This window comes from Astatotilapia calliptera, chromosome 4 (genome assembly GCF_900246225.1).
Source record: "Astatotilapia calliptera chromosome 4, fAstCal1.2, whole genome shotgun sequence".
In the NCBI taxonomy this organism is placed as follows: Eukaryota; Metazoa; Chordata; class Actinopteri; order Cichliformes; family Cichlidae; genus Astatotilapia; species Astatotilapia calliptera.
In genome coordinates this window covers 26,571,803-26,634,183 of record NC_039305.1, presented here as the reverse complement: position 1 = coordinate 26,634,183, position 62,381 = coordinate 26,571,803, and the positions used below count along the sequence as shown (strand labels likewise).

At 43.3% G+C, this 62,381-nt stretch overlaps 3 protein-coding genes across 4 annotated transcripts in view; 2 read left to right on the top strand and 1 right to left on the bottom strand.

Moving 5' to 3' along the window:
• LOC113021254 (protein CYR61) overlaps positions 1-6,321 on the bottom strand; it is an 8,984-nt gene extending 2,663 nt beyond the window's left edge. The window contains exons 1-5 of the mRNA XM_026165813.1: positions 6,026-6,321; positions 4,588-4,801; positions 3,463-3,906; positions 2,812-2,990; positions 1-41 (exon numbers count right to left, since the gene is read on the bottom strand). The exon at positions 1-41 is cut by the window's left edge and continues 2,663 nt beyond it. Of these exons, the coding sequence (XP_026021598.1) occupies positions 1-41; positions 2,812-2,990; positions 3,463-3,906; positions 4,588-4,801; positions 6,026-6,076 (929 nt within the window). The 5' untranslated portion in view covers positions 6,077-6,321. The remainder of the gene's footprint in view (positions 42-2,811; positions 2,991-3,462; positions 3,907-4,587; positions 4,802-6,025) is intronic.
• An 8,489-nt stretch (positions 6,322-14,810) lies between these two features.
• txn2 (thioredoxin 2) lies at positions 14,811-23,726 on the top strand. Its single transcript, XM_026165840.1, is given in 5 exon segments — positions 14,811-14,924; positions 19,464-19,741; positions 22,573-22,696; positions 22,865-22,924; positions 22,926-23,726. Coding segments are annotated over 4 exon segments (618 nt in total). The 5' UTR covers positions 14,811-14,924; the 3' UTR covers positions 23,082-23,726.
• An 8,149-nt stretch (positions 23,727-31,875) lies between these two features.
• On the top strand, positions 31,876-62,128 carry LOC113021228 (myosin-9-like). 2 transcript variants are annotated; one of them, XM_026165758.1, is made up of 41 exons: positions 31,876-32,063; positions 42,379-42,710; positions 44,510-44,666; positions 45,693-45,720; positions 45,830-45,923; positions 46,522-46,542; positions 47,738-47,830; positions 47,915-47,978; positions 48,099-48,197; positions 48,316-48,459; positions 48,562-48,657; positions 48,743-49,014; positions 49,216-49,389; positions 49,472-49,645; positions 49,748-49,862; positions 50,943-51,130; positions 51,504-51,625; positions 51,761-51,830; positions 51,915-52,075; positions 52,192-52,300; positions 52,427-52,558; positions 52,907-53,113; positions 53,207-53,344; positions 53,462-53,585; positions 53,710-53,881; positions 53,995-54,207; positions 54,309-54,453; positions 54,533-54,739; positions 54,907-55,011; positions 55,491-55,643; positions 55,786-56,034; positions 56,130-56,342; positions 56,438-56,650; positions 57,037-57,198; positions 57,290-57,418; positions 57,513-57,601; positions 57,701-57,824; positions 57,937-58,145; positions 58,331-58,439; positions 58,720-58,892; positions 60,514-62,128. In XM_026165758.1, exons 2-41 carry the CDS (start codon positions 42,384-42,386, stop codon positions 60,629-60,631), a joined length of 5,892 nt encoding a protein of 1,963 aa, XP_026021543.1. In that variant the 5' UTR covers positions 31,876-32,063; positions 42,379-42,383; the 3' UTR covers positions 60,632-62,128. The 2 variants fall into 2 exon arrangements, with proteins under 2 accessions (XP_026021543.1, XP_026021544.1); XM_026165759.1 differs by lacking the exon at positions 46,522-46,542.
• The last annotated feature ends 253 nt before the right edge of the window (positions 62,129-62,381 follow it).

Below are 62,381 nucleotides of genomic sequence, written 5' to 3'. Positions count from 1 at the left end.
GGCTCTGGGGCCTTATGGGTGCGAGAGCACTTCCTTCCTTTCTGTGGACGGAGAAAGAAGAAAGAAGCAATTCAGTTTTTCCAGTGAAAAGGCTTCACCAGGTGTCTACAGCCATGCACGCAGGGCTGTGAGGCTGTACTGTTCACCATCCTGGTTTAGCCTGTCACAAGGGGAATGTTTTCCAGTGAAAAGTAAATGAACTGATGTTGATGGCACTGACATAAAGTAGTGCCCAAATTTAAAACTGCTATAATGTCACCAAAAATCACAGACTGTATATAAAAGGTGGACATGTATATAAACAATATCAGTTAGCAAACAGAGCAAGAGGGTTCCTGGTTCAAACCCCAGTCTGTCTCTGTGCATCTTAACCATCCAGGTGCAATTGTTTCAAAATTGGCCACAAGTATGAGGAAGACAAAGTAGATAGAACATAAGCTTTTTTTTTTTTTTTTAAAGCACGTCCCAGTGCAATCCTAACATCTACCACAGTTGTTCCATCACATCTCCCCCAAAAACACTTCCTTTGTTTTGTGTACTTTTGCAGCATTTTTCTATTTTCTTGGTGTTTTCTTAAGTTGCACTGCATTTGACCTCTCAGGGCAACTGTACACTTGATCTCTGAGCTCTTTAAACACTTTCTTGCAGAATTTTTAGTCTTTATTTAGCGATTTGAGGTCTTATCGTTTTATATTTATATTTTATATAATTGTGGGCTTACCTTGTGATTATCAAGTGGCTATTGTGTGAGCATGCAGAGTTTTTGGTCAGACCCTCCAATCACTAACTAATGGCTAATAGAGCTAAATTCATCTTTTATATACACTCTATGATTCCAGTTTACCCTGAATGTGGACCAAACCTTACAGTGATCCAGTGATCCTGACATCCAGTGATGTCAGGAATAGTCAGGGGAACATGAATAACCGCATAAATTCACCTTACATACTTAACTCTACCAGGTCTAAAGGTTGTCGAGATATTTAGAGAATTTGACTCTCTGGGTGATCCATAAAATCTGCTAACAAAGTCTTTCTTTGGCACAGGAGGCATGGGTGTGGTGTGTAGCCGGTTTAAAACTGTGCTCCAGTGAAAGCTTTATGGCTTCACGTTTGCTTGAAATTAGAGCTGCCACCGTACCATAGAGCAGCATCAAGCAACTTGTTATTCATCGCTCATGACGTGAAAAACAAAGTTAATGGGCTGAAAGAAATAAAAGGTCAGAACAGCAGATGAGCGCCAGAGAGAATAGCGTGCCAGCGATAGTTAAGGATTGACACTTGTTTCCATTAACACCCACAGCAGCTCTGCAAACACTGGGAGAGCTCAGAGAAACAGGTGCACAACAAGCCAATCAGCTTCATGAGTGGCTCGAGGCAGGGGGCAAAATGTTTCTGAGAGTGTTTTGTTTGAAATGTGAGAGAGCAACAGAGTGGGCGAAGTGCTCTTTAAATCACACAGCATAGTGCCACCGAGTGCAGCTGTCGGCCGCGGTGTCACGTCAGTGAAGGAGAAAGAGTTATTCCTCTGTCGCAGCAGCAAAAAGTTCTCCGATTCACACTTATGTAGTCAAAGTTCAAACGTGAACATGAAGCCAGTAAAAAAAGTGCAGCTTCGTGAATAAAGGAGCAACTGAAAGTCGCATTAGCAGGTATCAATCTATTAATTATAGACTGTATATAAAAAAAAAAAAAAACACAGACACAGTAAGATGCATTTTGAAGCCTCTGTATTAGCATTTTGGTCACCACCATGATGTTTTTTTGGTTTCTTTTACTGTGTATTTGTACGAACAAACTGCATGATCTATGGTGGGGTTTTTTTGTTTGTTTGTTTTACACAGTTTGCCTTTGCAGTTATTTCCATCTTAAATTCTGTGTTTAAAATTAAAAGCCCCTGTTATTCATATTAATGCAAAAGTTAAAGTGTCTGACCTGTAGCAAAATGTTTAAAGTTGCGCTTTTAACTTTTTTAGTAGTCATCATATTTAGTAGTAATTAAGCCAATTAGGTTTATTATATTTGGGTAGATCAAAGTGATGATGACATGAGCTGTACCATGTACAGGATGGGGCCGTTGCCAGTTACTTTTTTATTACAAGTTACACGTTCCTAATGTCTTCTAATGACTCCAAAGTGTAGGTAATTAAGTATGTCTGTTGACGCTCTGCATCTTCAGAGGTTGTGATGAAGCTACAGGATGTGTTGTGGCCTACTTCTTGGCGTTGAGCACTTGCCGTTTAACCAGGCAAGGCTTTCTGATCTTAGCCCTGTTGAAATTTTACTTTTATAATTCAGTTCCAGTAAAGCAGGATTTCATTAGAGCGTTTTATGATCTTTGAACTGAGCCAGGCTGTTCTCTCTAGTTTCATTCTAGTTTTCATATTTACTGTATGAAGACATTTACTGTATTGAGAGTGTTGTCAATCATCACAACCAACCCTCTGGCAGGAAATGTGAAATGGTATTTTCAAAACTTTCAAACTAATTAGCTACACTTTGATATACTTTGATATACTCTGATCTACAACGAGCTGAAGCCACAGGTCTCGTTCCCCTCTGTTTTCATCTCACACAGCAACAGGACTTTGAATAGACAGAATGGATCAAAAAGGGGTCCAGCAACAGAGGGATTCGAGGGGAGGGGGCTTTATACATGCCATGATATTAATACAAACTGCCCCTCGAGAGACGCTTCTTTCCTGAATCTTATTTAGTCTGGTTGCTGGAACTCCGTGGCTGGGGTCATGAGAAGAAGGTCTGCCTTTATAAGGATCTTTAAAGCATCCAAACACACTCATGCATTCCTCACCTTGACTGGGATGGACATGGAGCTGCAGGGCCGAATGTTGCACAGGCGTGTCTCCTTGATCATTTTACACTGAGCATTGTCATTTGTAACACGAGAAGAAACGCCCATCCCACAGCTCCGGGAACACTCGGACCAGGAAGTGGTCTGAACCACGCACTCATCACTTGTTTGCTTCCAGGCTACGAGAGATGAAAGAAAGGACACGTGAGGGAGAGCGATGATGGGAAATATTGAGAGAGAGCCAGAGAGAAGCCAGGTCAGCAGGAGTTAAGCAGGGGGAGTGAAGTGGCTACTGGGAAGTTTGAGGGAAAAGCAGAGGTACACAGATGCACAGCACACTGGCCTTATTCACTGAACAGGCAACACTGACGCACAGAGAGGATGATTACAGAGCAGGGAAAGCTGGGTGACGGAGGCATGTGCTGTGAAAGAGCAGTGTGTGTGAGTGCGACCAAGAGCACCTCTGGTGTGCAAGGAGCCAGTGGAAAACAAGCTTCACATAAATGCCAAAACACATGCATGGACGCCGGGGAGACGGCTCACAGCGAGGCCGTTTGTGCATCAGCGGGCTGAAGTGAATAAAGCGTAAACAGGACACTTTACTGTGTAGTGGAAACAGGCGCACTCCACAGCAGGTCACCAACTCCTCACCTGCCAGGTGCTTGTTTCCACGTGGCTTGCCCCACTTGCGTACCGCTTCCACCAGTTCGTTGCCAAGGGTATCCTTCTCCTTTTTGTGTTTGTAAGTGTAAAACTTCCGGTAAGGCTTCGGGAAAGGCTTCGGGTAGGGATACACTGAGTAGGGAATGAATGGAGGGTACGGAGGGAAAGCGGGAGGCTGGGGTCGGCGATACACCGGGGGCACGACCGTGGTTCCCTTGTGGCAGTCGATGCTGAGGCAGCACTGCCCGGGCACCTTGACCAGCTGCGGGGCAGGGCAGGAAGGCGATGCCAAGGGCACGTGGCTGGGGCAAAGAGGCACGCACCCTACTGCTCCATCGATGCAAGTGCATTGGTGTTTGCAACCAGCTCTGAAGTTCTCGCCGTTTTGATAAATCCGACCGCTGTATTCGCAGGAGCGGCCCTCGGCCTTCGCTGGGAGGAAGAGAGAAGACAGGCGAGCTGGTCAGAACGCTTTTAATAGCACACACTTAGTCTTTAGACATCAAATAGCAAGACTTTTATGTGACTGTGTATTTAATGTGTGTGGTGGACAGATGAAAGGAGAGAGAGAACAGTCGCAACATCTCCACATTTAAGAAGCAAACACTATTCTTAGACCAGAAAGGGAACGTTGACTTGTTTACAACGTCCTTTCCCTTAACACCCTGAGTGGGACTCCCCACACAACACCCCGGATACCCCCACCCCCCTTTATATAGCAACACCCCCAAATAAACACACATATAAAAATACCACTGTCTGTGCATGTGTGTTTGTGTGTTTCACGGGCCTGTTTGTGTACACACTGCAGCACTTATATAAATACCGGGGCTGGCCGGGTTTCAGTCACAGGCTCATGAAGGTGCTCTGTTTTTTGAAACGTGGCACAGGCTTCAAACCTCAAGCCCCTATCAAAGAGAAACCCCAGCCGCCCTGGCTCAGAAGCCAGATTCCCCACCCTGAAGTTACACATTGCCTTACTTCAACCCCCAAAGCTGTGCCTGATCTAAAGCAGGGGTAAAAAAAAAAAAAAAAAAAAAAAAAAAAAAATTCACCACTTCTCAACCCTTCCCACCCCCACCATCCCTGCTCTGCCACCTCTGTGGTACATACCCCTGCAGATGCCATGGGTTCGGCCCACATCATTGCCATAATTGCACTCCAGTCCTTTATGGTGGTCACAAGGGCGCCCCTCATGGCAGTCTTGGTTTAGCTGGGCAGCGCACACCTTGCAGCAGCCACATCCGTCTGGGACTGAACTTACCCCTGGGGGGCAAGATGGGGGCACTGCTGGGCACTCGCACACTACTGGACACTCAGCAGTCACCTGCAGGAAGGGACAGAGTAATTTAACCTTCTGCACCAAAAGGAATAAAGAGAAAAATCACACTGGAACCAGGCAGGACAACAGATTGACTCAAGTTACCCAGATCACAGAAAGTCCTCAACGTGTATGTATGAATGCGTGTGTGTGTGTGGCTTAAAATATTGCCTGAATACTCGGCACTGTCCTGAACCCCACAGGGGTATCTGTAGCCCTCTGTCGCCTTCCGCTTGGCATTCGCCTGGCAAGAGGGGATGAAAGGTACGTTCACTGACCCCCACCTCCCGGCTTCTAAATCTTTTGTTTCTGACCCCCTTCTGTGTCGACACACACACAAGCCACTCTCACCACTCCCAGCATTTATTGGGATCACACAGCCTGTGGATCACAGGGAGCTGTCAGTCTGACTGTCCGCAGTCAGATCACCTACAGTGATCCCTTCCTGACTCCGCCGCCACTCTCTTAACCCGGGCCAAGTTCTGGTGTGCCAGAACCAGCACTGGCACTGCTTTCACTCACTGCTGAGGTTCCTGGGAGGGTTTAAAATTACATTACACAAAGACTGAACAATAACTCGTGAATCACCGTGCATAACATGGTAAGTTAAAGCATCTCCCAGCCAAAAGTCACATAATATTCCTTGAGATATTTATGGAGCGGAACGACTTCATATCGAAGTGTATTTTTATACCCATTGGATAAAATTACTGTGGTATAATTTTAGACCTACAGTTGGATGGAAGCCGGTGTACACATAGTAGGGTTTATTACTTTTACTTGTCAGATAATTTAATTAGACTGCGAAGAGAGTGTAACCAATTACATTTATATAGTTTGCATATATTTCCCCTTTACTTGAATATGCTTCGGACACTAGTGATCACATTTGTAGTGTAACATTACAAAATGTAATGGAAATAAACCGCCAAACAAATCGTAAAATGACTCAACTGACTTTACATGGGACCTCTTGAAACACCGCTCAAGACCTCTTATTGCTCCTCAAGCCTCAATTTGGAAACCAGCCAACCAGAAAGCACAGTAGCCGCCGTATTAATAAGCGATGACAATCTTAACAGTGCTGGGAGCCACTGGGCCATTATTATTTTGGCACGCAGCGCTAACACCAGCATGGAGAGCAGACCCTGACAGCACGAGAGCAGCACGGGCGCGTGAGACCTTAGAGCTCGTGCGTTTGCATGAAGGGAGAACACTTCACGTACTCACCGAAGCGACTGTAACCACTTGTAAGGCAGCAAATAATAGCAGCGTCCCCATGCTGTCAGCGTGCTCACATGGAAGACGGGAGAGCGTTTAAAAACAGCGCTCTGTGACAGGAAAAGCCCAAATCCTTCAAGTGAGCAATAGCGTTGGTCCACAACAGTAAAATCCGACTCGCAAAAAATATATATATATTTATGTATCCTCACACGTCTTCCACCAATCTCTCAAGTTCTCACAGACCAAAAGTTTGAGCCTTGTTTTTATATCGTTCCCTTTCTTTTTATGGCAACCACGCCCACCCCAGCCCTCCTTTAACCAATTAGGACACAGGCGCGCGGCCAAAGTTGGAAAAAAAAGAAAAACAGGGCGGGAGGGCATTGGAAGGAGGCGGGGCTTGGACCTCCAACACAGGTTTGGTTGCGGGAGGGGGCGTGGCCAGCCATGAATGCACTCATTCATAAAAAATCAGAATTACTACATTCCAAAGAGGAGCTGGCTCTGGGATGTTTATTTATTTATGTTCGAGCGAAAATAATATTTTCGATGCTTTAAAGTCCTTTTCACACGCAAGCCTCTGTCCGGCTGCCGCTTTGTGAGGAGTAAAATAAATATACGCAGCTGCTCGTCTGCGCTACATTAATACTGGGAGCAGCCATGGAAAACAGCTAGGAATTTCCTTCTGCCACTTTATAAAAATACTATTAGACAAGAGTTGGGCAGATCAAATGCAAACACATGGAGAACAGAGTGTTCCTAGGAGCTGGGTTTAACTGCATAACAGAGTGAGAGGGATGTCTGAAAATCATTGAAATAATCAGTGTAATTCATCAGTTCCTATTTAGACCTCATGTCTCCCACACACAACCTGTTTTCATGGGTACTTGCACCAGCAAGTACCCATAAAAAACAGTTCTGTATCTGTACACTGTAAGAGTGTTAGAGAGGCCAGGGATGTGTGCCTGGACAGTCTCTGTGTCATTTTGACACAGGAAAACCAGCCATTCTCAGTACCTGAACTTGTAGGTAACAAGTCCCTTTTAGGGACTCACATTGCTGTTCTCTTTAGAAGCACTGTAGACATTTTCCACATTAGTACATTCTCAGACATGAAACTGTTCACTGGAGACACAAATGCATGGAGTAGGTTGCTAGTTGAAAGGTGTGAGAAGGGTTTGTTGTTCTCTACAATGATTGTTAAGCAAACCTGTGGTCATTTGTGCCAGCGGGAGAAGAAATTGTCCCGTTACCTCTTTGTGCTAATAGTATAAATATGATAATCAATTATCGATTGATATGTGAAACACCTTTCCAAGGAGTCAAAGCCAAATAGATGAAAGCCAAACGTTATCATTATGAACTGTAAATAAACGATGGACGACATCACCGTGGTTATCATGTTGCCATTTTCCTGTTTTGAAACATCACAAGCAATAGGTGGAGCAATAGTAGAACCACTGCATGCCTTTCCTCTGGAGATGCTTGTGTGTGGTCAGATGAATGAGGCTTGTAGTAAAAATCACTCTGAGTCCTCAGGTTGAGTAGAAACGTACTGTTTAAGTACCAGCCCATTTACTTATACTGCAGAAACTAGGCTCGCCGTAAAGTATACCGTACTTTATTGTCTATTTTAGTGTAAATAGGACCGTAATTCAAAAAGTTAACATCATGATGTATTCAAAAATATTTGAAAGTACTGAGTTAGAACACTTACTCCTCAGGAAAGTGTTTACTGCACTTTTAGATCAAGTGAGAAGTAAGGTCATGTTTTCTATAGACTCCCACAATTTTGGACTTTTTTTGCAGCCAGAGGGGTTGCCCCCTGCTGGCCAGTAGAAATAATGCAGCTTCAAAGCACCTGCTTGCTCTTAGCTTATCCTTTTAGACACTGTTTTACACACTCTATATGATTATAAACACAGAAAACTCTCATCTAAAAAACACAATTTCAGTCTTCAAGCATCAATTAAGGTAGATTATACATATTGCATGCACCCCCTTGTGCAAGTGTGCTTACATTTGTATGTCAGCAGCTCGTTCCACAAAGCAGGAGCATGCACTGTCATACATTATACATATGCACAGTGTGTCCTCACTCGCACAAAGGCCTACACAGAAAACTAAAATTATGTATTCACCAAACCTCCATCCTCTTCCCACACAATCCATCTCTCTCTGTCAGGGCACGGAGGTGATGTAACAGGCCCGTGTAAACAAGCCCAGCGTGGTGAGAGAAAATGAAGAGAGGGAAAAAAACACGGGATTTTGCTGAAGCTTCTGTGTGTGCACCGACCCTCACAAAAAGGCACACACACATATGCGCTGCAGTCTGAGAAATACAGTTGTTGTTCTGAATTTTTAGGTTCCATTGACTCATCAGAGAATCTGTACTTTCCACTTTGGTCTCAGTCTCATCTGCAGCAGATGTAATAAACAAACTTGTTGGGTCTCTTGGAGATGGAAGGCATAGTCATCAAAGCAAGTGGTGACCTTTGTATTCTGAGCTCAACGGTGAACGTCAGCCCATAAACCCACCCAAACTGCTACAAGAGTTGGCTGGAAAAGCTCCCTGTCGCTGCTATTAAAAAAGGGAAGGTGCAAAAGGACAGGAGGGTAATAAGGAAAAGAGAAAAAAAAAGGCAAGCCATGGCAGGTGAGAAACACATCAAACCTTCAAAAACAACTCAGTGGAAATAAATGACAGACAGGGTGTGTGTGCGAGACAGAGAGAGAGGTGTAAGGCACATGGAAAGGGCCAAGGAAATATTAAATAGTGAGAAATAAAAGATAAAACAGGATAATAGTGTGAGGTCAGTGGAACAAAAGCAGCTCACTTTTCACACGTGATTCTTTGCTGCAGAGAACGAAACGCCACGAAACGCCTTTCTGTGTCTGTGAGAAAGCGTGTGTTTATACACAGAGGGGAATGGAAGTGGAGGAGGAGGACGAGGAGGGAGGAAGACAGGTGTGGAGTGTTTGTTTAGGAGAGCTCCTGCCACACCTGCCACGACACTCCTCTTACTCTTTCAGTGGCGCGGCCAACTCACAGAATTGTGGACATACACACTCCAAGAAATTCGAGATACAGCTGGTGCTCAGGGTGTAGCCAAAGGTGTCTGATCTCAATAACACGGTAAACTGAGTATTACAGGGACTCCTTTATGCTCTTTTCCAGCAGAATGGGTTTTTTTAAATTTTCATATATATCTCAAACTGGGCCTTGATGCCGTCTTTTTATCCTCAGTCTGTAACAAGCCTTTTTAAAATTCCTTTACCTTTTAGGCTACTCTCCCTTTGCCAGCTTCCTTCTGATTGCCTGTCTGTTTCAAACAGAAGGTTTAAACCGCAGGCAGGTGGGGCTCCTTGCAGGCATGCTAATTTGATACCCCGACTCTTTTACTGCAGAACTATGTTATTATTAAACATGCAGAATATGGATTTGGCATAGTCTTGCTGAAATAAGCAAGGCCTTCTCTGAAAAGAGACCCGCTGAATGGCAAATGGACTGATTTTTTCACCTTATCCACAAGGAGTCGCCACAGCGCACAGCTCCACATATTTTATTTGGCATATTTTAACATCAGGTACCCTTTTAGAAGTTTGAGTAGAGCTTTCCTACTTATTTGGGATCACTTGGAGCTGATAAGTTTAACTCATAAGAGCCCAGACCCATTTTTACTGCCAGGAAAACTATGGGAAAGTCAATTTTGAAACTTTAACAGAAACTTTCCTCAATGTGTAAAGGGGCGATGACACCTGTGTCACCATGGCTTCTTATCATATGGGGGCAATCGGTTTATTTTTCAGCATAACGCAATAAAGTTGTGATTTTTTTTTAGCAAAGTATCAAAAACTTTATTGAGCATGAGTGATGTATAAGGTGCACTCAAAACACTTGCACACACTTGTGAGGACATACTGCCAGGGGATCAAACTACCAATCAGCTAGCAGACGACCTACCTCCTGAGGCTGGATAGCAGCTCCAAAACCTTCTATATACTCTTCAGTGTTCACGTTGTCTTCACAGAACAGCAAGTTACCCTTGCCAACCGAACGCTCCCTCTCCTCTTTAGCCTGTGGCTGATGGACCGCTCTCAGAATTAAGCCAGTCCATTTGGCTGAACTGGGTCCAGAGTAGGCAGCAGTGTTTCTAGATCTTGCTTATATAATGTATATTAACTTTATTAATCTTGAGAACCCTGTTTCTTTTTTAAAAACTGTAACAGAAATAGGGCTGTCTTTGGGAAAAGTCAAAGAATTTTTTAGTAGCGGTCCCTTGGTAATTTGAGGCATTTCTCTGTTGCCACAGACGGATTTAGGATAACTGACAAAAAAAAGAAAAGAAAAAAAAGAGACCAAGGGTACAGACTGTTCCAAAACAGGAGAAAAGGGAAAGAAAAACAAGCATAGAGCGAGGTTAGGAGAGTACCAGTTAGCAAGGATGAGAAGGGGGCAAGGAATTTAAGTCCCAAAGTTATTTTTAAACTAAGGACAGGAACTCTACTGTTGACTCCCCAAACACAGAATCATAGATCGGTATAGGAGCAGAGCTGAGAAAAGAAGACAGGGAGCTTATATACACAAACACATAGACACACACACACACACACATATACACACGCTTCATGCATCTGTCAAGTGCGTCATCCCATATGTGCGTGTACATCCAGGCACATGCATCCTCTAAGCACACGCCTGCCACCGTTTGGCATGCTTTATGGTCTCACAGCCACACTCACACCAGGATGTGTACGCGTCGTCCTGTAAACACGGCGCACTGCTCAGTTTAAAGATACTCGCGCGCTCAAACCTTCGGTGAAAAATGAGAAAGCGTTCGTTTGAACTTCCTTTGGTGCTATATCATTGCTGCATATGTGTATACAGCACACGTACCATGCATCTGATCTAACTGACCATAATTAAGAAGTGGTGGATAGGCAGAGAATCCTAATTACAGGCTGGCGGCGAGAGTGTTTAAAATGTGATGGCTCACCAGCTGTAGAATATGTGACTGTCCACAGAGGATACTCTCTCACACTAACTGAGATAAACAGAAGGTCATCAAGTGGAATAATCTTTGTGGTGCAATCTGCTCAATAACAGGCTTTATACTGTGTGCTTTTCCAGGCTGTTATTATCAAGTAAAGACATTGGGATTTATGGGAAGCGAGCTGGGACAAAACTCACACACAAAGGCGGGAGGGGAGCGTTCTGTGTACGCAAAGGGCACACACCCTGCCATTCATGTGTGCTTTGTCAGGGGACTGTTATGAAAGCCCGGCTCCATCGGCGACTGTTGTGTTCCCTCGACTGCTGGCTTGTGCAGATAGGAGAGGGAATAAACAGCCACGAGAAGAGGAGAATGGTCAGGTGCACCGTCACTGGATCCACGGCAGAGTCCACTGAAGGTCACAAGAATATCACTTCCCTCCTGACCTTTAGCTCACTGAGGTCTAACTTAGCACACCCTCCTGGTCTTCCTGAAGTCGAGGAGGGTGTCACAGGAAACTGGGTCACTTTTACCTGTTTGTATCGTAATGATAACACCCATCAACCACCTAAAGCAGGGGTCACGCCCTCCACTCTGGATCCCCCATCCTCACACGTGCATCCTACCACTCACCTCCAAGGTGTCACAGAGAGGAGCCTTGTTCTGATCGTCTCCTCCTTTCTGCCAGGACCCCCTGAAAAATCCCAGCAATCCCTGCAATTTCCGGTGCAATGTTTATTTGGCAGGAAGAGAGGGCTTGTGGGGAGGGGGGTGAAAAAAGGGCCTCACTCACAAACAGTCTGGGTTGGTTGAGAGTAAACATGTGCAGGCGGGGTGTGTGTGAAACGAGCGGTAAGCGGGACTGAGGCTCATGTGTTCTGGTCCTGACACACAGAGCAACGCTCTGTTTCAGGCCCCAACCGCCTCAGCCTGATCAACATCCCACCCCGGCTACTATGAACAGCACCCTCTGCTGGAGAAATGGATACATGATGTTAAAAGAAAACTTGAGATCAAACAAACTAAGAACCTAAAATGTCTTTTTCTGAATAAGATATATAGGGGAAAAAAATCCAGATCCATATATGAGCAGAGGCGCTAGCCCAGGGGTGTCAAACATAAGGCCCTGGGGCCAGAATCGGCCCAGCAAAGATTCCAGTTGACAGCTTTGAGAAATGAATAGGAAGGCATCAATTTTGGACTTTTTTACTGTACTCCCCCGTGCCCATTTATTAGAAACCAAAGTAATGAAGTAAATGATAAAGAGTTAAATCACAGAAAAGTTCCTGTTTTTTCCATTGCGTACTATAAATGTCTACTTTTTACAATAAGTCCACAGAGGAAATAAAAAACACACCGTAACTTCCTCTGCAGTTTTATACATTTATTTATCTATGATGATAGATTTCTTTTGTTTACTACAGCACTATTTCGTTATCATATAGAAAAACTGAGACAGTACTTTTGAAACTGCACTTTATGTTTTTCTAAATGTGTACTTCAACATCTTTACAGTGACAGAAAGGGCAGTTTCACATGTTCGGCCCACTTAAGATCAAAGTGGCTTCTTGTTGGGGAGTGCTACGCAGTGATGACGTCATCCATACACACTCCACAGAGGCCTACAGCTACTATACGTATATTAAATTTGATCCTTTGAGGTTTTAACATAAGACTGAGGATGATCTCAACAAATTGAAAATTTATACACATTTACATTCGGTTATACACTCAGAAAGCTCTGCAGGCTGGTAACAGGAACATTTTATTATCAACAGATACATTCATCCTGGGGGAAAATGTGTGTGGGAGACCATCAGGGCCAAGATGGGTATAGATTCCTGGGTGCAGTGGTTTGTAGAAACTTCCTCCCTTTCATCACATCTGTCCTGTTCCAGATGTTCTGTTGACTCACTGAGACATCGTGTCAGAAACATCTGACATGGCATGATATATTTCTGCTTCTCTCTTCTCCTCTTTCTCCTCTTTTGCTGCGTCTTTCCTTTAACCGCAGGCTCCTCTGATGTCTGAAGTGGGGTCACCAGTCTGGCCCGCCAACCTCTGGTTCTCCCACTGGTTGTTGTTGTTGGAGATGGACTGTCCTGATGTGCAGTTTGTCTTTCAGGGCATTCTAAAACTAGAGAAAACATTTATGTTTAAACCCCTGATCTGTGGAGATCTGAGTGCACTTCAGGCTCAATGGCATCCAGTTGTGTGGTTCTGGACTGAACCTCTGAGCACATCGCTGTTTGCACATGGTTTCCTGGCGTATGTTTGACACCTGCAACTGGCTACCTGAAGCTTCAGGGGTGTGTGTGTTTGCAGGCAACACGGCTCCAGAGCTGCAGAATAAAGAGTGGAGCAGTTTGTGCAGGGCTAGGCTGGCTAAGAGCCCAGGCGGTTGATGTTGCAAAACAGCGCTGGAGATCCGAGAGCTGAAGACAGTCCTGCTTTCCTGTCAGTGCTTTTGTTCAAACAGGCCCGTAGACAGATCTGTCTACATCCTTGATCTGTCTACATCCTTGATCAGATCAGGAAAACCCTCCACTGAAAGAAAAAAAGGTGTCCACCTGGAGGAAGTGTGGCTTTTGATGTGATAAAATGTGAAAAATAAAGGAAGGTGAAGCATGGACGTGTCTGCTATATAAAACTACAGGAATGATGATGCTTCTTAGCAGACATGGCTCACAGGAGCAAAGCTTCTCCACAGAGGTTTTAATCTAAAACTATATTTTTCTGCTCATTGTCTCATTGTGTGGACATTTTGGGAAGCCTTGGAGAGACTTAGAGTCAGGTCTGTGTAAATAAGCCACTGGAAGCTGACTGTGTACTTAGCTTAGGAGAGTGATTAGAAACAAGGGAAACCATTTGCCCATGTCTGACAGACTTCATCCAACAACACCACCGTGGTGCAATGGTTTGTACTGATGTCTCACAGCAAGGTGGTCTTTTTTATATGGAGTCTGCATATTCGCCCCCGGCTTGCATGAGTTCTCACTGGGTACTCTAGCTTCTTCCCACAGTCCAAAGACATGCATGGATGAGGTTGGTTGGCAACTCTTGAATGTTGGTAGGGGGTGAATGGTTATCTGCCTCTCTGTGTTAGCTCTGCAATAGTGCAATAGTGAAAGAAGATGGCTGGACAATGCACTCTACCTGCGGTGTCAGACCAGTGTAGAGTCAAATCTTGCACAATATGCAAAATCCATTGTGCTGCAAGTCATTAGAAATGGACTGCTCAATTTGAGCTCCGCCAGAAATATGAATCAATCTGTGCTTCTTACAGCATTCTTACTGACAAGTACATAAAGTTTAAGGTAAGGTGTTTTTAAAGTAGTCATGTCTGTCTTTGAGTTCCAGCAGCAGCATTTATTTTTAAGCTCAGTAATAGAATAGCATTTTATTTTCATTGTACCTTTACGTAAATACATACAATACATAAAAAATAAATAGCAAATTTATTTTATTTTTAGTGTATTTTATTTTTTCATAGACAGGCTGTTTCTCTGTTTAGTAAATGGATGGTTAATTAAACATCTTACACAAACATCATACAAACTTTGTTACTGGAAGTTACAAGTTACACTTGCTAATCTTTACTAATGAATTTTCTTCATATTATTATTCATATTAATATGAATATTAATATTAATGATGCTTCTAATTATATTTTAACATAGACCTACTATAAACTACAACTAAAACTAGCTGTCAGGTTAATATATAGTAGATAAAAGTATGCTACGCTGATAATCCGACCCTGTGCTTCCCAACCTGGCCAGCCGGTGGCGCCATTCACTGATCTGTGTCGTCTGAAAAGCCGCACGTTCCCTTTTTTTCTGCGGCACCAAAACGGAAGTACTTCATTGGTCCGCGAGGCCAAGATCAAGAATAGCGCCGACAGAAGAAGCGAGGTAAGCTGTGAAAATGCGGGCGCGTGTTTTAATGTGTGTGACATTTGAGAACGTGTTATTCTCAAAGTGTCCGGTTTCGGTGTTCGCGTGCTGCTTTACGCGAGGAGGCAGCGGCGGGGGAAGGTTTAGGAGGAAGAGGAGGAGAAGTAGGAGGAGGAGGACGAAGAGGGCAAACTCATGCGTAACGTAGATTAATGGAGCACGCGAGCTGCCGGTAGAAAAGCGTCAAACACAAGATGTCAGGCCGAGAAAACCCCTCAGAGAGCTGGAGGGGAGTGAGCCGTTCTCAGTGGGGAAATGCTGAATACTTAAAGCTCTTTAGCCATCGTGGGATTAAGAAAGTGTTTCTCAACAAGGCAACGTGGCTGAGTGTGTTCTGCCAATAAACTCGTTTGTTCACGTCACTCGTTATATGACGCTCACGAGCCCTAATCACGTTAATTAGCGCTGATTCTTCATTAAACAGCTTGTGCTCGAGAGCTTAAACCGTGTGAGACTAGAAGTTTTTCACTAAGTGATTCAAAACAATGTCAGCTGTGAGTGTATTATAGAGGATACTCGAAGTGATTATTTATCCCGCACACAGCACGTTGCAGGTTTTTTCTGCAAAAAAGGAGAAAAGATGTCATAATCATCTAAACCAGGGGTAGGGAACCCCCATGCTTCAAGGGCCGGTGTCCTGCAGGTTTTAGATGTGTCCTTGATCCATCACAGCTGATTTAAATGGCTAAATTACCTCCTCAACATGTCTTGAAGTTCTCCAGAGGCCTGGTAATGAACTAATCATTTGATTAATTTGTGTTGACCCAAGGTGAGATCTAAAACCTACAGGACATCGGCTCTCGAGGCTTGGAGTTCCCTACCCCTGATCTAAACCCAAGTGGACCTCAGCGCTTGTTCTTGGGCCAGCAGCTGAGATCCTGATATTTAATTAAATAATACTGAATCTAAAATCCTCCAGAAAGTAGCATTACAGAAGTTCTAACTACTGATTTTTTTTTTAAAAAATATAATTTTCCTTAAAAGCAGTCCAAATGATTATTCCTTGAACTTTTTTCTCCAACTTGCCTGACAGATGTGTCAGGTGTGTACGAATCAGAATCAGAATACTTTATTGATCCCTGGGGGAAATTATTTTTTGTTACAGTGCTCCATTTTAAACCAACATTAAGACAAGACAGACAATACGCTAACTAAGAATAGTACAATATATACATATATATACATACATACATACATAAGTCGCTTATAAATAAATAGTTGGAAAAGAAACATGTGTAGCTGTAGCAGCAAACTGTGTTAAGTGGATGCGTTGTACAGGGAGATGGCCACAGGCAGGAATGATTTCCTGTGTCGTTCAGTGGTGCTTTTCGGTAATCTCAGTCTCTCACTGAACGTGCTCCTGTGACTGACCAGCATGTCATGGAGTGGGTGGGAGGTGTTATCCAACATTGTCTTTATCTTGGACAGCATCCGCCTCTCCGACACCACCTTGAGGGAGTCCAGCTCCATCCCCACAACATTGCTGGCCTTACGGATCAGTTAAGTCTGTTGGCATCTGCGACCCTCAGCCTGCTCCCCCAGCATGCAACAGCATAGAGGATCGCACTGGCCACAACAGACTCATAGAAAATCCTCAGCATTTTCTGGCAGATGTTGAAGGACCTCAGTCGCCTCAAAAAATAGAGACGACTCTGGCCCTTCCTGTAAAGTGCTGTGGTGTTTTTAGCCCAGTCCAGTTTATTGTCAATGTGTACTCCAAGGTATTTATAGTCCTCCACAATGTCAACACTGACCCCCTGGATTGAAACAGGGGTCAAGTGTTTCCTGGTCTTCCTGAAGTCCACGATCAGTTCCTTGGTCTTTGCCACGTTGAGCTGCAGATGATTCTGCTCACACCACGTGACAAAGGAGTCGACCACAGCCCGGTACTCTGTCTCATCATCCCTGCTGATGCATCCAACCACCGCAGAGTCATCAGAAAACTTCTGAAGATGGCAGGTCTCTGTGCAGTGGCTGAAGTCTGTGGTGTAGAGGGTGAAGAGGAAGGGGGAGAGGACAGTCCCCTGTGGTGCCCCTGTGTTTCTAATCACCTTGTCAGACACACACTGTGGGAGATGTACATATTGTGGTCTTCCTGTCAGGTAATCAACAATCCAGGACACCAGAGAAGCATCCACCTGCATCGCTGCTAACTTATCACCCAGGAGGGTCGGCCTGATGGTGTTGAAAGCACTGGAAAAGTCAAAAAACATGACCCTCACAGTGCTCGCCGGCTGGTCCAGATGGGTGTAGACACGATTGAGCAGGTAGATGATGGCGTCCTCTGTTCCGAGACGAGGCTGATAGGCGAACTGAAGGGGATCCAGATGTGGTCTTACTATGGGTCGCAGCTGGTCCAGGATGAGCCTTTCCAGGGTCTTCATGATGTGGGAGGTCAGTGCCACGGGCCTGTAATCCTGGGGGCCACTGGGACGAGGCGTCTTTGGTACAGGGACGAGGCATGATGTCTTCCACATCACCGGGACCCTCTGCAGACTCAGACTCAGCATAAACAGTTTATGAAAGACTCCACACAGCTAACAGAATACAAATCAGTCCAGTATTTGTTGCCTCCTATCCCATCTATCCAGACAGCTCCTTTGCTTAAACCACACGGACCATTTCCAGTAGTTCCAGTTTTTCAATTCAATTCAATTCAATTTTATTTATATAGCGCCAAATCACAACAAAAGTCGCCTCAAGGCGCTTCATAGATACAGAGAAAAACCCAACAATCATATGACCCCCTATGAGCAAGCACTTTGGCGACAGTGGGAAGGAAAAACTCCCTTTTAACAGGAAGAAACCTCCGGCAGAACCAGGCTCAGGGAGGGGCGGCCATCTGCTGCGACCGGTTGGGGTGAGAGAAGGAAGACAGGATAAAGACATGCTGTGGAAGAGAGACAGAGGTTAATAACAGATATGATTCAATGCAGAGAGGTCTATTAATACATAGTGAGTGAGAAAGGTGACTGGAAAGGAAAAACTCAACAAACTTTTTGAAATGAGCAATTTGCTGACATAAGAAAATATCCATTACCTGGTTTAGCTAATTTATTTTTTTTACTTATGTGTTAAAAGCAAACCTATTGTGCTTTTTCTGAATTTGTTGGCGAATGCTTATATTTAACATGGCCAAAGTTACAAATAAAAAGGTCTGTGCATATACAGGTAATCCCCCTGGGAGCCAAAACCTCAGTTCAAACAGCATTGATGACAATATGATGTCAAAGAAAGCAGGTCATATCACCATTCTCATGTAGAGGTGTGTGTGTGTGTGGTGGGGGGGTTAATACAACATTGTATTGTGATATTTTGTGTTGCATTATTGCACTGATACAGGAACAGCAAGTATTGATAAATGAATTAAAAAATTAAAATACTATGAACAAGAAGGCTCACGTCATGAGATGAGCCGAGCAAACTTGCATTAAATCAGCCCAACTGATAAACCATCAAACGCTGGTTGCACTTAGCTTTACAAAGATGCCTCCTAATGCAGAGCAAGCTAATGGCTCAGTCACACGAACAAAAATAGGACAGCAACCTCCTTACATCTACACGGGTGACTTTCTGGTGATTGTATTGAATTTTTTCATGTACTACAACTTGGTGGTGATTAAATGGTTACCACACAACCACTTTTGATCAGAAGTTGATTGCGCAGGTCACCTGATGGGACGTAACCTTTCTGCAAACAGTTGCAGTCTGATTTGGACTGAGTGCAGTCACTTTGAGAGAGATTGTTGAAGTTTAGGGGATAACTGTTGTCTAACATATAAATACAGACAGACTGCCAACATGTTGCAATCAGTGTGAATGAGTCTTTGTCAGCTAGCAGGGTACACCCTGGACATGTCGCCAGTCTGTCGCAGGCCTAACAAATAGACACAACCATTCACACTCACATTCACACATAAATATGATTTATTTGTTTTTTTATTACACTTTATCCATGCCCCACCTGCACCATGTGCACTGATTAGGTGCCCCAGCAGGAACACCACAGCATAGTATGAGAACCACTGGCTTAAAGGAAGAGGAGCTTAAATACCTTGTTTCAGGTACTGGATAAACTGGGAGTATCACTATTTCGACAGTTTATACCAAGTGCAGCATAAGGGGGGAAAAAAGGATCTTAAGCCTATTTAAAAAAAAAAAAAAAAATGTTATTTAGAATAGTAAATTATGCAAAACTACTTTTGTACAAGTCAAGAATGAAATTATGGAGCTGGAAATAAACATTGTGGGTGTCACCATGTAATTCATATATCTCTAACTTTAGTCCTGACAAGTAACTGGTGCCAGTTTGTAAAGCTCAGGCAGGGTTTAAGAGTGGATTCATTATGTTTACTTTTAAACATATGGGACCTATAGCGGTTTTGGATACATTTCTTCTTATTATTTTTTAATCTTATAATCAGAAGTATCTGAAATGCAATACTAATATTAGAATAAGTAACACTTATCTTCTGTATCTTTGCCTGTTGTGCAAAGATGGCTCACAGGCTCGTGCTACGAAGACTCTGGACACTGTCTGTGAACGATATCCGCTGCCTCCCCACATCCACTGCCTCCGTTGCTTCCTCTTGTTATTCCACATCCCTTCAGTCCAGTACAACCCGGGTCTCCTTCCTCTCCCCGTCACGAAGTCTGCCTCGCGCCCTGCCTCACACCTCCCGCCGAGAAGTCTCCTTCAATGTGCAGGACAGCGAGGACTTTACAGAGAGGGTCATCAACAGCGAACTGCCCGTGCTAGTGGACTTTCATGCACAGTGAGTACCTCAGGGAGCCCAAGGAGAGTGACTGTATGGACGTATTAAATAAAACTAGGGATAATATAAATGGATGAAAAACAGTCCCACCCTGGTCACCTTGGTGCTAAAGCTCTTTGCAGTTATGCAGATACAGATTTGCTTTGCAAATGTAGATAATATTCAGTTCAGTCAAAATATCTGCTGACGCTTGGCTGCGTTTGTACACGCTTTCCTTGGAAAAGACCTTGTTCCACAGCTGCCCCGCCTCTTTAAAACACTGCATGTGCTGTTAAAAATATATACATGTACAGTGGTGACTTAAACTCTCAAGTCCTGTAAGCTTACACGACAGCTGCTCAAAAGTCCACAGTAGACAGAGCATGTCTCACAGATAGGAGTGCATCTTCACAGCTGTTAGGTTGTTTGTCATTAATACAGCCCACAGGCCTTGTTCACACAAGACATTTTTACTAAATACTAGCTCTCTTTCACAGCGGTTACTGAAATAACACTGGGGACTTTTTTTCTGCCCTACTTTTCCTTTCCCTTGTAATACGATGCTGTGCAAAGGTTTTGAGTCTCCCTTCATTTCTTTGCATGTTGTTAGGAAAGTGCAAAATGGATGCAGTGCTTTATTGAAACATGCAAATATATATGAAAATACACTATGTGAAACAAAAATGGAGTCAGTATTTGGTATAGCCACCTTTTTATTCTTCAACACAGTCATCTCAAAGCTTTTCTTTGGGGGGGGGGCTTGTCCAGTTATAATGATGTCAGGGAAGTACACGATGCATTATTACTCATATTTTATAATCTTTAAAAGGCTGTTAGCTCGGGCTCTGCTGTGTTATTGGTACTTTTTGATTGCATCAGGGTTTTCATGGTCCTAATAACTCTTGGAAGTAGTATCGTCGGTCCTTTGTTTTTGTTTATTGGCTCCAACTACTGTGCAGTTAGTAGTTGTGAGCATAAGAGGACCTCGACGTAAATGTGCGGTGACTGGTCCAGATGTAAGTGTATGTACGTGAACTCTGATCTTTAGCCTTAAAATGGAACAAAACACTTAGAAGTGCACAAACAGTGAAGTCTGCAGCCAGAACTAGAACAACAGAGTTACAGAAATTGCTGCAGTAAGGATGCATCGTATAGCATCAGATTTCTGTTAAAGTCACTGAAATGACAGATCCTTCATCCTGGCTGCAGTCACACTGTACCGTACCCACACAGGAGAAATACCTGCCAATCAGAAAAATGTCTGTGACATGTTTTTTGGTTTATGTAGTACATAGAACTTCTACATGGTATAAATTAATCTTATACTTTATTGATTTCTGTTTTATTTTTATTACTTTCTAATATATGTCTGATTCACTTTTTCCTTTCTGACCCTTGTGCTGCTGTAACAAGAAGGATTAATACAGTCTAGTGCTGTCTATCAAATCAACAATCCTTCAGTAGAAAGGTCTGTTAAAACAAACTGCAGACCTCATTTAGTTTCTAGGTCATCAGATGGTAGATGTGAGGATGGCACAGTTTTGTTTTCTACCTCAGAATTTCATAGTTTTTATTTATTAATGCTGGGAAAGTGTAACTGTGTGTAAGCATTGGCCCATTTTCATCAGGTTTCCCAGCATGCCATTACAGTGAGCCAGCATGCAATATACCAAGTCCTTAAACCGGCTCCTTTTACAAGCTTTTATGTGCATTTCTTGCCCTGTGCTTCTCCTAGTATTCAAAGTCTAACTACGCCCTTGCACTGAAAGATGTTAATTGGTGTTAACGACATCTGTGCTTTTAATTCTCTGACTAGTTTAATGTGTGCTGTGGGAGAGAGCTCTATTGTTTTGTTTAAAATAAGTTACCGTATTTCCCGGACTACAAAGCGCACCTGAATATTAGCCGCACAAGCTAAAATCAGGGGAAAATCCTGTTTTGTACATACATTAGCCGCACCTGACTAAAAGCCGCAGGTGTTTCAATGTTGACTTATCATATGTAAGAGAATATGCACAAAGGGAATTGTCAGGAAAGAGATGGCTGTTTGGAGACACACCCCTTTTATTAATATTTTGAAAAACAAGTTATGGGTACATATTTGCACATGTAGTACATAACAGTAACCTACAGCACACCAGAAAAATAGATTCGGACTACCTTTTAGGCTCAGGTGAAGTGACACGGAGAAGAAAAGTCAGTCATTCACCATCTTTCTCTTCTTCCTGCGCTCTAAAACCACCAAAGTCCTCTTCTCCAATGTCGAAAACGAACAGGCTCAGGATGGCTTCGTCATCCACTCTCCGCTTCTCTCCTTCGTTGTCACTTTCAAAACCAAAGAAATCCTCGTTGTCAGAGTCGAACACCCTCAGAAGGGCCGTGGCGGTGTCCTCCTCTCCATCATGCAGCAGTCCAGCCCTTCAAAATCCGTTGGTGATCGTGGATGTTTTCGCACTTTTCCACGCTGTCAGAATCCACCGGTGGAGTTGGGCATAACTTGCTTTTCGCAAGTTTATCGCCGCTCGTCATCCACGCCTCCCGCTGAATGCGTAGCGCTACTTTGAAGTTTGTTTTTCGCGCTACTTCGTACGGCACTACGTTGCCTGGCGGACGGACATGTGACTAACATACCACTCTTGAACCTCGATCCTTCCGCCAGGCAACGTAGTGCCGTACAACAGCGGAACAAACAAAACAAATCGTCTTACGATATCACAAAAATCATGGAAAATCCATAGAAAAGCCGCACCTGACTAAAAGCCGCAGGGTTCAAAGCTTGTGCAAAAAGTAGCGGCTTATAGCCCGACAATTACGGTAATACTGTTTGTCTCCTTTTGTTTTGTGTTTTTTAGGTGGTGTGGTCCCTGTAAGATCCTCGGACCAAGGTTGGAGAAAGCTGTTGCAAAACAGAAAGGTCGCGTTGCCATGGCAAAAGTTGACATAGATGACCACACAGATTTGGCCATTGAATATGGGGTGAGACCTAGTTTAAGTATATCTTTATGGCACTCCTGTCCTCCTGTTTGGTTAATTTCTGCTGTGCTTGGATGTAGAATTCTATCATCATATTTATGATATTGATGTTTTATTAAGTCAAAGTGTCACTAGTTCTGTCTTACAATGCGCCGCCTTGTCTGCCCTCAGGTCTCTGCTGTTCCCACAGTCATCGCCATGCGGGGAGGTGACGTCGTCGATCACTTTGTGGGGATCAAAGATGATGATGAGCTGGACTCATTTGTCAGCAAAGTCATTGGACAATGAAATCCACCTGTCCTCACCCAGCCATACCCCCACCATCGTCATTCTCATGCTGTTCTCTCTGATTCTGGCACGGCCGGCGAGCCCTGGGCTGCCATTTTGAGCCTGTTTAGCAATCACTATTAAGTAAACAAAACCTAACCACAATTACAGCTGGCAGACTCTCAAATGCTCACACCTATCCCTTGACATGTTGCTTTAGCTGTGCATTGTCTCTTCGGGCTCTCTCTCTGTCTCCCTCTTGTGTTTTTTGTTACTAGTCAAGCGATGGGTGTGTGCTCCATTTTGCAGCAGTTCCACGTTCTTTCATAATGTGACTACTCTCGCTAAGCTGGTGTGTAACAGTTTTCTGTAAAAACTCTTAAGTTTGGATGGAAAATAAATGTGCTCTACTGCACTCATTGTGTACAATGTTGGATGAACATTTATAGTTTTCGCGGTGCAGGGAATTTAACTTGCAACCTGACAATACTGAATGAGGTTGGTGACAGTGTTACATGTAGATCCTGCTCGTGTCCACACGAGGGCAACGTTTCTCTAACATCACAGAGTCGCACACAGTCATTTTACACCGTTATGCCTAATACTGTGAGAAAGGAAGGCGCACGTGTTTCTCTCCTGTTCCTGACTGTAAAACTGAAGTCGAGCGGGAATTGCGATGAAGATTTTTAGTTTATTACTAAAATGAACTCTGTGTACCAGAAACATGACCAAGTGAAGTAATAAAGGAGTAAAAAGATGTTGTTTATACGGATTGTTTGTGGTTGTGTGTGGGGTTGAGATGGAGACAAAGGCTTGGAGCTGTGCTGTCCCTAATGACACTGATGCAATACCATAGTTTCCCTCCCTCAGCTGGTTTTACAGCACCCGGGGGATGCAGTTATAAGCTCCAGATGGATATTTGTGTTGTTTTTACTTAAAGGGGATTAAGCTTTCCTTACCTAATGGATGAAGTTAAAGTAGCTCTGGATCTCCTTACTTCGCCTATCTGGGAACCTTGGGGTCAGTTTTCAAAAAGACACATCCTTTAAACTCTGAAGTCCGAGTCATCATCAGTGTCTGTGTCAGAATCTTCTCCCCCACAAGTCTCCAAAGACTTGGCACTTAAGGGACCAGAAATTAATAATTATGACATGAATCAAAAACATGAAACATCCGGGTTTCATCTCCAGGAGGTGACACAACCTGAGCCACGGGGAGTCGCAGGCTACTGTTAACCTAGCAACACTCTCAACCCCAGATAAATAGGAAGGTTTCTTCAGGAGGGGTATCGCTATAAAAATCTGTGCCAAATCAGAAACGTGGACATGTCCGTCTGCTGTGGAAATAAGGAACCAGTCAAATGTACCTTCTTCTCTAAAGATGGTGATGCTAAAGTGACGAAGGGCCATCAGTTTCCATGTTGTAGACAGAAGTGGAGCCTCGCTGTGTGGGAGCTGATTTTTAACATTTGTGTTGTTTTTGACCCAGTGCCTGTTTTCAATTTATGTTTCTTGTTTTAAAATAATTACACGGTGCTGGAATATATTCCCAACTGGAACATTATATTTCCTCATTGCCAGGTTGCTCCAAAGGCTTCCCAAAAAACCTACAGTTGATCCAAAACAACGCAGCAAGAGGTGCTAATGAGTATTAACACGAGAGACCACATATCTATACTCGACTCGCAGTCTTTACACTTCATCATGTACCTATAGGATGTAGCTTTGTTAGTGCCATAGTTCTAGAATAGAATGGGAGGGATGGCTTAGCTTAAAGGTTGGGATCAAGAGATGGACCCCCTCTCTGATTTCAGGATTAGTCTTAAAAGTTAGTTGGTTTTTTTTTTTGGATAAACACATGTTTTGGGCTGGATCAGGAGATTCTGCCGGGGGACCTGGTATCACGTACTGAGCACCTCTCCTCGCTTTCATTCCCTTTGCATTTATATGACATCATTAAAAGCCATTATTCTTTTATTTTCTGTCCTCTCTTTCTCTCCCTTCCTTTCTGTATCCCCAGACATCCATGTTCCTGATCTGTGGATACGGATCCCACTAACCTGTGCCCTCAGGAAGTTAGGAGGATGTTGGATTGTTGGGAATTCTCTAATGTTACAGGGTCTTAAATTACTATATAAAGGACTGTTGTTGTGAACTGGAGGATTTTCAGTTGTATTATGCCAGCGTCATCCCCCCAAATCTCCCTGTGCCTTCTGTCTGAACATGCAGGTGTTACTCATGTTGTTACAATCCAGTCTTTACCGAAATGCCTACCTACACACCACCCTCTACTTAAATTACCCCCCTTCTGTCACCCCCTCAAATCAACAGTGTCTGCCTCCTCGTCTGTGTCTCTAATTTTCACCTTTGCATGTTTTCATTCTTGCACCTGGGCCAGAGTACCGTACCGTGCCCAGCCACCTTTCCCTCCTCTGTCGCGGTTGAGATGTTCTCGACATGTGCTGCGACCTGGCAGATGGACTCTGACCCTCGAGCCTGTCACATTCGTGCTGTTCATAAACTATCTACCTCTCTCCAGTCCGAATGAGTGTGAGTTCAGCCTTTGCTTGCTTGTAAGTTGCTATGGTGACAGCAAAGAAAGTAATAAATAGCTGTTTTATCACTGGATGTGGTTAATGATTAACAGCAGAGTAGTAAGATTGGGCTTGCTTTTATTTATTTCTTTATTTACGTAGCACTGCACCTCACAGTGACGAGGGATAGAAAGTAAAATGTTACTTTCTGTACTCATATAAACACTTTTAATGTGAGGGGCCTGCCCAATAAAGACTGGAGTGCAAGAGTGAGGCAAGTCTGTATCACTAATGAACCATTCAAAGAATCGAGTGCTTCGTGGTAAAGCAGACAGGAGATGACCTGCCCTGCCTAGAAAGACCCTTCTCTCATCATCGTCTCTATCTCTCGTAATTTTCTCAGCAGAAAACATGCCCAGCCCTGGCCGCTTGCTTTCCCATCCTGGCGTGTCATTACAGAGAGCCCACAGCTGACAGAATCATAGTGACGGCCTTCAGAACTGCTCATTAAAGTCACATCATTTGTCATCTGCACTTTCAGCGGGTCCTGGTTTGGATTAGGTCATTGCAAATGAAGCCCAAGGATGTGCTCACTGATAGTTACTCAGTAGCAGCCAGATCAGAGATCAAGTGATTTTTTTTTTTGTATTATTTAAAAAGAAGGAGGGGGAGGAGGAGGGGGAGGAATTCCACTGGCATTATGTAAGCAGGTGTGCGTAAAGCTAAAGGCCCAGATGTACAAACACAATTGTTGTAAGCTGGATGAAAGACATTCCTGCATAGTTTTTGAGATGTCTGTGAATGTTCTACCATTTCAGCCGCTTTTGTCCCCTTCTGCCTCAGATAATCAGCAACCGCGCCACATGACTTCCTATGCAGTTCCTATACTTTCAGACTGAGGAAAAGAGGTGACTGAAGAGATGACGACAGCCACCAGAGGTTAAAGACCAACATGTAACCCTACACGTCTTCCGCGAAAAACAATAGACCACACCTCCACCCTCTCTCTCTTTCGCTCTCTCTCCCACTCTCTCTCACACTCACTCAACCACCTCTTGTGACCATATAAGGCAAAAAAAGTCAGGGGAAGCCAGCGGCGGCTGCTGCTGAGTAAACGGCAAGAGGCAGAGTTGCCAGAATTCTTGCAGTGAGTCTGTCCCACTTTAGAGCCCCAAACTGCTAATGTTCGCTCTCTGTTTGTTCGAAATGGCATCGCTTGTCTCTGAGCCAAACGCTTTTGCCCTGTGTGTGCATTTGGGTGAGGTGCTTATGGGAGAAAGAGCCGATCTGGCACAGGCCTGAGAATTCTGTGTTTATAGTAAATACATATCTGTATTTATATTTTAAACACACACCCTCTCCACCTTGTTAGAGCTGCGCTCTGTTCCAGACAAAGCAGCCACTGTTGCTGTTTCTCTCACTCCCATCAGTGCAATACCTTATGGACTTAGCATGTATTAGGGATGCTGTCTTATCAGCAACGCAACAAAGGGGGAGAGAGACGGACAAAGGAAGACGAGCTGTGCCTGTTTTCCCTTTTACTCCACATTCCCTAGTTTTGTGAGTCAACATGTGTCTTATCACTCCTTCCTGTGTACTGATTGCTAAGGAAAAAGGAGGATGGCGGAGCTGGAACCCAGGGTGAGACTAAAGACAGAATAAATAGCCACTGGACACACCGGTGCTTATTATTGCATTATCATAAAAGCTGAGGAAGCTCTTAATTATTCTTTGCGGTTCGTGCTATTCAAATACACACAAACAAACACTTTGTTTAACTATGTCAAGAGGTTGTGTTAACTGAAGCATGCTGGGTACATAGTCTCGGCAGACAGGGAGATGGTGATGAACAAACCGCATGCGCTGTAATAAGTGTTGTTGACCGGTTAGAGCTAGAGGATGTGGCTCAGACAGTAGCAATAAAGTGGCCCTATTAGAGGTTTCCCGATTTTCTGTCATATATGTGCTGTTAAAATGGCAGAAGCTCCTCATAAAAATAGCCAATGAGTTCAATGTACGTGCAAGTAATCCCAGTGATTGCATGAGCGCTGAAGCCCCTCCCACCTGTTGTTCAGACCTTTTGTTTGCAAGCTGCAGCAAATAGGGAGAAACCATTTGCACCCCCAACCAGTTGCCGCAGATGGCTGCCATTCCCTGAGCCTGGCTGTTGCCGGAGGCTTCTTCCTGCTAAAAGGGAGTTTTGTCACCAAATACTTGCTCGCTGATTGTTGGGGTTTTCTCTGTTTTATTTTAGGGTCTTTACATTACAATAATACAGAAGCGGGAGTTATTGTGATTTGGTGCTATATAAATAAAACTGAGGGCCTGTGTCAACAGCCAGGATAAGTTGATAAGGATTATTTCGAACTGTGATTCTAGTACACTTCAGGAGTGAAAGAGTGGAGTAGGAAATGAGTACAAGAGGTAAATTTGTTTGCTCTATTATTTGACCTACATCTGAGCTTTTGCATGTACAGACATGTAGGCCCGTGTGTTGCTTGAGGGCACAGACACACACACAAATTCACGCAAGCGGTTACACTCCAAGAGTGGTCAGTGAGTTAACATAGCACCCTTTTTAACGTGCCGTCACTGAATGAGTTCCTTTCTTTCTGACTGGATGATATAATGGCCTTACACACCCTGAATTACAGACACACCCTGCTGCTGCTATTACAACCAACTGAAGGGGGGGAGAAAGAGAGAATGAGCGAGAGAAAGGGAAGAGGGAGGGAGGGAGATGGTGAGGTCAGAGTTGTCCATATTTGGTAATTCTGCTATGTTTTAATCCCACATTTATTTTGCTTCCCACTTCTGTTTGCTTCTCTTTTTCCCCTTTAGATCCAAGATTCTTATCATATGAGAAGCTGTTGTCATATTACAAAATGTGCTTTGAGCTCAGATCTGTTTGTATGTCAGAAGCCTGATTCTCTTGCTTATTCCCCTGTTGTCTTCGCCTCTGCCCCTCTCCTCTTTTGGCATCTGGTCCCTCTCAAGTAACACGTGACCTTTGACCTCTTAGCTGAAAATTCAGATATTTCCCGTCCATCCTAGTAAAGTAGGGATGTGGGGGCTTATTGATTTTTCCATGCAGACACGCTGAATCGTCAGCATTTTGCTCTCCATACATGCGATACCCAGCTGCTAAAACATATAGGAAAACAAACAGACACATTCCACTCATAGTGACACGCAGCGAACATAAATCACACATTGTACTGAAAATGCCATTTTCCTGTGTTTGTCAGCAGATTCCTGTCATGCCTTAGGCCCTGCTGCAATATAAGGCAACTTCTAGGGATAAATGAGCATAATAGTTTGCCTTGTGCAGCGAATGTGTAGTTCAAGTATACCTGTGCTGAAATATATATATAGATATGTGTTATTTCTCTTCAGAATGCCATCATCTGTTTTGTGTTGCCATCTCTTATCAGGGATTACTTCCAAACAGGAAAAACAGAAAGACTTGTCTTAGTAGAAAAACTTGCTTTAAATCAAAAGTGTGCAGTTCGGGTTATAATCCACAGCTCTGACACTTTAACCTCAAGCACTTCGTCATAAATAAGGATCTGTTGTGCTGATTTAGTGGCTTTGGATGAATCACGGTTCAAAATAATCCTTATCTACTTTATACTGGGCAAGGGAGAACCATGGAAAAAACTAAAAACTCTTCAAGGATCAAAAGTAAAGCTTGAAAAGACAGACGGTGGCTGCAGTGACACTTTTCAGTGTTTTTGAAACTCGGTTTCACTTCAGGTATTTGTATGTAATAACTTCGCTCTTCTCCGCGGTTAGTTGACAGAGCAACAACAGCACATAGAGTGGCCCACAGACCGGTTGTACCACATACTTTGTACACTGCCTCCATCTGACAACGGAGCTCGCTGCAGGCAGACGGGCAGTGCCCGGTCACTACCGCTGAAATGACCATATCAGAGTTATCCGCTCTTATCAAGCTTATTATAATTAAGTGAAACTAAACTTAAAAAATAATCTTCTGAAAAATATTAAAACTATCCATGCATCTATATTCTACTTATTCAGGGTCACGAGGAGCTGGAGCCTATCCCAGCTGTAATTAGAGTGAGAGGCAGGGTCCATCCTGGGCAGATCGCCAGTCTGTTGCAAGATTAACACAGAGACACGGGTAACCATTCACACTAATTAACCTAACCTCACCAACTGCATGTCTTTGGACTGTGGGAGGAAGCCAGAGTACCGACGCAGAGGTGGGAAGAATATGGCATACAGAAAGTCCTCGGCCTGTGAGGCAACAGTGCTAACCACTGCACCACTGTGTTGCTCATTAAACCTAAATTAAATAATTTTATGAAATTTTGGAAAATAAATCTATCTATCTATCCATCTATCCATCTATCCATCCATCCATCCATCCATCCATCCATCCATCCATCCTAATCCAATCCAATCCTATGGAACATTTTCAAACAATAAAAACTAAACTGAAAGAAGAAACTAAACTGAAACTAAACTAAATTAAATAAAAGTCTTTTGAAAACGGGAAACTATAATAACTCTGGCTCTCACTGACATCATACAGAGTCAATAAAAAAGAGCCTGAAACCTGCATTACTGGAAGCTTTGGTCATTTTGAGCATCCACCAATGCAGCAGCATATACTGACAGCCAAAGCATAATAGTCAGGGTCCACAAACGATGGGTGATAAATTCAAGTGAAAACACAAACCCTTAAAGCAGACAGTGAAGACATCCAATGGCATTTTTATGGGGACACAGAGAAAGTGAAAAAACATTTATTTTCCACTGCTAACGTCTCCCTGCTGGTTGTGGCATGTGCGTTGGCCCTGTGCCTTCAGGGCCCGTTCAGCAAACCGGACCCAAATCACCCGATTTGAAACCCAGAGGGCTGCTTGAAGTAAACAGGTTCATATTGTACTTTCCATTCTCCGGCGTAGACTTTGGCATCGGTAACACAGGACTTTCATCTCGACATCATTCACCCTTTCCTACCACATTCCTGCTTTCCTGTTCTCCATTCCCTCATTCTCTCTTTATCCTTCATTTCTTTCCACAAGGCAACGTTGACGTTAGTTTTAACAGCCAAGTGAAAACTAATGTCAACATGTATTTCTCTCCTTTCACACTAATTAGATCATCACCTGCGGCGGTTCCCATGCAGTGTTAACATGTCTGATCATGAAGCTCGGCTCACTTGTTGGGCGAGTGAAAAGTCACATAACTGTTTTGAATTTTATCTTACACCGTGTTTGTTCTTCAGATCTAATCTCATATCTGACAGGTGGATGGATGCATTTCAATAAACTCACTGGAGAAAAAAAACTGGAGATCTGTTGGGACTGGCCATGGTGCCAGGTGCAGGAGGAAGTTTTAAAAGAGTAATTGCATTTTAAATTACGCAATTTAGTTAAATGCATCACAAAAATAAATCCACAACACCTGGTTTCTCGCATCTAAGAGCTTGGGAAAGTGTGGATAAAGTTTTTATATTTAAAAAATCCCTCTGGTGGAAGCAGGAGCCAATAGGCTGAAATTGCTTGTATGTAATGGTGACAGGATGACTGAGTTTTTAAAAATTGGTTAACAGTGAAAAATTCAAGGCCCTCTGCAACCATGCTGCCAAAGTCGGGGTCAGCTGCACACTGGTCTTCCTGACCTCCTTTTAGAGTGGAGACAGCCTGTTTACAGAGAGGAGTGCTTCACAATATTAATACATCTTATGTGTTTAAGCAGACAGAGGTGGGTGTAGAGTTTCAAGAAACCGCTGCCTGAGTTTTTGTTACACCTTAAAAAAGAAAGAGACAGACAGATTAGTAATATGAGTAGCACGCAAGCCTGCATGTGCATGATTTGTCTGCTATCTGACAGCAGAAACGAAATCAAACATCTGGAGCCATCCGTACTAGTTGTTTAGCACGGCGCTCAGGGCAGACTAGACCTCGCTGACACACGAGGGGAGATCCTGAGTGATGCAGTTCATCCTGAGAGTGACTGGTACTTATATGGTCATAAAAATCCTTAGCATGCACATACCTCTCTCATTAAACACAGCTTTATCGGTAACCTCTCTAGTCTCTCCTCCCTCCTCTCAACGCTTTCAAGTTCAGTTTTTTGTTCTTTGTCCCGCCTATTCGCTGTCACCCCTCCGCCCTGTGCTGCCTTTAGAAGAAGCCGATTGGACAAAAGTGTCGAGGATTAACAAAGGACGGCGGCCATTGGCCAGGGGGCGGATATGTGACAGCTGGGTCCCGCCTCATCCTGAACCCCACCCCAGGCTCCGGCGGGCCGTTCGCTGACTAAAATTACGCAAACCAGAGACCAGCCAGTGGAAGAGGGAGGGAAAAAGGAAGAGGGGGAGAGAGAGAGAGAGAGAGAGAGAGAGAGAGAGAGAAAAAAAAAGATAGAAAGAGCGACTGACTGAAGTGGAGGAAGCGAGCTCTGTAGTTTAGCCTGAACTCTTCGAAGCTGCTGCCGACAGGAAGATAAGTTTGTCTCACTGCGACGCTGACTGAGCCACACGGTTGTTGTTAGCCACCCTCTTAAAAAAGGCAGCCTGCACCCCAAAAGCAGGTAATTTCTTTCTTGAACACTTTTGTCTGCCATGCTTTCTCCATGTACTCGTTTCTAACTCGTGCAATTCGCTTGTAGCCGCAGCAAGTGCAGTGAACCAGGAAGCAGGGCCTTTTTTTCTTTCTTTTTTGGCTAGTTCAGGGCTGCAAATAGAGCAAGCTGCTCTGGGTGGAGTGGGACCTCCGTCGGAGTTTTAACCCGAGCTTTATTTAACTTCACAGCACTTTAATATTCAAATAATATACTGTCCATAAACTTTTAATACACGAGTGAGTGTGCAGTATGTGAAGCGTAGGTCTCAGAGTACAGCTTCAGCGTTGTGGCAGCTCGCGAGAAGCTAAAAGTCTTAACGGTAGAGGCAGGAAGTGATTCGCTTGAATGAATGGCACCGTGGAAGGAAAAAAAGAGAGAAAAAAAAAAAAGCCGGGCGAGAGTTTGAGCTGAAGAGAAGAGGTGGAAGTTCAGGCTATCCGAACACCGGCTCGGTGTAAGATATGAATGCTTAGTTTGTGCTACACAAACTGGGAGACAGACACTGAGCCGGTGATATGTCTGGCTGGCAGGGTGACGTCAGTGGATCGCCGAGCTGAGCGTTTCCGCCACTGACCAGCTTTACCCATACTAAACCATGTCACCTGCATGTCTGTGCACTGCTACTGCCAACATGGTGGCATGAGGAACACATTTTACTGTGATTTTTGGGAGAGGCATAGAGAAGTCGGACAAACTCATAGGTGGGCTAATATGGATGTTTCAGAAGCTTAACTTATGTGATTGTCTGTACTATGTGAAGTACATATTTCTAGATAGATTTATTATTAAAATATTCTAGTTCACCTGGGAGGCACTTAACGTTTATTATCTCATTAGATAAAAGTCCAATGGGTTTCCAGTAAGGCTAAGGTTTCATTCTTCATACACTCATTGATTGCCTGATATGAAAACAGTTTTTCCAGTCAGCATTATTCCAGGCCAAGATAGTGAAGAACGAAAATAGAGATGCATGTAAAAAATGCAGTGAATGTTATCCACATAGAGGATCTAAAGTCATTAAGGGGTGAAGCAGAAGGAAGTATTTCGCAGCGTGAGATGGGCATGATGATAAAAGATGTGGTTGTTATGTAGATGAGCCAGATGTTAAGTCAGAGTGGTTCCTGCAGTGCCAGCTTAAAATGACCAGGCTTGTCTTGTAATTACAGTGCGGTCCACTCTGATGAACATTAGCTGGGCAGCGTGACTTTTTCCATTTTACATAAGAGCTGGAAGGGCTCGGTATCGGCTCAGTCTGAGTGCATTTTTATTTGTGCAACCCAGTGACCCAAATTTACCTCTAAAGGCTTTACGAACTGTAAAACATGAGACGCCATGTAATTTTAGAGCCTCGAAAGTCATCACGGGAAACTTTGAGTTCAAGCTCAGGCAAAGCGTGCATGCGTCTGCAGTGGAAATGTTGATCTGCAAGCACAGATTACAAAAAAGCATCTCTAGTTAGTTCAGGCTCAAAGAGAACATGCATGTTACGGCAACATTTGGGCCAATCACAGATTTTCAGTGTTCCATTCAAATCAGGACCAATCATGTCATACCAGTGTGCATCCTCCTGAGTGATGTGCTTTGTCAGTATCATTTGTTTGCATCTGTTAGATGACGCATAGTTGTTTGCACTCAGGGACTGTGGATAGTCATTTAGGCTATGACAAGCACCAAAGTTCAGCATTTTGGGGGAAGAAATGCACAAAGTCTGCATCAAATCAGACTTGGGCATCCCAGCAGCTCTGGCACTCCTCCACCCAAACCTGCTTCTCATTGTAGAAGGTGTTAGTGGTCTCAGAGGGAGGCAGCGTGGCACCCTTTTGCTTTTAAACACAAACGCTTATTTCATATCAGTTGGTTTCTGCCAAGAAAGTCTTAAACCACAGTGCAAGGTTACTACAGTAACAATGCTTGCAGGCTGAGCAGTGATCAGTATTAGTCATTGTAGTAGCAGAAGAATAGCCACAGCTTGTGCAGAATTCTTCTATAAATGGCATCTCAGGGTGACCTTTCTCCGGATGAGTCTCCCTGAGAGCAGCAGTCATGTGCTTCAAGTCTGATGCTTGAAGGGTCACATGGGGTGACATGTTGTATGTCATATCCTGTTATTCGCAAGAGTCATTTTGGCAAATTAATACATTGTGCAACATCTTCTCTGGAGGCCAGTTCTCCTCTCCCATTGCCAGTTTCGGTGCTGTTATGGAGCCCCCCTGCAGAGATCGTTACATTCCATCATTCATGTGTCAGCAATGTCCATACTCGAGGCCCTCCTGGGGGGGGGGGGGCGGCAGTTATGTACCGTAGTCCTGACAAAATTGAATGCAGGCCTCTTTTAAAATGTGAACAGGGTGCTGGTGTGTGAGGCTGTTCAGTCTTTTCAGAGTGTTACGGTCTGAGGGAACTTGCCTGTGGATGTTTAGATTTCATTGAAGGGTGGATGTCCCAGCTGGGGAAGATTATTTGCAGGCCCCCTGCTTTTGTTGCTCTGTGGAGAGGGCAGTGTGACATTATTTGGCACGTTGCGATCGTTTACCCTGTCTCAGTGTTATTTGAAGAAATGTCAGGTATTCCTATTCTGCCTTTTTGAACTACATTCGCATGTGCAGTAATTCCTGCAGTTTAGATCGCCAAGAAAACCAGATTGGAATATGTGCTGGGCTTTTTTTAGGGCTGAGAGTAATGGGGCATACTTGAATTAATTATGAAACCTGTCTGTTGAAAATGATGAAAAAAAAGGTTCTGGCTTTCTAAAATGTGACTTTACTTTGGTTTAAGCTTTTAACTTTTCTTGAAATAGTTTTAATGCTCAGTAAAATGGTAATGTTTAAAATCGTGTGTGTCTTTGACACAAGATTCACAAATATAAACAAAACATTCCTGTCAGAGGAGATTGCCAAGTTTGTTTGTTTTTGTTTTTTTCCATTAAGCATAGCAGAGCCGATCGTATCCTCTCTCAGTATGTAGCAGTGTCAGCTGCGAGCGACACTGGCTTAAATTCATTTTTATGTATTAAAGGCAGTATCAAACATTAACAGATTTTAGCCTGTGGAGTCTGAATGCAGTATGTCATTAATGCTGGCCTTTAATTCAAGTCATTCAAACTGCTGCTTTCTCCTGAATGTCTCTTCTAATTTAGCTCTGCCTCAGTTAGTGGTTGACCCGACTACTCTCAAGGATATGCAGACCGTGGGTTTTTTCTTCTCTTTCTTTCTTTAAACAGCTTTGTATTTCCTTGTTGTGTCAGTCTTCTTATCAGACCTTTCTCTGTGACCTCTGTTCACAGTGCATGTTCTTCGTTTTACCTCCCCTGTCTCTTTTCCTATTCTTATTATCTCCCCCCCACCCACACACACACACACACACACACACACACACCTGTGAGGTTTCAATAGAGCCCAACAATGGCAGGAAATGACTGTGCTCTGACTTAGTCTACATAAACAAAAGACTTGTTGAGATTTCAGGTCTTGAAGGACAGACCTTGACTTATGCCTCCTTGTGGCAATGGCTCAGCAGATGGTGCTTCTTTGTGTTCAGTAACGCTAATTATGAGGTATTGTTTGATTAGAGATTACAGTCATACAGTTGAGCCTTCTCAGAGTGCCAGTTAATGATCATGCAGTTTTGTTTTTGGTTTTTTTTTTCTTTTTTCTGGGATTATTGAAGTGGCTGTCCAAAATCTTGTCTTGTAAAAAAAACATTTTCAAAGTTCTAGTTAGCAGGCTTTACTTATTCATGTAAACGTACGTTTTTTAGTGTGAACCAAGACAAAAGCTGGGTTGAGGTTAAAAGGCCTGAAACAGGGAAGGTTTCTAATCTGCCGTGACTGTAGTAAAGCTCAGTTGCATTTCTGCATATGACCTAAATGTACTTTGTCCGTGGTTGGGTGGGCGTGTGTGACCTACACACCTGTTTTAACTGTGCGGAAAGGCAATTGATACTCGGGACGAAGTGAGAGACAGTTTTGCACTATGAACTTTGAAATGTGCTGAGTAATATGCCTAATATTTGACTCCCGTTGGACAGTTTATTCACATGTTAATCCAAAATTTGACTACATGCCAGCTGTCCAGGTTGTCAGACTGTCATGGGGTTCTCCAAAGACTGTTAATGTGTCTTTTTATGAGATGATTTTTTTTTTTCTTTTAAAAAGAAGACAGCTTTGTATTGTCTGAATCTCTCAAAGGGAGTGACCTAAGTAGCGATAACAAGTGATAAGGCTGAGACAAACCGCATGGCAATCCACAAAGTAGAAGCAGCAGATGGAGGCTTTCTGCTGGTAGAATTAAATGTATAAGAACATACGAAAAGTGAAACTATAAAAGTAGCAGATTTCCTTCACTGTGTCTGTCAGAAATCTAATGCGTAGCTGTTCCAGTGCAGCTTTCCTCCTAAGAAAGATTGCTGCTGACAAACAGAAATGTGTATCTTAACTCCCTTCTGCATTCTTTCACTGTCTATTAAAAGGCTTACGTAACGATCTGTGAGCTATCACATAGTCAATACGGTTGGAGTGTTTTTCTAAAAGGGCAGGCGAAGTAACCAGTCGTTTGGGCTGTGGTGTAACAGGGTGGTTGTTTCAAAGATAACGGAAATTTGTTCTGTGACCCTGAAACTGTTGCAGTTGTCAGGCGGATGACCTATTTCAAATGGTCTGTCATTTTAAATCAACATTTAATCTTAACTATTGCTTGGATTGGGTGGAGGTGAAATTGATGTATTGGAAACTGATGACTTAAAAGTAACATTGAAATGCTTGACTTGAGGCAGTATGTGGAAAGATCATGTTCCCTCTCCAATTCTTTTTATTTATTTTTTTTATGCACTGTCTCCACGGTAAAAACTTGTGTTGTGATCAAGTGCAAGAGAGTTAACTTAAAGTAAAAGAAGTGCTTGAAAAGGTCAGCTAGAATGATTTGTAGTTGTTGAGCTCAGACTGTAATATTAACGATGAACTTTGCAGTGTGATCGCACCTTTTGGTTAGTAAGCCTTGTAGTGTTGCGACTTTACCGTCTTGGTGTTTTAAAATGTGCACGATTGAGTGGATCTGACTAAGAAACTGAGAGACAATAGTAGCTTATCTGTCTACCTACACATGTAAGCCATGTCAAGCATACACTTCTTTATATTTTTATGCTCTGTTGGTGTCGTCCATTCAGAAACTAAAAAGAAAACTTATACTACTTTCTACTTTAACCAAAGGAGTTGCCTCTTTGCTGACCAGTAGAAAAGTATGTCCATCTTCGGTATACAGTCCATCTGCTGAAAAGTGAAGTCACTGTGCAAGTGCATTAAATCTGTACTCTTGTGCTAATGCTCAAAAGGGCCTGACTTCTGTCTGTGAAAACAAATGCATTACTTTAGAAGTCTGAGAAAGCTATTGCATGGGGATTCCACAAAAAATCACCTCTCGTTCTTCATTTCTAGTTTAAAAATAATGATATTAAAAAATTGATGGCCAAAATGCACAAGCAAGATCTTCACAACAGAACCTCATAACCAGTAGGTGACATAATGGTGGCTGCGTGTGCCTCTGCATATAGTGTATGGTTTAAAAGGGCCTGCTTGGCACTAAATTTATGAAGGCAGGTATACCCAAACACTCATAGTTCAATTGTTACATCCACTATTTTGCTATCAGTCAAATCTAATTCAGATGAACACACTTAAACATGACTGTGGTGTTGGTGAAGAAGTTCACTAGCTCATCTGAAAAGGTTGTGGGGGGTCAGACTAAAGTCTGAGTTCATATGATGTTGTAGGGGCCCCTAGCTGCAAGTGGTAGATGGCAGTGGCTAGCTTACAGTGCAGTGAAATTTGATCCTGGTTGGGGCAGGAATGTGAAAAGTAATGTGGAAAGTGATGTAGGTCTGTCATGCAGTGTGGTTATTTTTCCAGCCAGGGCTTAATTTACTCCTCAGTCCTCAGATCTGCTCAGCATGGGCTCAAGAAAAGCGCCACCTTTCTTCTCCTCGAAAGACTCGCACACAACAAGTTCCTCAAATGGCAAAATAGTTTTCTCAGCTTGTCATTTCCTCTTTCCTCCTCCCCTCCCTTCTCCTTGCCCCACCCTTGTGCCACTTTCAGAGGAGGAGGGTGAAGGAAGTAGAGAGAGTTGACGTGTAAGCCCATAATGAATTTTGACTGACTGGCTCAGTACCTTAGCGGCTCCTGTCTGGCACACACTCATGTCATGAGAGGGCAGACTCGCAGTGATCAGCTCAAACTGTGAGGGGGTCGAATGCAGTAAAGCTATGACAGAGGAGGCATTGATGCAGTAAAAATAGACAAAGTAGTATTTGTTGGAATGAGGAACATAAACGGATGAAGGGTGTCAACGGGTTAAAACAATGTCCACAGCATGAGAAATGCAACTGAGGACGAGCAGGCTTGGCTCAGCTTATGTTAGTGGGATGCTGTGATGAGATGCTGTTGGTGGGAGTACAGTGTTATTGACTTTGGCAGGATTATTAATAGAAAGGCAGCAATGTCAGCTCAGCACAGCTGGTTTTATGGGTTCCTTTCAGCTGGAACAGGAGGGTTTGACTTTACATGGTCAAGCTGTGGCGGAGGTTGTCACGACTCCAGTTTTTTTTTTTTTTTTTTTTTTTTTAAACTGTTTTTTTTAAACTGTAACTTGGTGAGGTGGAAAAGAAAGACGGGTGTTGTTTGTTTTTGTTTTTTTAAAACTGATGAATCGAGGGTCTCAGCTTTAAAGGTCTTGAGTTCACCTTCTTTCTAAACGTTATGTTTCCCTTTTCCTTTCCTCGTTCCTCCTGCACTTCTTTCTAAAGGTCCTGGCTCCTGCATTGCTTCCTCTGTTTGGAACCACACTGCTCTGTGATGTAGGTTTGCACACCGGCCTTTGTTCTCATCCTCATGTTGTCTTTTGGTTCCTCTTCCTCTTTCAATCAGATTGTCTAATGGGGTAGAGCTAACTAACTCTGATTATTTTTTTATTTAAATATATTTTTTGAATGGGTTTTCAGTCATTGCCCATAAAACTGTGCCGTGCTGGTTTCAGGATGACTGTCCAAGTGTCTGCCACCATGTAATCACTTAATAAGTAATCTGTGTTATGAAAATCTAGATGAGTTGAAGTCAGGCTAAGCAGAATAGATGGTGTTTTTGCAGCCAAGTGTCACTCCACAGACAGGGATTCAGAGAACGCTTGATTCTTACAGGATTATGGATGCATTGGCAGCAGGGCTTCAAGAACGAGGAATTGTGATCCTCAAGCAGGGGGTGGGTTTCATGAGCTTTAATGCACAGTGTTTTATCTCAATGTCAAATCAACATCCAAGACTTACTGTAACTGTTAAGCTCTACGGGGAAAAGCCAAGGTCTAAAATTGGCTGTTCTTTATCCCTCGTCTTCTACCTTCTATATAGAACAGGCCTTGCCAAGCTAGAATAGCTACTGGGAGTAATTTTAGACCTCATTGCTCTCTGGAGAGCTAGTTTGAAGTATGTCACAGTTATCTGTGTCAGGCATGTGAGTCGGACTATGGCAGACGTCATTGTTAGATTGGACTTTAGTCCTCTTTTACTGCTTGGCTGATTCTTTCTTTTATAGGTGACGGTAAACTGACTTTATGTGGTTAGGACAAAAACATTTTGAGTAAGTCAGACATAATTTAAGTGGGAATGAACAAATAGAAAAAGAATCTGTGGATTAATTGGTAAGAAAAACAACTGCTTGCAGCAGTTTCCACACATTAAATGTCTAAACTGCAGTTTCGTATGAAAGACTTCTGGTTAACATTAATTTAAAATGAATAAACTAGCAAGTATTTGATCCTTAAGCAACGTGACTGCAGCAACAGATGGTGTGTGTATTTGTTAAGATTATTTGATACTTTTTATAGTGGCCTGGCAAACATGTCTCCCTGTACCTTTGAATCATAGCAAGCTAAAACAAACCAGAGTGCTGGGTGTGTTCTGTTTCACTTCTTGTTTTTGCCAGACAACAAAGCTGCAGGGATTATAATCAGTTATGGCTCGTATACAAACTCTGCACGGGGCCAAGTGATCTGAATGTAGAGGGGCAAGTAATGGCCAAAAGAATTTTAAAGGAGTATGGGAGCACTGTCAGAGATGCACTACAAGGAATGAAGAGCTCTCAAAAGTATGGAGCAATGTTTGTGAAACCCCTAAAGGCACACTTGACATGCTAATGTGACAGGAAGAAGCCATAGAAAATGGGTTTGAGGAAGATGTAAGGGGAGAGGTATATAGGACAGAAATTTGTGGAATGCTTTTAGATGCTGTCTCTCCCTGATAAAGAGTGAGTATGGGAGGAATGTGACCCTGAAAAGACTGGAAAACAAAAGGGGAAGGGTGGGTGCTGGTGTTAGGATTGTGCACAGGGAGTCTGAAGGCAGAGGAGGAAGCTTGTGGCCAACTGAGAGAGAAAGCAGGACAAATTTGCCCCACGTTCTATTAGAGGATGGGGTCTGTAGACCACAGATGAGCTAGTGGGCGTGGTGCACAGTGATGGACGTCAGCTGTGGCTTAGTCTGACAGAGTGTTGATAGAGGACATGAAGCCGCAGGGGTCATGAGAAGAATGCCTCTGCTTTCTTTCTCAGAGCTCAGGGTTAATGTGCTGGAACAAGCAGCACTTTAGTATCTTAGTACTTTTTTGGTTTAGGTCCTCCAGAGTCTGTCACATTGAGAACAATTTATGAATGCTTCAGAGTTTAAAGGTTGTGTCCCTCTGGCTGAGAGTCTCCGCTGTTGTAAAGCAAGAGCAACTATACACAAATTCACTGCATCTCTAAATTTGGGGCTTTAGGGGGAAATGTGTGAGCTGTGAAGTTACACTGCTGTTGAACTGCTTACAGCTAAAGGAAAACGCACATGGCTTTTTGTAAGGCTCTGGAAATGTAAGACTTGTAAATCAGTGGTGTGTACAAGCAGCATTTTACTATGCTGAGCATGAGTAATTTGAACCTTTTCCCACTGGACCTGCAGTGTGAAATTGCTCTCATCAAAACTTGACTGCCTCTATATATTCATTTAGATACAGTCATGACTACCTAAGCCCGACCTCCGCTGTGTTTTTCTTGACGTTTGCATATGAGTGACCAAGCAAATGCAAACTGTCTGTGTGCTTGGTTACCCTTAGAGGTGAGGGAACACTAGAAAAGACCAAGAACCCTGGTGATGCTGGGAAAATTGGTGTGGGTCTCCCGCTGTGCTGGAATGATCATTTAGATAGTAAAGGCTGGGGGTACTGGTGTCTGTGAAAGAAAACTACGTTCGGTTAATTGCTCACAGCGTCTCTGCACTGACTGTTTGGGCGGTTTGGCTGTAGCCTGCTTGTGCTTTTTTTTTTTTTTTTTTTTTTTTTTTTTTTTTTGGCTTGCCTTACTGGTTGTACTAGTCTAGTCACTTTCCATATGGGTTAAACCACAGCACTCCCTGTCAGCAAGCTGTTATTTATAAGCGTGTATAGACTAGGCTGAGCAGTGATTTCAATCTATATGATTAGATCTGATGTTTATCTGTATGCACTTGTGTGTAGTGTGAACTGCAACATTCAGTGTGAATCTCATTTGTTTTGTATTCATTTATAATTCATGAGTTTTATCAAACTTGGTAGTTCTCCTCCTACTTGATAGTTTTGCAACGCATTAGTGAGAGAGGAGGCGTTTTTGGATGGGCCTCAAGGTGACTACTCGGTGTCTATTGGAAAGGGGAAAGTACGAATGACATGTATGTGGGTGGCACCACACAAACATTTCAACTTACTCTAAATAATAAACCAAAACAATCAAGCAGAAATGTGAAAAGGGACTTTTCCGTTAGTTCCTGAAACCTCTTGATAAGCGCTATAATTCATCAACCAGTTTATCTCTAAAATCAAACGAGCACCATGACCAGCCAGTAAAAGACTGTACTGGAGCAGTTAGCCAAACTGCAGGCCCCCTCTGTTGGTACTGCTGTCTCTGTGATCCAGACACATGTTTCTTCCCTGCCACTCGAAATTTGATTAGGTGTTCACAGCGTTTAGCCTCGGAGTAACAGAGCCTTGTTTGAACTGTTTCCTTTATGTCAACGCAGAGCCGTATTGCTCTTGTATATTAGTGGTGACCTGTGCATTCCTCGGAGATTACACGTGTAGACAGATGGATACCAAATAGAGAAGGAGTTAAACAGGAAATTGCATGTAATAGTTTTCTTTGAAGATGTGAAACTGCTCATTAGATTTTAGTGTGACACTAATCTCCCTGCACCGCTAACAACAAGCAATGTTTCTTTTTCTCTCTGTAAAACAGCAACCATGTCGGATGCAGACAAGTTTCTGTACGTGGACCGTAATGTGGTCAACAACCCACTGGCACAAGCTGACTGGGCTTCCAAGAAGCTGGTATGGGTGCCCTCGGAGCGCCTGGGGTTCGAGGCCGGCTCCATCAAGGAGGAGCACGGCGACGAGTGCGTTGTGGAGCTGGCAGACTCTGGAAAGAAGATCCGAGTGAACAAGGATGACATCCAGAAGATGAACCCCCCGAAGTTCAGCAAGGTCGAGGACATGGCCGAGCTCACGTGTCTGAATGAGGCATCCGTGCTGCATAACCTGAAAGAGAGATATTACTCTGGTCTTATATATGTAAGTATGGAGCACTGACCTTCTGTTGCTCTGTTCATTCTGTCTGCTGAAATCTAACATCACAATAATATACTAGATGTGATTTCTATTTATATTCACCCACATATCATTAATCTTGGATCCTATTATAGTAGCTTTGCAAGATTCAAGGCTTAAGCTGCAATTGAAAATGACATTCAATTAAATGATGCACTAATGTGCTTATTTTCTAATAAAGAAAATACATTTTGCAATCATTATGTTCACTATTTGACTGTGGACCCATTATGCTCACATCAAACTGTTTTAATTCTCGGACTTATGACTCACAGTTCAGAATAGTTTATTACACTGGGCTTTGGTGCAGCGCCTGACCTCATCCTGCCTGAAGCGAGCTGTTTCAGATCTTCTTCCTTTGAAGAAAAAAACAAGCTTTGTTTTGATTGGCTTACCCTCATAAACAAAAGGTCTGATCAGCAGTTGGGTGTGGCTTTTGCGCCCACAGCCAGAGCTGTGTGCATGAGATGACCATATTAGGGATGGCTGCTGTCACTGACATCATACAGACCCAAGAGCAGGAGAAAAACCACAAAAAGAAACTCTCTGAAAACTTTGCTTTTAGCTCGTGGGGATTACTTCCTCATAGACTTGCCTCATCATGTCAAACGTTAACCAGGTTGCTATTGTTATAGAAAACAAATGACAGGAAAAAGGAAGAGCATAGCTGTTCCCCACTGGCTTATAGAAAACAATCTACTCTTGAACCCTGTCTAACCTCCTAATTATCTTGTTAAGCTCCAGTGCAATGACAAATCATACACACCGGCTCTTCTTATAAAGAATGTGAACAGTCTTTTAACATACTAGTGGTACTTCAGCAGTCTTCTCCCTCAGTGTTGTCCCACTTTGTCTCTCTTGTTTGATCCGTGTGTGTGTGTGTTTCGGAGTCTTGTAAACAGGAAGCTGTAGGGAACAATACAGTTGGGAGTGTGAGAGATATGAAAAACAGTTTTGGCAGAGATGAACATGGAATGTAAATTATGTTGTAACTGCTCTTGCTGCCCCCATAATGAATGTTATTTACTCCATCTGGGCTGGGAGTGATTTTTGGCCTCTTTGACTCTGTGATGTGTGACCCGGTCATATCAACACAGCCCGTTGTACCCCTCCCTCCAGAGACCCAGGCTACGGTTGGTTTGAGTGGCTCCAGGCTCTGTAGTCATGAAATTGACCATCTCCCAGGGGAACGCGGGTGTACAACAGAGGGAGAGATGCCTGGTACAAAGAAATTGGGAGGGCAGCTCAGGAATGCGAAATATTTAAAAAAACAAAAAAAACAAAAAACAAAACAACTTTATTTGTTATGCTATGAGGAGAGATGAGTCCAGATATACAAGATACATGACTTATTAGTTTTATAGAAATGAATAAACAGGGAATTTTAATGTCTGACTCTGAGAAAACATTGGTTTTTTTTGTGTATATGACTTGGCTGGCTTGTCAAATAGCTGTACTTTTTATAATGCCAAGATCAGTCATCAGTTTAAACTTGCAGCAGGGTGGGGTTAATATTCCATAACACAGGAGGATTACAAATAAGAGTTCATGAGAATTTTAAACTGAAGATGGGAAGTCCTTGTTATCGAGAAGCTGCGGAAGCCCTTTCCTTTAATGCGAACTGGCCATTTATATTAATTCAGTAATGCGGAGGGATGCAAATCTCTGATCACATAAACACATCCAGTCTGTTTCACAGGTTTCTTTCTCCAGTTCAGGCGAAGAGCGCTTCTTTAATTGTTTAATTCTCATCCACTTTGCAGACATACTCTGGCCTCTTCTGTGTCGTCATAAACCCCTACAAGAACCTGCCCATCTACTCAGAGGAGATCGTTGACATGTACAAGGGCAAAAAGAGGCATGAAATGCCACCCCACATCTACGCCATCACTGACACGGCTTACAGAAGCATGATGCAGGGTAAGACACGGTCCCAGCTGCCTGTCGAGATGAGAATTGTATGACGGCATTTAAAGAAAAGGAAGTGGTGGCGACGTTCTATCATGAAAATATATTTCGTTTGCTGTTAAATGTTTGAAATTCTCGAACATTTCCACACCAAAAAATACAGTTCCTGTCTAACATTCCCAGACATAACATTGTGAAACTGGTGTTCTGAGTGGCACAGCTTTGATCAACACTGGCTGATTGTTTGTGTCATTACTTCTTTTAAACAATGAATGCAGGGTATAAGAGTACTCTGTATTTTGGCTCTGCATGGAAGACCCAGGGGACCACTGGTTGCAGAATGTTGTTTGAGACCCTCTGAGAATTGCACTTTTCCAGCTTGTGCCATCAGAATCTCTCAGCTCAAGCTAATAAAATTTGTTGCTCACTCATTGGAAATATACACATGGGATATAAAATAAATTTTCAACATTTATGAATTTACACCATGTTTGAGCCTGTACAGTAGCTTACAGCCATTATGTTGAGCAAATTTCCTGACAAAACTCTGCTAGTGCAGATTTCCTGTGCCGCCCCCCCCTCTTACTACTGCCGTGTCACATAATTATGCAGTGTTTTTTTGCGACTCTGTGAATTACCATCGAGACAGTTCTCGGTGTTTCCTGCATAGCAATTGTATTGTATGTTTTAATTACTCCTGCATGCACCACAGCAGCTGGACATTAAGGCCACTGTTGTGCATATTGTTGTTCAGTCCACCCAAGCTACACTCTGTCCCTTCAATGCTCTTCATTTGAGGAGGCGCTGCAGTAATTAAAAAAGGTTACTTAGACCCAAGCACGTCTTCACTGTCGCAGGAAGCCGGATATTCATTTCCTCTCTGTGGTCAATGAACTTCCTGTCGTATAGACAAAAAAGGTCTTGCACTGTAATGATAACTTATGTTCATTTTGTATATGCAGAATTGTTGTTCAGTGGGTACATATTCAATTCATTTTTTTATTTTTTTATTTATTTATTTATTTATTTTTTGTGCAGATCGTGAAGACCAGTCCATCCTGTGCACGTAAGTTATAGATGATGAACACATCAACAGTGGTCACATTACAGAAGATGTCCTCTCAGTGTTGAATCAGTCCACTGACTATTTTATTTTCTCCTGTTTGTGTCTGTAGAGGCGAGTCTGGTGCTGGTAAGACAGAGAACACGAAGAAGGTCATCCAGTATCTCGCTCACATCGCCTCCTCTCACAAGACCAAAAAAGATCAGGTCAGTCTTGCAGCTGATACTTGCATTCGAACCTTCAGACCTCCATTGTTTATCACATTCATTCATCTCACTTCACTCCCAGCTGTTTTACTCCTGTAAATTCAAGTAATCATCCTTTTCCTCCGTGCACCCTGGATCTACTTATTTTCATTTTAACTGTAATTAGTATGCACACTATCTGATTGTGAATCAATCATTACATTGTTGCCTTCAAGCCGCTCATTTTCTACAGGAAACAGAGCAAAATTGCTGTTGGTAAAGCTGCACAGAAAGACCATCAAGGAAAAATGTGTGGCAATGAAAATAACGACCCTGCAGGCACAGAAAACAGTAGTGTACATTCAGGCCCTCCTGTCACACTTCATATAGACCAGAGACCTAACTTAATCTACTATGTGTTTGGGTTTACTTCACTTTTTACTGCAACTTGTCAGTAGAAATAAAACTCTGCCAAGCAGTCAAGCATTACGTCACACTACTGTTATCTGGCCTGTCAGCGCTGCGATAGATGCTGCTAAAACCCACCCACAGGGGTTTACTGAAAACCACATCTATCGTCCCTTTTTGAGGTTGTTGTATTTCTCTCTCCCATCAACAGAACAACTTGGTCCTGTCACATGTGAGTTAACCCTCCCCCTTCATTCACTCTTCCTCCCCACCTGCTTCTGTCATCACAGTCCTCCTTCTACCACGCCCATCCTCTTCTCTCTCCCCCCTCGCTGGACCGCACTATTATGGGAGTCACTTTGTATCAAGGGCAGGGGTTACGTGTCTTGCCAGCCAATAGGAAGTATGGAGGAAGTTTGTTTGCAGCTCAGCGGCAGCCGTATGTGTTCCTGTGAAAAATTCAGCCAGACAATGGCAGGATAAAGAGGGTGGGGTCTTTGCTTGAGCTACTTTTGCTATGATGGATGTATTTACATTTGTCTGGTTGAACTTTTCACAGGTTTTGTTGCTACTTTGTATGTGCCGATGATTCCAAAGTCGCTTTTTTTTTTTTTCTTTTTCTTTTTTCTTTTTTCTTTTTTTTTTTGCTTGGACAGATATCCTAAGCTGCATACATGTTGTGTAATGACCTAACATGCACTTGAGGAAGTTGTACTCATTTGGCTGGGGGACACCATTTGCTTTCATAAAAAGCTAACTGACAGTGATATAATATGAGAACTGGTTAAGATTGACTTAAAATTCAAAGGTTAAATTCTGCATTAAGCATGGTGTATATGTGGGGGGTTTTTTTGAAGGAAAGAGTTATTAAAGTACTGAAATAGAAACGACAACTTGTTTTGTGCTTGCGGTTCACTGGACTCCTCTGCTTTGAATAACAGGTGACGGGTTATTGACAGTCTCAGGGTTTTGGGGTCTTTGTCAGTTTAAACGCTAACATGTCGTTGCGTGTTGGGATAAAATGCTTGGGTGTGATGTGTGCTGCTGGTGTATGTATATGTGTGTATGTGGTATCAATCTTATCGCTTTTTGTTTAAATGTCTTGTTCTTTATGTTGCCGTCTCAAATGTAAGTATATTATGGGTATATGCAAAACGCCCGCCTCTGCTTTTTTGTAATCATAAGTAACTTTATAGTAAATGTCAGATTAGCATGTGAAGCCCTCACAATACACAGATTAACCTCTTAAGCCCCAACGACCCCAGATACGGGGGCAAAAGGCAGGAGATTGATTAGGCGTTGGGGCTTAAGAGGTTAATTTTAATGATTTATGGTCTTGTTGGATATGAATCCATGGCTGAGAAATTACCTGTATGGATGTACCTGCGTCTTATGTTTTGCATTGCAATTCTGTTCCTTTCCACTAGGGGGAGCTGGAGAAGCAGCTGCTGCAGGCTAACCCCATTCTAGAAGCCTTTGGAAATGCCAAGACTGTCAAAAATGACAATTCCTCCAGATTCGTAAGAATTAACTGCTACAGCCTTTGTTTATGATTTCTTCTAAATACCACTTTCACTTAAACATTTTTTCCTCCACACCACCAGGGAAAATTCATCAGAATCAATTTTGATGTCAATGGTTACATCGTTGGTGCCAATATTGAAACTTGTATCCTTAATGCTGTCAGGTTGTTGCCTTTTATGTTATTATTACTAAAGAAGTCTTAAACCAGTTCAAGAGCTTTTCTGTGGTAGTATCAGAAGTTGTCCTTGACACACCGACCTCTAGACTTGTTGGAGAAATCTCGTGCCATTCGCCAGGCCAAAGAAGAGAGGACCTTTCACATCTTCTACTACTTGCTCACAGGGGCTGGAGACAAATTGCGCAGTAAGCAGCACATTAAACAAAAATCTCTGTTTAAAGATGGTGCAGTTTCCTCAAGCATTTGGTGACTTGATGTTTTTTTTGTTTTTTTTTTAACTTTTCCTTTGCTGTTTGATTTCAGGTGATCTCCTCCTGGAAAATTACAACAACTACCGTTTTCTTTCCAATGGGAACGTCACAATTCCGGGCCAGCAGGACAAGGATCTGTTCACAGAGACCATGGACGCCTTCAGGATCATGGGTATTCCAGAGGATGAGCAAATTGGTAAGACGACAGCTTTTGTTTCTGTGCATGTGTGTCTCTATGTATTACCAGCTTAATGTAACTCTTGCCATGTTAATTAATTTTGCTGTTTTCCGTGTGCAGGTCTGTTGAAGGTGGTGGCATCTGTTCTGCAGCTTGGAAACATGAGCTTTAAGAAGGAGCGTCATACAGACCAAGCCTCCATGCCTGATAACACAGGTAAGCGAGCACTCTGCACATTAATTTTAAAATGTCACTCTTCCATCCTGCACTACTCATTCTCTTTCCCTCGTTTTCTCAATAGCTGCCCAGAAGGTATGCCACCTCATGGGCATGAATGTCACAGACTTCACCAGGGCCATCCTGTCACCCAGAATCAAGGTGGGTCGAGACTATGTCCAGAAGGCTCAGACTCAGGAGCAAGCAGAGTTTGCCGTGGAAGCCCTCGCTAAGGCCACATATGAGAGGATGTTCCGCTGGCTCGTCATGAGGATCAACAAAGCACTCGACAAGACAAAGAGACAGGGAGCCTCTTTCATTGGCATCTTGGATATTGCTGGCTTTGAGATCTTCGAGGTAAACACACAAGGCAGTTTTTAAAAATATAATTACCTCTCCATCAAGCACCACACTCGCTGCAGATAATTGTATAATTAACGTATATTAATTGTATATCAGCTATGTGATAGCTGAGCACTCATGTTCATGGCCGTCTGTTGTAACAGCATGCAGCCCCACGAGATTTCTTAAGCATTTTCTTTCCCTCCATGTCTCCAGCTGAACTCATTTGAGCAGCTGTGCATCAACTACACCAACGAGAAGCTGCAGCAGCTCTTCAACCACACCATGTTCATCCTTGAGCAAGAGGAGTACCAGAGGGAGGGCATCGAGTGGAGTTTCATTGACTTTGGCCTCGACCTGCAGCCCTGTATCGAACTCATTGAGAAGCCAGTGAGTTTTCTGATCTGCTGTAACTATGTTGGTCCTCTGAGCGTCTTTGTTGGTTTGACTCATGTGCTCTCGTCTGTCCCAGGCCAGCCCCCCGGGTATCCTGGCTTTGCTGGATGAGGAGTGCTGGTTCCCTAAGGCCACAGACAAGAGCTTTGTGGAGAAGGTGCTCCAGGAGCAGGGAACACATCCCAAATTCTTCAAGCCCAAGAAACTGAAGGATGAAGCAGATTTCTGCATTATCCATTATGCTGGCAAGGTAAACATCGCATAGTTCATTATGCTGTTTACATCAACATATTTCTATCATTAAAAAAAAACACCAAAAACTTGACACTTCCTGTCTGGTGTCACTCTACAGGTAGACTACAAGGCAGGCGAATGGCTGCTGAAGAACATGGATCCCTTGAATGACAATGTGGCTTCACTGCTCAACCAGTCCACAGACAAGTTTGTGTCTGAGCTCTGGAAGGATGGTGAGTCGAGGCAGATGCCTTGTTTTTGCCTTTAACCCAGGAATCGCTGCCCCTCTAAGATATGGGAATATAATCATGTTGCTTCATAGTGCTTTTTTTTTTTCTCTCTTACTGTCTGGTGTGTGGACCTTTGTTTTTTACCTTTTTTAAATTATTTTTTTCCTCAAATCCCGTTGGTGGTTTTCCTTCCATTCCTTCCCCTGTGTGGCCCCACTTTTTCTCATTTTTGTCTTTTACTGCATCTCAGAGGTACATAATTGTCAGAGAGCCTATTTTTATCAGCGTTTTCCTATTCTGCACTCAGATCCAGGTGAAAAAAGGTTTCTTTCATTTCTTTAGTATTTCTTCCTCCTCTTGGTCCTGTTCTTTCTCAAAAATGTTTTCATCCCCTCGTTCTCCCAGCTTTATCAACCAAAAGTGTATTTTGTGTTGCTCTAAAATCAGCTGTGTGTGCAGTAGCAAAATCTTCTGGTGGTCTTGCCACTTGTTGCTCTGTCATTGAACTCTCCTTTTCTCCCTCTGTGTGATAGTGTTGTTTGGGGACTCCTGGTGTTGGTCATGGGTACTGCAGCAATGGGTATATCCTGCATGGGTTTGGTGTTTTTTAATGTCACCACAAAAGTACATGCCCACTGCAACCGCCAATGTTTGTCACCTTCTCAGGCACATACATATTTAAATCAGTCATCGCACACATTTTCAAAAGCAACAAGCTGTCAGTTTCAGTAATGAACTCTCTCCACTCACTGCACTTTATACATGTTTTGTTCTTTAAATTTTGGGTGTGTTCTTTCCACACTTCACTGGCCTTGTGCGACTCCCTCTGTCAGCCTCCTTCCTGATTTGTTCCCCTCTCCACATGCACTTTTGTGTGTGATTGTGTGGCGTTTCACTGGTGCTGGTTTTGTGAACTACCTCTTCTCTCTCCTGTTGTGTTTACCAAGAGGAGGTGGAGAGACAATGCTCATATTCATTCTCCTTTTTGATGTGCATTTGATTTGAGTTTGCCTGGTGAAATATTCAAATCATGCTGACTTTGTACATAATGTCTTCTCCTTTCTGTTTTCCCCCCTCGTTCAGTGGACAGCATAGTGGGTCTAGATAAGGTGACTGGCATGTCTGAGATGCATGGCGCTTTCAAGACTCGTAAAGGGATGTTCCGCACGGTGGGCCAGCTGTACAAGGAGCAGCTGTCCAAACTGATGGCCACACTGAGGAACACAAACCCCAACTTTGTTCGCTGCATCATCCCTAACCACGAGAAGAAGGTACTACAGAAACGTGGGCATCTGACTGGATGTTGCCACTGCAACTGAAACTCTGAAAATGCTTAGCAGATGGGGTTGTTGAATTGTAAAGTTTGTCAGTTACGTCTGCACTAGAATACACCACTGAGCACATTTTATTTTGAGTCAGGAACCCAGGAGTTGTTGCACTCTGACCAGGTTTACCTGTCATGGTTTTTTTTGTTTTGTTTTGTTTTTGTTAAAGCTGTCACAGATCGACTCGGCCCAATTCTCATATTTTCATTTGCAGCTGAAACACCAACAGGGGCTCAAATGTCTTTCCTCTTGGAAAAGGAAGAGATGTTAATATGCAGAATAGAGCATACTCTTAATCAGCAAATCTTCCTCTTCTCAGGCTGGTAAACTGGACCCCCACCTGGTTCTGGATCAGCTGAGGTGTAATGGTGTGCTTGAGGGGATCCGTATCTGCAGACAGGGCTTCCCCAACCGCATCGTCTTCCAGGAGTTCAGACAGAGGTAAGACTATAAATGTTCCCACTGGGTTGTTTTTTTTTTTTTGTTTGTTTTTTGTTTTTGTTTTTTGTTTGTTTTTTTCACATTTTAATTTATTTAAAAACAACCCAATATGCTCTTCACCTGTGTTTCCCTCAGGTATGAAATCCTTACCCCCAATGCTATTCCCAAGGGCTTCATGGATGGAAAGCAGGCCTGTGTGCTCATGGTAAGTAGGCTTTAAACTTCTAATCACACCCTTATAATGCCTGCTTCCTCTGCCGGAGTGACTGATCATTCCCTTTCTTCACAGATCAAAAGCCTGGAGCTGGATCCCAACCTCTACCGCATTGGCCAGAGCAAAGTTTTCTTCCGAGCAGGAGTCCTGGCTCACCTGGAGGAGGAAAGGGACATGAAGATCACGGACATCATAATCAGCTTCCAGGCCTGGTGCAGAGGCTATGTGGCCCGCAAGTAAGAACATTTTTGTCATTATATAGATTACACATATAAAGTGTAATTCTTGTCTTTAAGTGTGTTACTTTACACTTCTAGAGAATATGAGTTGTGACTCTGCTGTTTGCTTGTAGGGCTTTTGCTAAGAGGCAGCAGCAGCTGACTGCAATGAGGGTGATCCAGAGGAACTGCGCTGCTTATCTTAAACTCAGGAACTGGCAGTGGTGGAGGCTCTTCACCAAGGTGAGCCTCGGCGTCCTCTCTGCAACTTCATAGCACTTGTTCTGGTTTTTTTTTTTTTTTCTCTTTAATTTTCCTCCTTGTTTTGGCTTTTCTTACTCTTCACATCTCCCATTTGTTTGTCCTCAGGTGAAGCCTCTGCTCCAAGTCAGCAGGCAGGAGGAGGAGATGCAGGCCAAGGATGAAGAGCTGAATAAGGTGAAAGAGAAGCATTTTCATGCTGAGCAGCAGATCCGGGAAATGGTGGACAAACACCAGCAGGTAAACTTCGAACATTCGTCCACTTTCTGGCACTGTTGCAGGGCTTCTATCAGTGACCCTGGTTTATTTCTTTAGCTATAATTTACACATGTTGTCAAAGCATCTCATGTGGGGAAAGTCATGCCAGAAAATAACTGCTCAGCTAGTCGACTTGAAACTGAACTTATTCAGGTGGACAGCAATAAACTGGATCAGATAAACTCACAGAAAGAGACAGAGTTTTGGTCTATTAGAGGATTTAAATATAGGCGGTGAATTCAGTGATGAGGGATAACATCGCTCTGAATTTTTTAGGTGACATTTTTTTCTGAACTTGTCTCTTAAACACCTATTTCCCGTTGCTTGTAGCTGAATGCTGAGAAGATGGCCCTGCAGGAGCAGCTTCAGGCAGAAACAGAACTCTGTGCCGAAGCTGAGGAAATGAGAGCCCGTCTTGCTGCCAAGAAGCAGGAGCTGGAAGAGATCCTCCACGACCTGGAGGCCCGAGTGGAGGAGGAGGAGGAGCGTGCCTCTCACCTGGCAACGGAGAAGAAAAAGATGCAGCAAAATATTTCTGTAAGCAGGAAAACAAAACATGGTAATTTAAATCTTAATATGGAGGGCGTATTGCCATATTAAATCTCCAACTCGTCATTTATCTGCACACAGGACTTGGAGCAGCAGCTGGATGAGGAGGAAGCAGCCAGACAGAAGCTCCAGCTAGAGAAGGTCACCATGGAAGCAAAGATGAAGAAGATAGAAGAGGATGTTATGGTGTTAGATGACCACAACAACAAACTAATGAAGGTCAGGATGGATGAATTGGAAACGATAGCTGTGTAAATCAAGCACAGTAGGAATTTGTTCTGAAGATAATATACTAAACTAATAGCTTCATATTGTTCACCATTGTTGTGAGCACAGGAGAAGAAGCTGCTGGAGGAGAGGATCTCTGAGGCCACCACCAACCTGGCAGAGGAGGAGGAGAAATCCAAGAGCTTGCAGAAACTCAAGACCAAACATGAGGCTATGATCACAGACTTGGAGGGTGAGAAGAAAACCCAAAAGTAGCAGAGAGCATCATGCAACTTGTGTGTAATACAGCATCTTTTTTTTTCCCTCCATCCCTGTAATTAAAATTTTTTTTCTTTTTTCTTTCTTTTTTTTGCCAGACCGTCTGCGTAGGGAGGAGAAGCAGCGTCAGGAGCTGGAGAAGAACCGACGCAAGATGGAGAGTGACTTTACTGAGACAAGCGATCAGATTTCTGAGCTGCAGGCCCAGATTGCTGAGCTCCGTGCCCAGCTGGCTAAGAAGGAAGAAGAGCTCCAGGCAGCTCTGGCCAGGTCTGTGTAAACACTTAAGATGTTTGCCCTGCAGATTAAAAAATATTAATTTGAACAGTGTATTTAGGAATTCTTCACTAATTATTTTTTCCTGACTTCTTCCTCCCTTTAAGGATTGAGGAAGAGGCTGCACAGAAGAACCTGGCCCAGAAAAAGATCCGTGAGTTGGAAGCTCAGCTCTCCGAGCTCCAAGAGGACTTGGAGCTGGAGAAGCAGGCCCGCGCCAAGGCAGAAAAACACCGCAGGGATCTGGGAGAAGAGCTGGAGGCCCTCAAGACTGAGCTAGAGGACACTCTGGACTCCACTGCCGCTCAGCAAGAGCTCAGGTACAGACATTAGTATAGGAGCAAGTATAACAGCTAAACCTCAACACATCTGGTTGGGTGGTGTTTAGACAAGTCGACTAATCTCTCCTCTTCCTCCATAGGAGCAAACGTGAGACCGAGGTGGCCCAGCTTAAAAAGACTCTTGATGACGAAAGCAAACTTCACGAACAGCAGCTTGCTGACCTGAGACAAAAACACAGTCAGGCCTTTGACGAGCTCAATGAGCAGCTGGAGCAGGCTAAGAGGGTAATTTTTCAGAGCTGGTATTCAGATTCAGTTTTTCTCATTTGTCAGTTTCCTTTACAGTTTGACTGTCCGTCTACAGAACAAAGCATCTGTGGAGAAGAACAAACAGGCCCTGGAGTCTGAGAGGAATGAGCTGTCCATCGAGCTGCAGACTCTGATGCAGGGTAAAGGAGAGTCAGAACATCGCAGGAAGAAGGCCGAAGCCCAGGTCCAGGAGCTGCAGCTCAAACACTCAGAGAGCGAGCGCCAGAGGCTGGAGCTGGCTGAGAAACTCTCAAAAGTGCAGGTACAAATCTTAGAAGGCGCTAAGAACAGATATAGTGATTCCTTCTGAGAGCTGTCAGAATAATCGCAGTTGCATTTTTATAGAAGGCCAGGGATTAACAATTCAGTGTTGAGTGATGGTGTGTCCTTGTCAGTGGTTCATGTTTTTGTTTTTTCTTTTGTCCACAGGCTGAACTGGAGAATGTTAACAGCGTGCTGAGTGAGGTGGAGGGCAAGTCCATTAAGGCAGCCAAAGACTGCTCTACTGTAGAATCCCAGCTGCAGGACGTTCAGGTACACTGCCACACAGATGTTAAGCATGCATAACAAATACAGTGTTTAATACTTTTGTTGTTAGTTTCTTTTATAATAATCACTCTTGAGCAAACTGGCATAGACTAAACCTGAAGACATCTTCTGCAAAGTTAAAGTTTGTTAGTTTCTACTTAATATGTACAGTCTTAAGACATGTAGGGAAAGTACAATGAATACAAGTCTTTATTTTAAAGGGATAAAAAGCCCCAGACTATAACAATGAAGTATTTGTCTTCTTTGAAGTTTTTAAGTTGAACTGTAGCAGACGGACTTGACTGTGAAGACACTGGCTTCACATTAAATCATGTTGTTTAAAAGTCTTAACAAAAGAAGAGTGTATGAAGAGCTTTTTAGTGCAACCTTTAGCAGAAATATTTAAAAATGAAAGTATTGGCTGTTATAAACATCTGACTCTGTGACAACATTGCTGTAACTCTGCTTGTCCGTCATTTCAACAGGAATTACTGCAGGAAGAGACGCGCCAGAAATTATCAGTCAACACACGGCTGCGCCAGCTCGAGGATGAACAGAACAACCTGAAAGAACAGCTGGAGGAGGAGGAAGAAGCCAAGAGGAACGTAGAGAGGCAGCTCCAAACAGTGCAGGCTCAGGTAAAACATCGACTTCTTCACATTGCAGGACGCAAACCTGCTGCAAAGAATACCTGCATTTAGTTTTCTGTGGGAGCTCACAGTCGTTTGAATCGCAAATCCATCACACAGCTGACATGACTTTATCCCTACCCCTCCTCAGCTTGCTGAATTGAAGAAGAAGGCGGAGCAGGATGCTGGCTCTCTGGAAAGTGCTGAGGAGGGAAAGAAGAAGTTTCAGCGGGACCTGGAGGGAGTGAACCAGCGCCTGGAGGAGAAATGTGCCGCTTACGAGAAGTTGGATAAAACAAAGACGCGTCTCCAGCAAGAGTTGGATGACCTGCAGGTTGACCAGGACCACCTCCGACAGATCGTGTCCAACCTCGAGAAGAAGCAGAAGAAGTTTGACCAGGTAGGCCAAGTATACACAAGATAAGAGAGCCATTAAAATGTCTTGTGGAAGGAAAAGCAAAATAAAAACACTGCTGCATGTTGATTTTTCTGTAGATGCTGGCAGAGGAGAAGAATATCTCTGGTCGCTATGCAGAGGAGCGTGACAGAGCTGAAGCTGAAGCCAGAGAAAAGGAGACCCGGACACTGGCTTTAACCCGGGAGCTGGAAGCCCTGAGAGAGGTGAAAGAAGAGCTGGACCGCAACAACAAGCTGCTGCGGGCCGAAATGGAGGACCTCGTATCCTCCAAGGATGATGTTGGCAAGAACGTAAGTCAAGAAACATTTCTTTTTCTCTGTAGAGGTATGTTCTGCTCCAGTGCTGTCTATCCTTCGGTTTTCATCATAAATGTTCTTATATGCAGGTCCACGAGTTGGAGAAGGCCAAACGTGCAATGGAGCAGCAGCTGGAGGAGATGAAGACTCAGCTGGAGGAACTGGAGGATGAGCTGCAGGCCACAGAGGACGCCAAGCTGCGCCTGGAGGTCAACATGCAGGCCATGAAAGCCCAGTATGAGAGAGACCTGGCAGGACGCGATGAGATGGGAGAGGAGAAGAAGAGGGCACTGGTTAAACAGGTACAAATATTCATCCATCCAACATTTAGCTGCTACATATAGGTACAGCATTGTTGAAAGCAGGCGTGTTCTGATTCTCATGACTAAAGCGAGTGCGTTTTAGACCAACAATCTGGCAGTTTGGGAATAGGAGGGGGTAAATAGGAGGCGGCTGTTGCTAATTCATAACAAAATGCATTTTTTAGTTGTTCCGGGAGGAAAAAGTACTTACAACCTTAAAAACGTTCTGATTAGGTCTCAATGCTAGCTGGTTGAACTTCAGGAAGAACCAGAATGAGCACCCGGTAGCATAAAGTCAGAAATGAGTTGAAGTTGGGCTTAAAAGTTATCAGTGGAGAGGAACGTGTAGTTTTTCTTGGCTTTGATCAAATCGACGTGCCTTTCAGGTGAGAGAGATGGAGATGGAGCTGGAGGATGAAAGGAAGCAGCGTTCTGCTGCCGTGGCTGGACGCAAGAAGCTTGAGCTGGACCTGAAGGAGCTTGAGGCAGCCATCGACATGGCGAACAAGAACCGTGACGAGGCCCTGAAACAGTTGAAGAAACTTCAGGTGAGTGTTGCCTTTTTATATCTGATCTTTGAATAGGAAACATGGGGTTTGGTCTCAGCTTTTTGACTCTTCTCGTGTTTTTTGTCTTCAGGCCCAGATGAAAGATCTCATCCGGGAGCTGGACGACACTCGCTTGTCCAGAGATGAGATTCTCACCCAGAGCAAGGAGACTGAGAAGAAGCTAAAGGGCATGGAGGCTGACATGCTCCAGATGCAGGAGGTTGGCATACACTCACTCATTCACCTCTGTGTTCTGTGCCCCTGCTCTGTGATCTACTTTAACTCACTGCATTTTCTTGTTTATTGCTATGCAGGAGCTGGCGGCTGCAGAGCGAGTAAAGAGGCAGGCCCAGCAGGAGAGAGACGAGCTGCAGGATGAGATCAATAACCAAGCCGCCAAGAAGTAAGACTTCAGTCATCAGTAAAATGAGCAGACCAGAAGTGTTCAGTATCTCTACTTGTGCCATATTTAATCTCTGCTCTCCCTCCTTCCTCTTTTTAGCGCTCAGGTTGCAGAGGAGAGGAGGCGACTGGAGGCTCGTATTGCTCAGCTGGAGGAAGAGCTGGAGGAGGAGCAGTGCAACACTGAGCTGGTCAATGACAGGCTGAAGAAGGCAATGCTTCAGGTTTGTATACACATGCAAACATTTTTAGACTCTGATTTGAAGTTCAGATGACTAAAGATGCTTAAACATTTAATATGTAGAATGGAAATAACTGATTAATTTTTACATTCAGACTGACCAGATGAACGTGGAGCTGACTGCAGAGCGCAGCACCTCTCAGCGTGTCGAAGGGGCTCGTTCCCAGCTCGACCGTCAGAACAAGGAGCTGAAACTGAAGCTGCAGGAGCTCGAGGGAACGGTCAAGTCAAAGTACAAGGCCAACATGGCCGCCCTGGAGACTAAAATTGCTCAGCTGGAGGAACAGCTGGATATAGAAACCAGGTAAAAGCCACTGAAGTGGAACCATACGGACACAATTGTTATTTCAGACTTGCTTCCAGCTAAGCCAGCTTTCTTCTGATTGGCTATCTCTTGTAAATAGGTTAGATCCACAGATTAGTGGGGCCTGAGATGACCATATTAGAAAAAAAAGTGTCTTTTGTCTGACTGTTATGTTTGTGGCTCAGGGAGAGGCAGACTGCCACCAAACTTGTGAGACGCAGCGAGAAGAAACTAAAAGAAGTCATCCTGCAGGTGGACGACGAGAGGCGCAACACCGAGCAGTACAAGGACCAGGTGAGAGTTTCTTTACAGTAAACTCTGTCTCCCTGTTGTGGCTTTTCTGAGTATTTACAATGATGACTATGAATATCTGTGCATTATGCAACAAGTCAAATATTTAAATGAATTGAAAATAATGTAATGCTCCAAATCGAAATCAGATCTATTTTGACATTAGCTTTGTAGCCTTCATCAAAGGGAGACGTTTTTGTGCTTCTAACTTTATCTGGGCTCAAGCAAAAGTTTTTAATTGTTTTTATTTATTTATTTATTTATATTTTCTCTTCTCCTTCAGGTCGACAAGTTGAACTCTCGCATGAAGCAGCTCAAGCGTCAGCTGGAGGAGGCTGAGGAGGAGGCTCAGAGAGCCAACGCCAGCCGAAGAAAACTTCAGAGGGAGCTGGAGGACGCCACAGAGTCTGCTGATGCCATGAACCGTGAAGTCAACAGCCTCAAGAGCAAGCTCAGGTGAGAAAAGCACCTGTAACACAGCAGAGGCTTTCATTATTATCAGAATACTTTATTGATCCCTGGGGGAAATTTTTTTTATTTTATTTTTTTTTAACAGTGCTCCATTATAAACCAACCTTAACAAGACAGATAATACGCTAACTAAGAAGATAGATATATACTCATCTTGAGCTTGCTGTAGCAGTCCTGCACAGATCAGCTGAAAGTGCAGGAAGCAGGCAAACTGCCTACCTGCCCTCCCCCCAGCTGCCCTCTTCTGCTTGTGCCAGCCATTTGGATTTGACATAGTAGACAGGATATTGACGGTTACACGCTCATGCAATAAACATGAGGATATATCACAAGACACGATGAGATATCTGCTAACTCTACACAGGGCCATTTAGCAGTTGTGGCAGTTTGTCTTGAAACGACCATAATCTCCACATTTCGCTTTACTTTGCATGATAGTGTTTTGACTTGAACCTCAATTATTCAATTCAATTCAATTTCTTTATTGTCCCACAAGGGGAAATTAGTTTAGCAGCAGGAGGATAAGAACAAACAGAACAATACTATAAAACAATAATAACAATAATAATGATAGAAAATTCAAGGACAATTATTTGCCATTAAGGAGACAAGACGCAGTAGGGATAAAAGAGACCTGGAGTCTTTTAGTCCTCCTCGGAGGTACTCTAAAACGGCGGCCGGAAGGCAACAACTCAAACTCACTGTGAAGTGGATGGTTCAAACAATTAATAATAGAATGAGCCTTTCTAAGCACATTTCTATTGTAAATGGCCAAAAGTTCATCTTGCCAGCGCCCTGAAATTTTGCAAGCAGTTTTTACCAGAAGTCCCAACAGATTCTTATTCTTCACCGTCAGGTTACCAAACCAGGCAGCGATACAAAAAGACATCACAGATTCGATAAAACTTCTATAAAACAAGGACAACATCTCAGATGAGACGTTAAAAGATCTCATTTTCCTTAAAAAGAACAGTCTTTGTTGAACTTTTTAGTAGTGGCACCAGCATGAGATTCAAAACACAGTTTATGGTCAAGTACCACACCTAGATATTTATAACTCTCAACGATCCCAATATCGGCAGTTTTAATGATAGTGGGTGATGAGCTATAAGAGGACTTCCTAAAATCAATAATCATGTCTTTAGTTTTTGACACGTTAAGTGAGAGGAAGGACTCATCACACCAATTCACAAAATCATCTACAACCTGTCCATGGCCTGACTCGTCCCCCACACGATCACTGTGTCATCAGCAAACTTCAGGATGTGTCTGTTTGTGAAATTGCTGCGACACTCATTTGTGTACAGAATGAACAGAAGGGGAGAGAGGCAACAACCCTGGGGTGATCCAGTAGAGGAGGAGAGCACATCAGAAAAGACATGATTTACCCTCACACATTAGGGTAAATCATGTCTTTTTGCAAATGGTCAATTAGGGACCATTTGCAAAATAAGCCTTAATATATTTAATTTTTTTTTTTCTTACATTTCTTTGTAGACATTGCACTTTAGTTCGAAAAACACATTACTTATGTCTTCTTTGTTTTTTGTTTTTTTGTTTTTGTTTTTTTTTTTCTCATTTATAAATTCCTTTCTCTCTCTTTCAGGCGTGGTGACCTCCCCTTCACCACACGCCGCACCATTCCTCGCAGCAGTGGTGGCGGCGGTGATAGTGAGGAGGAGAGCGAGGTGAAGAGTGAAACCCCCGAGCCCAAGCCTGAATGAACTGCGCCTCTCGACTCGTTTAAAAATTACACCATAAATAGACCCAAAAACACACATGAGCACACATTACTGTAACTCCCAAAACGGAGACGCAAACATACAAATGTTGTCCAGATTAGCCACAGGGATGCAGATTAACATCTGATCTCGCTCTTTCTCTCTCGCAGTGACGATCTATGCATTCTCAATGCAGACACACACACCAGACGCCATTAAACTGGGACAATCACCATACTGACAAACACACACTTTTGTTTTTTGGGGGGGGCAAATTTCTCTGTTGCTTAATTTTTCATTCTCTTGGAAAAATGAAAATATTTTTATAAGGAAACATTCCACGTGTAATAGTCCCTTTAGGATCTATTTTTCTAACTGAAGAAAAAGAAGTATAGATAAATGAAGACAGATTACTGGAAGGGGACCAAAGTAATATCTCAATCTATAGAATAGTTTGGGTTTTCTTTTTTCTTTTTTGTATGCAGACATTTTTATAACGGTTAAGAAAGGAAGTGCTTCGTGTTTGTTATGCTCTTGCCTTGGTCTATAAAGGTGGTTTATATGCTGAAATGTATTCTAGCAATTTAGCTGCAGTTAGCACTCGTGACTATGCTTTTTGGGCTTGATCATTTTGTTACACACATTTCATGTGGAAACATTAAATTTGAAGGCTTTCAAGCAACAAATTGGCAACTTGTGAATCTATTGAAGGTATTTGATTGCGACTGTGCTGAAATTTCCTGATTTTTAGCACTGCATTTGGGTTGTGTTGGGGAGGGGGGGCATTTTAGCCTAGATATTATCATAAACCACTGCATTTGAGTGTTTCATTGACACAAAGCTTGAAAGTTTTGAATACACGGTGCACATCCCAATTTAGTATGTGTGCGCACACAGCCAACACACACTAAAGGCCTTAAATGCAGCAGAAATCTCCTGGGCAGGGTCATTTATTTTTCTGTTTATCCCCATCAGTGTTTTGTTTATTTGCTAATGTTCAGGGTAAAGTTTAAATGGGGTGGTGGGGTAGTCTCTTTACTCACAGCACACACTGTATTCTCAGGGTACAGCTTGTTGACAGAAGTTGCTGATTTTTATCACAAACCAAAGGCACATTCATGTGATACGGATTGTAATTTATCACTTGTATGCTAAAGTCTGACTGGCCTTTAAGATGTCATATACGCCAGGTTCTGAGTAGATGTATCAGATAAACGAGCAGTCTGTGTCTAAATGATGGAGAAACCCCAACAAGCTGTGCCCGAGGTAGCTTTTGGCTCACACTGCTGGAAAGTGAGAGGAATGTGTCGTAACTTAAGACTTACGGCTCACAGTTTAAACAATCACATCTTTCGCACTTAAAGGAAATCCAAAAGGGGGGGGAGAGAAAATAAACTGCATCTCGATTATTGTAATGTTTTTCTGTCTGCACCTCTGGAATGGAAATCATGTTGTGAAATGTTGGAATTATTACGATTAAAGATGCTTTCTAAACTGCCACGTGTTGTCTGTCTGCGTTTTTCTTTTTTTTTTTTTCTTTTTTTTCCCCTAATGCTTACTCTTTTGTTTACATCAGAGTTCACACTGAAAGAACAAGGGTTAAGTTTGAAGGTCAGAACCAGACAGCTCAGTGGTGGATCACATTTGTTATTTATAAAGTGTTGCGTCCCCACCAGCAGACGGCAGCCAGGGTTTTCCATCATGCTCGTGAGGAGGAGCAAAAGCAGGTCAGAACCGGTTTAACTGAGTAAGA

Excerpts from the sequence above, each read along its gene's own strand:
- LOC113021228 (XM_026165758.1), top strand. The coding sequence starts at position 42,384 with ATGTCGGATGCAGACAAGTTTCTGTACGTGGACCGTAATGTGGTCAAC. Across the intron at positions 44,667-45,692 it reads TTACAGAAGCATGATGCAGG|ATCGTGAAGACCAGTCCATC; the intron begins GTAAGACACGGT and ends TTTTTTGTGCAG. Across the intron at positions 48,198-48,315 it reads GGCTGGAGACAAATTGCGCA|GTGATCTCCTCCTGGAAAAT; the intron begins GTAAGCAGCACA and ends GTTTGATTTCAG.